At 32.1% G+C, this 72089-nt stretch overlaps 4 protein-coding genes and 1 pseudogene across 4 annotated transcripts; 3 read left to right on the top strand and 2 right to left on the bottom strand.

Annotated features, from left to right (window-relative positions):
* Positions 1-523: 523 nt before the first annotated feature.
* LOC124924465 lies at positions 524-2585 on the top strand (annotated as a pseudogene).
* Positions 2586-15838: 13253 nt separating this feature from the next.
* LOC124927828 lies at positions 15839-20545 on the top strand. The gene is made up of 2 exons (XM_047468312.1): positions 15839-16151; positions 19739-20545. The coding sequence occupies exons 1-2, from the start codon at positions 16021-16023 to the stop codon at positions 20253-20255; spliced, it is 648 nt and encodes a 215-aa protein (XP_047324268.1). The 5' UTR covers positions 15839-16020; the 3' UTR covers positions 20256-20545.
* A 1432-nt stretch (positions 20546-21977) lies between these two features.
* LOC124924464 (probable calcium-binding protein CML11) lies at positions 21978-22560 on the bottom strand. The gene has a single exon (XM_047464500.1). The coding sequence runs from the start codon at positions 22558-22560 to the stop codon at positions 22063-22065; it is 498 nt and encodes a 165-aa protein (XP_047320456.1). The 3' UTR covers positions 21978-22062.
* Positions 22561-30030: 7470 nt separating this feature from the next.
* Positions 30031-30888, top strand: LOC124924463. Its single transcript, XM_047464499.1, has one exon. It carries the CDS (start codon positions 30031-30033, stop codon positions 30886-30888), a length of 858 nt encoding a protein of 285 aa, XP_047320455.1.
* Positions 30889-34910: 4022 nt separating this feature from the next.
* LOC124926697 (rop guanine nucleotide exchange factor 14-like) lies at positions 34911-40960 on the bottom strand. Its single transcript, XM_047466977.1, has 8 exons — positions 40682-40960; positions 39483-39603; positions 37235-37612; positions 36929-37083; positions 36782-36856; positions 36187-36459; positions 35718-36077; positions 34911-35410 (listed from the first exon to the last, which is right to left on the bottom strand). Exons 2-8 carry the CDS (start codon positions 39556-39558, stop codon positions 35093-35095), a joined length of 1635 nt encoding a protein of 544 aa, XP_047322933.1. The 5' UTR covers positions 39559-39603; positions 40682-40960; the 3' UTR covers positions 34911-35092.
* Positions 40961-72089: the final 31129 nt, after the last annotated feature.

The following is a 72089-nucleotide window of genomic DNA, read 5'->3' as shown; positions in this document are numbered from 1 at the left end:
AAATTTGAATGATCAAATAAACACAATTTCTTAAACTAAAATTAGAAAAATTTAAGTTCAAGACTAAGGTGAGTTGAAATGAGTAACCCAAAATTCAAACCAAGAAAAAACAAGAAAAAAGAAATTGGGGGGTTAAAAACAAAATATTTATTAAGGTTCATGCTTAATTTGTATTGTTCATATAAATTAAGGCCTGAGATTGAACTCAATACAATTCCAGTTCGTGCAATTCGAGTAATAAACACGTCACTAAGCGAATCAAAATCAATTTCTTCGAATCGAAGAACGCCATAAGACCTGCTCAAGATGAATCTCAATTGGTTAACTTCTATATAGACTTGCCCAAATCGAGCTCTATCAATCATCCTATATTTACTCAGGTATCCTCACAGATCTGTTCTTTTTCCTACTTTAATTCTTACTAGAACCTAATTTTACTTATTTTGATTCCTGTACTTATTGCAGTTCATTGGAGGCTTGAGCTATTGTGTTGTTTAAGTTGATACAATGGTTTCCTTTCGAAATGGACGACCGTAAAAAGTGAGTGCAATTTGTTCTAATCATAGGATCTACTGGATTGGATATGGCTTTTTGAAAGAATATAAATTTATTCACTGAATGCAACCTTATATCATATAAGATGATGTGATTTTTGAAATATGCAGAGATGGAATAGGATTGACGGATTTGGTATATTTTTTCGTTCTGGGTATCATGTTCTTCTTTGACAAAGGTTTGCTTGCCCATGGGAAATGTAAGTGGTTATCTTTCTTCTTCTCTGTCCCATATTGGATTAGGTTATGTTTTCTGTATAGCTGATTGACATTTGTTTTATTTTTGGTGATGCTGAAATCAGATCCTCTTCTTGTCAGGAGTGGCCTTAACCATTGGACCTAAGTCTTCCTTGCAGTTTTTCATGGACGAGCTAATTAACAAGGTTTTCCTAATTTCCTCTTTACTTAGATGTTTTTAGTTTGTACTATTTCTTGCATGTTCTTTCTGTTATTTTCCTTTTATTTACTCAAAAAGTTGTGCTGATAATTGCAGGGAAACAATATCATTTGGTTTGGGTTTCGTTTTAGTCATTATAGGTTGGCCTGTATTTGGTATGATTCTGGAGGCATATGGGTTATTGTGCTATTCAGGTTTGCCATTTCTTTCTTATCCCAATGAGCCGATTTGTTTTCTATAAATCTAGATGAATATTTACAATCCCACCCCTTGACGAAGTTTGTGATCCACCTTAAAATTCAATTTTATACTTTTTTTAGACAAAAGTTTGTGAGTTTCACAAACATTGAGATCATATAATCCAGTCATAATTTTATTTGGTCAAATGAACTGTGATACCACTAAACCACACTTTTCAATGGATTGTGATTGTGCAAAAAATGGTGACAAAATACTGATTCCAGATAAGGCTCAATTTATTTTACTATTTAAGAAGTTTCTAATGGTTACACTTTTTTGCAGTGGTTTCTGGCCAACATTGGCAGTGTTTCTGCAAAGATCCTATTCTGGATGGGTATTCCAGCAACCATTTGTTAGATCGGTAGGTCTTCTGGATTGTTATTCATAGTATATCCTCATGATAGGACTGACTTTATTTGTCTATGATAATCAACAGCCATTTCTGTTGGTTTTCTCCCACATTATCATTATTTACAATTGCTTATGCATCATTAGTTACAAGACTTGACTATTAAACATTAAGATGGAAAGTTTCTGAAAGATAGATAAATAGATATCTTGATTATGTATTCATCCATTTTGGACTGAAATTTGAAAATTGTTTTTCGTGTAACAACGAACTTTGATATAGGGTTTGACCCATGCACATACATCTAAAATTGGTAACGCATTCTCTTGTACTCTAATGAAAGAGTTTCTAATTTACTGAATACAAATTTATTGATTGTTTCTCAACTGGATCCGAATACTAAACTGAAATTATATGTGTTTCCAAATGGAGCGCCTTTGAGCAAACCAATAGTGAACAAAGGAGATTGTAGTCTTTGCTTCTCTATGGCTTCTCATGCTTATAATTATTTACTGCTTTAGTTGCTCAGACAGTAAGGAAGTGTATGAAAGCTCTGAATTGCAAGGATTGATTAGCCTAAATTTTTCACAAGAAAACTATCTATTGGTTTGACGGAACAAATAGACATAAATGCAAACAGACTGTTCATTATCTTGGCAATTGACATATTATCTGCACAAGTTGATTATGAACTTAATTATATTATTGTTTTGCAGATATTGGATCGGTATCGTGGAAAGCGAGTTCCTGTATAACTTTGATTCATTTATCCTGCTTGAATATAGACTTGTTAAAATACCTTGGAAGTGGTGGATCATCCTTTTCCTTTTACAGATATCATTTGTGTTTTAATAGATTGAATAGTGATTTGTTTATTGGATTAGGATTGGATAAATGACAGGAATACAGTTCTCTTGTTATATTTCTCTCATGCGGTCAGCAGATTGTGATGACAAAGATTTAGGTTTGATGAAGAGAACCTCTCAAAATATGGCCCTTATTGTAGTTGATTGATGAATCAATACAAAGAATTAGTTTTTGTTGAGTTAACCTAATTTAAGTTGTAATTTTACAGTGAATTCTTATCATGAAATATAAAGATTGTTGTTAGTTCATGGAGATATGAAGGTTTCTCTATCGATTTGAAATAAAAATGTTGTTTAAAAGTATTATGATTGTTATATTTATAAAAATATCACATGAAACTAAAAATTAATCTAAAGCTGATTATCTTATCACTTAAAATTCATGGTTAAATCACCAAACACATTGTATAAAGTATGTTTAGAAGGAAACATAATGACCAAAACCTGCTGATGGTCTACTTATAAATGTCTTCTTATGAACAATTAGTTTTTCAACCGAACCAGGAGGAACTTCAGGATCATCATCAATTTCCATCACATTGCGTCTCATTTGGCAAGTTAGGATTCTCATCTCCTCTTTGCTCCATACATGTAGATTCATTTGTTTCTTTCCCTTGTTCTTCATTTTCAAATCCCTGGTGACCCGTAGTCTGGTTTTGTACCTTCTTTGGGTTTTTCTTCAATGATGAGACTGTTCTGGTCATGATTTTGCAAACAGAACCCAGGAGGCTCATCCAATGCACCATCTACTTCTCCATTACTGTTAGCCATGCATCTGATTTGGGATGGTCTATTAGGGGAAGATGATTTGCTATCTTCAATTCTATCAGGGTTTAGTAACTTATCATAAACAGATTGGACTGTTTCTGCAATTTCTTTTTTCATGCCATCTTGGGATCTGATTATATTCCACAAGCTCTCAGAGATTTGGTTCATTATATCCCTGCAGTTTGCAAACCACTAATTAGCCAATCAATCCACATGTTATGTTTACAAACAAAGAAGAAGGGTAAAATGAGAGAAATAACCCCTTTCCTATAGAAACATACTGCAACAGTGAAATCAAGTAGTGTGGTTCAACTATGCCACTAAGTTTTCTTACATGAAAACATGCCACTTGAACAACTACAGGTTAAATAATTTAACAAGAGCAAAAAATCTGCCAGTCATTGGTTCTATATATGAGATGCAATATGAAGAGGCAAGATAATTCAGAAACACATAGGCCTTGTTTGATGTTGGTTATTTGAGTTTAATTTCAAATAACCCACTGTCCAATCTACAGAAAATGATTCAGAAACACATAGGCCTTGTTTGATGTTGGTTATTTGAGTTTAATTTCAAATAACCCACTATCCAATCTACCAGCAAATGATTCAGAAACACATAGGCCTTGTTTGATGTTGGTTATTTGAGTTTAATTTCAAATAACCCACTATCCAATCTACCAGCAAATGATTCAGAAAACATAGGCCTTGTTTGATGTTGGTTATTTGAGTTTAATTTCAAATAACCCACTATCCAATCTACCAGCAAATGATTCAGATACACATAGGCCTTGTTTGATGTTGGTTATTTGAGTTTAATTTCAAATAACCCACTATCCAATCTACCAGCAAATGATTCAGAAACACATAGGCCTTGTTTGATGTTGGTTATTTGAGTTTAATTTCAAATAACCCACTATCCAATCTACCAGCAAATGATTCAGAAACACATAGGCCTTGTTTGATGTTGGTTATTTGAGTTTAATTTCAAATAACCCACTATCCAATCTACCAGCAAATGATTCAGAAACACATAGGCCTTGATGTTGGTTATTTGAGTTTAATTTCAAATAATTTCAAATAACCCACTATCCAATCTACCAGCAAATGATTCAAAGTATCAACCAAAATACTACACTACATTATCATCGAAATAAAACAAGAAGATGAGAAAAGTTCTTACAGCAGTAACTTACCCAATTTCTTTGATGTATGGCATCAGAAAGTTGTCTGGGTTTCATATTTTCAACACCTGGACGGTTAAGAGCAGTTGATTGCTTAACCAATCGAAATGATACTGCTCCGTAGATCTTCCTGCAAAGAATTTCAGATTAATGTTTCACAATAAGAGCACAAACTATCCTATTCACATAATTTTGAGTACAAATATCAGACTGGCATGATCACCATCCAAAGCACCAAGAACATGAACTGAAAGCACACTCTCAGAATGGATTTACCAATTTCAACTCTTAAATATCTCTACCAAATATTTGTAAACCTCATAGAAATAATCATTCCTAATAGGATTAAACTGACATGAGAATATCTAATTTGCTACCTTCTTGTTCTTTTCCCATGCTAATACTAAATCTTTCCATCTTCTCTGAATTTCAGGGATTTGAACTGTGCATAAAAAGATGATTAGTAATTCCTATAGGCTAAACAACTAACATCCACTGCTAGGTAAACTTACAATTCAAGTGCATAAAAAGAAAAAGATAGATTTGGTGTTGGTGAGACCTCATCTGCAAGCAACAATGATAATGATTTATCAAAAAATAGAAAAAACCAACTGACAGAAACCCAAGAATTGGAAGATGTAGAGAATCCTAGAACATATAGAATTATTCTGAAGTTGTAGATTGATGAAATGATAGCATCCTAAAGGGAATTTCCGCAAGATATACATTGTCCTTAGCTTCGCGAATAATCTTGAGGCGGAGACGGTCGAAATCTCCATCGTCCTTCAAATTTTGATATGATGTCGTCGGTGCTTAATGTTTGTTGGGGATGCCGTCGTCCAATTGTTGTTCCGCCAAGAATCTTCTTCTGTCACAGATCTCTCACTTCTTTGATTTTCTTTTCTTCTTTTTGCTCTAAAATTGAAAGATTTTATTTTTGTTGAATACAAAACTTCAAACTAGGTTTAAGCAAAAGAAATACTATAATATTATTAGCTTTTCTTTTACTATAATTTAAGATTATTTTTTTAAAGTGAGATTCAAACGAATATATTTTGATATCTTTGTATTTAATGTTATTTTTTTTTTTAAAATTAAAACTAGTTGGCACGTAGGGATCTTACCCGTCAGGTATTAAGGTACTTATTTTCGAACCTGATTTATATTTTACTACCCGACTCTGACTCTAACGAGTATCTTGTTGTGCCTTATCCGTGTTTCGTCGGGTACTCAATCCTCGACGGTTGTCCATTAGGACATTTGTACCAGCTTCCCTATTTGTATCTCTAAAAATAATATAAAATAATAATATCTCTATTTTAATAATCAAAATATAAATTATTCTACATCAGCTTTCTTATCCCTATCCATATATCATTTAAATATTCATTAAAACAATCAACTTTTCAACCACCTCAATCACTTAAATATATATTCATATATATTTAGATATTCATTAAAACAAACCACTTCTCAACCACCTCAACCACTTAATTTATTTATAATCCTTAAATATTTATTCATAACTTCTCAACCACCTTAAGAACCTAAAATATATATAAGAACACATTCCCATAAAGAAATGGCTACTTTCACTTTAAAAGAAAATTCTGATTTGTACCAAAAGTTTTCAAGGTGTGTTGGATTGATTTGTACTTAGTCTTTTCTATGACTTCCTTGTAATATGCTCCTACCTTGCTCCAGTATTGACTATTGGTTTGATCCGTTCCATGAATTGGATCAATACTTGTGTTAAGACAAGTAAAAACCAATAGAAGGTCATCTTCTGGAGAGAAGCTCTTACTTCGAGCCTTTTTGTATTGATCTTAAGTCTGCAGCTCATTGAACTCATAAGTTGACATAAACTGATCATAATCACCACCACTAGTTTGAGATTGAAATGTTTTATTATACACTTCATTATCTACTCCTCCCGCCATTCGTATAATTGGAGAAATATTCATGATAGAAATAAGAGAAAATGGATTATTGATTTAAGAAAAATGGGAGAGATTTAAGAAAAATAGCAACAAAAGGAAAAAAAATGGCGGAGAAAAACAATGACGGGATTGTTAGAAATGAAAAGAGAAATGGCAGGATGATTAACTATGAAAGAGAAAATATATTTTTATTATTTAGGGATGCTACAGTAATTCATAAATATAAAGATTCATTATTCATCGTCCCTAAAAAATTATAAGAATAGAGAATTTGATAAAACATTTTTTTTACAACTTTTATATTATTTATCTTCATAATAGAGATAGAACATATTTTAAGGATTCTGTTACAAATGCCCTTACCCGATTAAATATAATAAGATTTTAGATGTTAAAAAAATAAATATAACTTTAATACTAATGATATTAAAAAATAGAAACATTACTTACCTACATAATGTTGTAATGGTTGAAGAATAAAACATTATTGTTTTATAATTGAAAAAAAACTAAAAAAAATAATATTGAAGAAACTAAAGAAATAATGTTGAAAAATTATAGAGAATTATGTCGAAGGTTAAGAATAAAGAGAGAAAATAACATCTTGTAAAGAGAATAATGTTGAAAATTAAAAATTAAGAGTTATAATTATAATGATTAAGAATGTGAAAAGTTACATCTTCAACAAAAATAAATAAATAAATAAATATATTTATATATTATTAGTAGTCGGATATCGGGTTTAAATTTGGCACACTCCCCGTCCCTAATTTCAAACCCGACGTGGTAACCTTCAACCCTTTCCATCCCTGACCCCGATTTAAAATATCCGATCCCGATCATCGAGGAGTATTCACATATATCGAATATACAGGTACCCATTATCATCCCTAAATTAACACCACATAGTCATGACTCCAGAATAGTTTCCTAAAATAACCTTGTTTGCCGTTCACTTTCCTAAAGTAACCTAGTTTGTTCATTCATTCCCAAACTAACCTAGTTTACTATTCAAACTCAGTTTTATTTATTTATTTTACATTTAAAATTTATTATATAAAGTTTATATTTGATATATATTTTAAATTATTATTTATATAAACTAAATTATATTTTGATAATATTTTAAATTATTATTTTATAAATTAGATTATTTATATTTTGATATAATTTAAATATAATTATTTTTATAAATTTGATTATTTGTATTTTAATATATATTATATATATTTACATTTTAATTATTATTTATATAGTGTAATAAATATTAAATAATTTTAATAAATAATTGATTGATACTAATAAATTTAAAATATTTTAACCATAACAATATAATAATTAAATATTCGCGTTTTAAATTTATCAATATTTATTAAATATAATAAAAAGATTATCATATTATAAAGTTAAAATATTAATTAAAAATGTTATTATTTAATAAATAATTGATAAATTTATAAACCTTTTTTATGAATATATAATTATTATATTATAGTTAAAATATTTTAAATTTATTAGTATTTATTAATTATTATTAGAATATTAAAAGAAATATTTATATATATAAATAATAATTAAAATGTAAATATATATATATATTAAAAATAAATAATTAAATTTATAAAAATAATCAAATTTAAAATATATATCAAAATATAAATAATTAAATTTATAAAATAATAATTTAAAATATATATCAAAATAAAATAATTTAATTTATAAAAATAATAATTTAAATTATATATCAAAATATAAATAATTTAGTTTTACATATAATAAATTTTAAATGTTAAAAGAATAAATAATAAATAAAACTGAGTTTGAATAGTTAATTAGGTTAGTTTGGGAATGAATGAACAAACTAGGTTACTTTGGGAAAGTCAACGACAAACGAGGTTACTTTAGGAAACTTGCATGACTCCAACTTCTATTCAAAAGTTGGAATCAAAACATTTTGATATTTTAAGAGAGCTCTTACCACAATATTATCTTGGGGACCATTTTGATATTTTAAGAGAGCTCTTACCACAATATTATTTTGATATTTTTTTTTCCTAATATTTGTTGTTTAATATAATTTTTTTTTAAATAAATTATTAAAAGAGTGAGATTATTATTATTAGTTTTTTTAGAGTTTATATTAGTTTTAAAATACTTTTGTTTAAGTTTTTTTTTTAATTTAGGAAAATAATAAGATGGAATTAAGATTTTTTTTAATGTGAATTAAAAATTCATATTTGGTATATTTTTATATAGACTTGCTTTTCTAAAACATATAGTTTTATCCTTGCTCAATACAAAACTTTCAGCTAGTTTCCGACTAGAGAGGATTATAGTAGTTTTTTCTCTTACTAGAATTTATTATTAATTTTTCGAAATATTATTTATTTAAGTATTTTTGGTCTATTCTTAATTTTTTTAATTAAAAAATTAACATGATTACATTTCATTTTAAAGTTTTAGTGGAGTTAAAAATAATTTTTAAACTCCTATTAACTTTCAAACCAATGTTTGTCACTTAGTTAAAAAATATTCAAAATAATTTCTGAAAACTTAAAAAAAAAATATTAGATAGTAAATTTCTGAATTACCTACCCAACAATCAAATAATCATTGCCAAGAGAGTTCAAAGAAAGAAATTATTAAAAAACAACTTTAAATCTTGAAAACATCCAATTAATTTTTATTTATTTTAAGTTTGGGGCTTAATTTATTAAATGAAAGCCAAGTCACTAAAAAAAATAGATATAACTTTTCTGGATCTTCTGAAGCAATGTAACACGGTGTAATATGCAATCTCATGAATGTTTTTTTATGTTTTGGTGGTTGTCGAAAAAAAATTTGAGTGGTATAAGCAAATATGTAAGCGTTTGATTATTTAGAAAGATATATAAACTTTTGGACTTAAAAAAAACGTTTATTAACTAATGTTTAATACTTAAATCACCTTTTAAGGGTCGGATCATTGTGTGACTAAATCAATCATTTTTCAAATGGAAGTATTGTGTGTATATCGAGATGACAAAAACGTTTGAATGGATACGTTTGACAAATTTAACGACTTAAGCATGTTTAGGGTTTAAAATGTATGAATGTGATGTTTAAATCTTTTTGGAAATTTAGTTTATAGATGATGAATGTATTTTGAAAATATTGTGGTTAATTTTTAAAGAAAGTTGATGAAACAATACATGATGAAAAGAAAATAATGAATGAAGAATTAAGATAGTGGAATAGTTAAGATATAAAGATAGTAGATGATTGGAGATGGAACGAATGAATAATGTGTCGGGATTTCGACCAAAGTCGGATTTAGGAATGTAAAGAGTGAATGAAATATGCCATAGATGAAGTGATAGGTTTTGAAAAAAAAAATCCTAGTTTTAGGTTTTAAGTTTCTTAAACCCTAATAGTAAGTGCATGAAAATAATCCTAAGAAGATAAATGCGATAAATCAAAATATAAGTAGTTTAATATGAGCTCAATCTTCAATTCAATGTCACGTGTATGTTAGAAATATTGTCTTGAAATAAATTACAGAAATATATATATAAAATGATGTACAAATAAATGACATAAATAAAATATATGAAGAATAACTCACCGATTGCGATGTTGATTCGAGACATGTGTTGGACAAATTTATCTTAAAACAGTTCTATCGTCTCCCGTTTGTGCTGGGAGCTTATCGTAGATAGCTGTCTCCCAGGGTACTTCTGCACAACGTACCTGAACTATCACCGGGTTTCAACGGAAGCTTTAGAATTATAGAGTGAGGAAAATATAAGATGACGTAGTAAATGTCAAATGAATACTGAATGAGTATATATTGCTGAAAATTAAACTTTCAAATAAAACCATCCAAAACGTTTATTAACAATGAATATTGCTCATTTGTCAATTAAATCCCAAACTAATTAACATCGTTGCCTATACGTTAATTTGTTGAAATATAATGTTAGATATCAATGCTAGCAAATTGAAGACTATAAATATTAGCAATTGATAGACAATTAAAGTTAAATGTTTATCATAACTTATACTTTAATTTTCTAATTAGACATTAAATATTAATTAAATAATTAATATTTAATTATAATTTGTATTAAATTCTATACGTTAATTTGTTAAAATAGAATGGTAGACATTCAATGCTAACAAAATGCTAACAAATTGAAGAGTATAAATATTAGCCAATTGATAGGCAATTAAAGTTAAATGTTATCATGACATTATACTTTAATTTTCTAATTAGGCATAAATATTAATTAAATAATTAATATTTAATAATAATTTATATTAAATTTCCCGTTAATTCATGTTTGAATTTGTCTGTGAATTTTATTTGATTTTATTTATTCAGTCTTATTTTTATTCATTAATAGAATTAGTTTAATTTCAACGATAACCCACACATTTGTGATTCCCTTTGAAGTGATTAGATTATGAATTTTGTGAACTTTTAACTTCTGAACTTTAAAATCCTTCTTTCATGCGAAAGTTGACCAACTTCTTGATCAATTGTTTTTGCTCACCATCCAATGCCTCCATATAACTGATCATTTCCGAGCAATTGGTAAGCCGCTTTCGAGAGTATTGCCACTTAGTTTAAAAATATTCAAAATTATTTCTGAAAAACTTCTTAAAAAATATTATATTGTAGATTTTTGAATTACGAACCCAAAGTTAAAGAGATCTCATTGGCAATCAGAGTCAAGATCTTTTTTTATTATTAAAACAAAATCCCCACAAATCAAATAAATAATAAAAAGACAAAAAATAGAGCGATCTCAATCGTGTAGGAGTTTACAAGCATGCAACTACTCTATGCACGTTTCACTTATTCAATCTACACAACATCAATAATCAGGAATAAATCAAAGAATTAAAATTGGAGTTTGAAAAAAAATGATTTTTATTTTGAGATAAATGAAAAAAAGTTGAATGAAAATAAATATAGTTAGAAAGCATAAAACCCAAAATGTGATTTAAAATATTTCTCACACACTAGACAACTAATATAACTACTATTATTTTTTAAAATATTAAAATATATATAAACTTTGTAGGTAAAAAAAAGAATTTATGGTATTTTTTTTGGGGGTTGGACTTCAGCCTAACATAGATATGTATATGTCATGAACCCAATAACAATAACATTTAGCCATCAATTCAAAGCGTTATTATCAAAATATTAATAATCAAAGGACAAAGAGGGAGTATTAAAAACTAAAGGTAAGAATAAATTGTAAATTGCATGATTCATTTTCATAATTCATCTCTAGATATGCATGGAAATGGGTACTTCGAGACCCATGAGTATGAATCCTGACCAGGTACTAGTACATATATTATAATTGGAGACGAGATCAAGATGAAGAATGAAATTGAAATTATCACCGAGTTTTCGAGTTCGTGGTTAGGGACGAGGTGTAAACCAACAAACTCCTCCTCCGGCTCATATGGTGGGCTCCAACATGTCCGCTTCTTTATCGACAACTTCAAGCTTTTCACACGACAAAGTTTTCGTCAACATATCGATCCATTTTACTGGTGTACACTTTTTCAAGTGCAATTGATTATTTCAAACATGTCTCAAATCAAGTGGTATTAGAGCGGGTTGTAGTCTTGTGTTGTTTATAATAATGGAGAGCAATACGAGTATAATGATTACTCTTAATGGCCTAACTATCATGTGTGGGAAAATGGAAGATGGAAGATCTTCTTTACGTCAAAGATTATTATTACATGTGTTTACCGATGAAAAGACAGAAGATAAAACTGACGAGCAATGGACCCTGAGGGCATCGTTAGGTGTGTGGGCATTAGGCAATGGGTGAATGAAATATTCAACCATGTTAGTGAAGAGATAATTATAAAGGTCTATGGAGGAGAAAACTTGAAGAGTTATATGTTCGGAAAGACTGGAAAACAATTGTTTCTAATCAAACAAATGATGGAATGGAAATACCAAGATGGAAACCCCATGTCTGATCACTTGAATACATTTAAGGGGATTATTAATTAGCTATTTGGAATGGATATCAAGTTCGATGATGAAGTGCAAGGGTTATGGATTCTTGGTACCACAGTTAGACTCATTGGAAAACGTTCAGAACATCACTGTCTAACTCAGCCGCAAATGACATTTATACTATGGAGGTGGTGAAGAGTAGCGTCCTCAATGAAGAGATGAAAAAAAAATCTCAAGGTTCTTCTTCACATTCTGATGTCCTACTTACCGAATGAAGAGGGATGACTAAGAGTAGAGGCCCGCATGAGAAGAGTAGAAGCTCTAAAACAGATCTGGTAACAATTATAACATTGATTTTGGTAAAAAGGGGCACATCTATTAGAAAAATTAGACCTGTATGAATACGATAGAAAAAATTAAGTCCACAAACAATTTGTAACTAAATAACATATATGGAAAAACTTATCGAGATTTAAGTTGAGGCGTGCTGGGAACTGTCCTTAGAGAGATTTTGTCTCCTCGAGTAGGTTACTCGTTGCGGTAGGATGTTAGTGACGTTCTCTCTCAGGATTCAACAACTATTCTCGTTAATGCCGCAATCTGCTTAACGAGGCTCATAGGATAATAGTTTTAGATGCTCTCGAGAATAGTTATGTGTAATCTTTTCTACCTCTAGTATATATATAGAAAAATATATATACTAACAAAACGTTTTCTTAATTTATCACAATTAATGCAACTCAATCACACAAATTAGAGATTATAGTAACGGTTATTAAACATCTTAATTGATCACAATTAATGCAAATCAATTCACAAATAATAGATTAATAACAGTAATTGAATATTTGACTTGGGCTATTACTTCTAAATCAGTAACGCAACTTAAGGATTAATTAATCATATGTAAAAATAATTTAAGAATGATTAAATTAAAATAATGATTTAGAAATAACTAATATTAATATTTATCTAAGAATCCCCACATATTTCAAATTATTTAAAAAACATTTATTAGAAAGCGCAAAAAATTTAATGCATCAATACTAGTGTCTTTTGGACTATAAACTAGTACATAGAAAAAATAAGTAAAGACTCACAAAAAATGTCGGTTGAAATTAGAAACCTCTATGAACCTCATTTTAGACGTGAATCAGTGAACTTATTTGTCACATTAATTTCTCTTCCAAAGTTATCCGTCGCGGTGTGACACATTTTGGTCTTGTGTCGATCATGCATCTCGTGAGAGCTCTAGAAAAGCTATCTAACTTTCATAGAAGCGGCCCCACCTTTATTCTCACATAGGGACAATCTATCAAGTGTGTATTGAAGTTAAACACACCACTCACGCATAGCTATAGATTCATAAGAGTTAGACTCATCATCTTCCACTACAATACTCACTATCCTACACCATAGGGATGGGTTGCTCATAAATATTTGGCGATAGTGTCTCACAAACTGATAAATAACTGTTCTTACCCATATGAACCTATAATACATGAATAATTCACGTACTAGGTTGGGTTATTATCATTCTCAGTTTTGTTTGTAGACATTAATCTCACCCCCTTGATGTATTTCTCACTAGCCTCAAGCTTAGTGGTTTGGTTAGAGGATTCGCCAAATTCATCTTTAACCTTACAAAGCTTAGTGATATCACTGTTTAATTAGTCATTTCACTGAGCAATGTCGTACCCGTATGTGTCGGACTTTTTCCATTATAATTATCATTATTGGCTCTACCAATGGCTTGCGTCGCAATCATAATGTATCAATATAGATGGCATGAGCTTCTTCCATAAAGGGATATCTACTAAGAGATTTCTAAGCCACTCAGCCTCAATGTCTGCCAAATCGAGAGCAATAAACTCCAACTCCATTGTAGAACGTGTTTATACAGGTCTGCTTTGCTGATTTTTAAGAGACAACACATTTTCCTATAATAATATGAATACACTTTAGACTTGTCTCATATGAATAGAAAATCCAGTTAGCATCCAATAACCCTCAAGTATATAGCTGGAAAATCACAATCGTATATACCAAAATCTATAGTTCCACGTAATATCTTAAAATTCTTTTCAATGCAATCAAATGTTCTCTATTAGGATTTTGAGTGTATTTACTCAATCTATTAATTGCATATGCAATATTTGGTCCTCGAACAATTTATCAGATACATGAGACTCCTAATTATTTTAGCATAATCAGATTGATAACACTATTTCCAGCATTTTTCTTTAACTGTAAATTAGAGTCATAAGGAGTACAAACAATTTTGTAATCATACATTTCAAACTTTTCAATAAATTTTCAACAAAATGTTCTTGAGATAATTTATATCCTTTGTCTAATTTTGTAAACTTTATTTCTAATATCATATTAGTTTCACAAAGTCTTTCATTTCTTAAAGATATAGATATGTGTACATAGACTTGTCGTGTATAAATGTTACATAATATTTTTTTTCCTCCTCTAGTCATGTTAGATTTCATATCTCCCAAGTCTAAGTGTATAAGACTTAATATTTCACTTTCTATATTATTAATTATCTACATGGTTTCTTTGTACTCCTAGCTTCTACGCACTAAACTTTGGGTAGTTTTGTTATTGTTTCAAACATTAGATTAATTGTATGAGTCGCACAAGAAGTCCAAAAATTTGATGTTGTTTAACCTTCAACAACTCAGATGCTGCCATATTGTTTGTGGTGGCGTTGTTCGTCACTACTTGAACAAGTGTTGACGTCCAATTTCATTGATATATTTTCCCATATACTAAATAAATAGTGAATAAGTGGATGGTAATGAGTCTTTTTATTAAATTTATATATATTAATATTATAACTTAATTAATTAAAAATAATTAAATAATTAACTGAACGCCTCGTGTATAGGCGATGCGGTGTAGGCCTACAACCTAGGCGGCCGCCTCGACCGTCATTTAGAACACTGCACGAGATTAGTAATGAGATTATCATTGGAGAACAAAAAATATTGGTGGTTAAATATATAAATAAATTTGTTGGTTATCGAAAAAGTGAGGATAAGAGGTTGGTGATATAATGAGTTGGTTGGTTTGTTCAAATGTGATAGTAAAATATGTTAGTACTGGTGAGATGATTGAGTGCAAAAGTGATGTCACGAGATTAGTAATATGAGATGTCTATTATGTAAGAAATATGTTGTTAATTAACCGAGTAATGAGAGTAAAAGTCAAAAAGGAAGTGGTCGGTGCTGATGAGAAAACAAGTTAAATAAATGTGTTTCTTCTCAAATTTGTTACATTTATTTTATGAATAACAAAAACAACGATGAATAAGAAGAGGAATGTAGTCCACTAGACTACCTAATTATTGAAGTGCCTCATGTTCAGACCATAGAGGTTGACGATAAAGAACGATGAAAACGATGACGACCACGAACAAGTAATTATTTTAAGGAAGAATCTATAATGTTAATTAAGTTTAACAGTAATAATAAAATAAATATTTAAATATTAAATTAATCTAATGGTGCGAGCAAAACCCAAAATACAATGGCTTGTCGATCCACGGCTGTTGTCCGCAAATCCCATTGATCGAATATTCTGGAGGCGGTCATCCGACTGACTTGCGAGAAACGAAAAGAAAGAAAACAAGAGAAGCAGAAATGGTCGAACACATTCGTCCCAATAGTTATTGAGGAAAGTGAGGGTTAGAGATCGAGAAGAGAGATTCTACAGAAAGAAAGAAGGTTGGTGAAAAAATGGTGCTTTGGGAGGTTACTTTAGCAACTGCATATTTTCTTGGATTGAAGCGAACTTACAAGCTCGCTTTGAAGATTCAGCGTCGCCTTGTCCGTCCTAAACACGCTAAGATTCGCAATTTCGTTCAGAGGTACATATCTCTCTCTACACCTCCACTTAGAATCATTAAACATCCTTCTGATTTGGGCGATCACTTCGTTCTTGAATGAATTTGCCAAGAAACCTTTTGGATAGAAGTAAATGAGTCTGATTTGTCCTGAATAAGATGTGTCTTTAGATAGTCCTTATTTGTGGTGCTGGAGCTGTTTAGAATCTGAGACCTTGACTAAAACTTTGGCTTTGTTCCTTGAGAAAATTAGTATAATGTGATTGTTTGATTATGTATCATTTCAAAAGATACATCTCACGTCTTTGAAATGGGAAATGTAGTAGATATTTATATAAAGTGATGAAATCCTAAATCTATGTATGTAGCTGTCAATATAAGTTATATTGCTTACTGAAATCGAATAGCTTTGGATGAGTAGAGACATGACCGTTTACACTATGCAACACTACTTTCCACTCTCAATACAAAATAAGTGGCGATTATTTGCCCTGTGTTTGTTTGTTTGTCGAGAATACAACTAGATATACATTTTATTTTATTCTTATCGAAAGTGAAGAGATTGGGCACGGTTCAAAATGTGTTTTAACCCTGCAAATCCAATACAACTCTGAATGACATGACCATTTTATAAGCTATGTTTAAGAAGTTTGTATAATGATAATCTTGTGTGCAGGTATTAACGTTAATAATTTACTGGCTGAAGTACTATAATTTTGCTAAATGAACAAAACTATTAGTACAATTTGTCAATGTCTTTCAGCCATTTGTGAATTAAGTTGGTAAAGTTAAATGTCAGATCTTTAGTAAAGATGAAAATCAATCAAATCCAGCAAATAATGATGGTAAACTTTTCAATACTATTCTCATGTTATGGAAAGTCTACACACATAAATGGGTTTTAGGAAATGTAAAGATACAAATTGTTCAGCGGTTACTTTGTGTCATAATTAACATAAATACAACTTCAGTATAAATATTATATGCATATTTCTTTTATGCACAAACCAAACATTCATAGGTATTAATTACTTTAGGCTACTTTTTCTGTTAATCGATGTGGACATATTTCATGCATGATATTGAAGAAACTACCTTGTGGCTCATTTTTATCATGTTGTTGAAGCAAGGTTCTGTATCATGTTGTTGAAGCAAGGTTCCGTATCATGTTGTTGAAGCAAGGTTCCGTTATTGATTCACTTTATTTGTATTTGCCTTGCCAAGAATGAAATATTATGGCGGTTGGTCAGTAACTAAATACATGAAAATCTACTAGCAAACGCCTTGTCAAGAACTTAATTTTCTTTTTCCATGTGATGGGGAAAGTATGAATCTGGAGTAATTATATGTTTCATGTGCAAACTGTAGCTCTTATTCATGAAAACAAATTCCTTTGTGAAGCTTGAAAACTTTCTTAGAGTAAAGATATAATGGCTTATGATACAAGGTCATTAGCAAAAGATGCATTGCAGTTGTTGAACTAAGAACTAAGTGTACTAGGGCTGTTTAGTTTTCTCAGTTGACCTAATGTTCTTCAGAAGCTTCTCATTTGTATTTAAGTACTGTGGCTTGATCTGACTTAGAAACTCCCCTGCGCAACGCTGACTTAGGAACTCTTGAATTTATTTTGAAACAAATACATTTTAATTTGGTACAAAAATGATAGATCAAATATTAAGAAGTCCTGGAATTACTTTTTAAGGCATGCAAGGATGTATGCCTGAGATGTTTTTGTTTTTTCTATGATTGTTTTATCTTCAAAGGAAAAATGTTTGTGATCTTACAATGGTGTTTGTGAAACTTGTTAAAGAAACTTTTATCCATTTGGGAACAACTTTTATTTTTGTTTCTGGATCTACATCCAGATACAGAAAGGTTTGAAAAATCAAATTCAAAAATTTATTTTATTTTTTGAAATGGATTACAAAAACATAAACAAAAAGTGTTTCCAAATTTGGCCATGTATTGTGGTTTCTGGAAACAAAAAGTTTACATAATGCTCTTTCATTGTGGTTGTATGATGTTGCTTTAGATCTTATATTTTAATTTCTATCTGTTTATCCATATATTTTTGGAGTTCCACGATTAACATATGCATTTTCCCACCTGATAAAAGAATACAGTTAAATTATATAATCTTATTTTCCATCGTAATTTCTTATATTTTGTGTTTAGAAAAAAGATAAGGCAATGCATTTGTTAGCAATAAAATTATTGTATTGTCATATAATTAAACATGAAAATGTTAAAAGTATTACTCAACTCCTGCTCAAGTTCTAAGGTAGTAGAGCTTCTAGATTTGTTTCTAACTCAATATGTTACAAAATAAATTTATAAGAAGCATGATTGTAAGGTGGTCTGCATTTAAAATGTGGAGTTCTGCTCTAACAATCATTCTGATGTGATGACAATTTCAATTGTGTCTGGATTCTCTATTCATATCTTCTAAATGGTGCCATAGTTGCTATAGCCTAATTATTTTGTAACACAATCTTTTTTTTTGAAAGCTGATCTTTCTCCCTTCAAAATCAAAGGAAAAAGAGAAGAAAATATGGAGATTTTTAAGGGAAGATTTACAGTGTCATGGCTCTACTACTCTGTTTATAGCATGAACATCTTATTATGTTATAATTGAAGCATATGTATCAGTTGAATATGCATGCGGGCATAATTTATGATTTTTGTGCTTTACTTTTGTCCTAAGCAGTCCTGGGAAATGTGGTATTCTAATTTGTGGATTTAGAATTTCAGCTTAATTTTGAAACGCTTTTTTAATCTATTTCTGTATCCGTATCAAGATACATATAAAAACAAAATAATATTTTTGCATTCTAGTTGTTTACTAACCAAATGCAGTCGCTGTTTCCATACACCATTCTTTCTTTGATATCCAAAAAGTTTGGATCATGTAGGAGAGTGATACAGTCATATATTGGTGTTCCTATGAGCCAATCACACGAGAGCACATGACTGGCAGTTTAGAAGAATTAGATCATTTATATTTTTATTAGTACGTAATAATTAAGTATTAGATTAGGATAATCTTCTTAGTGGAAATTATGATACAATGTTAGGGCATAGTTTATATAGTAGAAGATTAATGAAGGCTCTTTTAGCTCAGTGGTAGATTGCAAGACTCATGACAACAAGATCATGGGTAGTATAGAGTTGAAGTCCTTGGGATTAATTGTATCAAATTATTAGTGAAATAGATTAGTATTTATTATTTCACGTTTATGACTAAGATTAACTTATAAATATATGTTAGTCTTATTTTCAGATATGACATTTTTTATATTGAGTTTGATTGAATTATGGAAAGTCCTGTCTCCCTTTTTTGGATTAAAACCAGACTTTTGAGCTCTATGATTTATGTTGAATTTTAAGACTTGTGCTTGGGTGTAGAATACTAGTATCTAGCATTGTGAGTCAAAAGAGTACTGAGCTTTATATATGAAGTCTTAAGTTCGATTGGGTGCGGATGTTGTGCTCGCCTCAGAATCAGGTCTAAAATAAATGATAAAATCTCATTGTGCTTGGATGTAGAACCGGGTAAGAAAGAATCTGATAATATTGTGGTGATGAAATGATATCATGCATTGTGGTTTCAGGAGGACCCGAGTGATATTTGATGTGGCACTGAAGGTTCACAATAATATACAAGAAAGAGACATAGAAGTTGGTAGAAATGTGGGTAATTGGATCCTGAGGTGGCTGGACAGGATTAAGCCGTCAGCTCAAATCCGTTCTCATCATCTTACTGAACAATCTGAATCCCAATCCTCTGCCATGAAAATGAAGGCATGGTCGTCAAGAAGAAGCAGCAGTCTATTATTAACTGACAAAACGCGTTTCCAAAAATTTAAAACTGGGTTGCAAGAATCGTCACCATTCCATAATAGGAAGCATCACCTGTTTGCTAGGGCGAGAAATATGTGGTGGTCTTCGAAGCCTTTTCCTACTATTTCTGCTGGGGGGAGCAACATATTTCAGAGTAGTATTAGGTATATGAGGTTTTTGGGAAATAATGAAGCATCCAGAATGAATCTTCCCAGATGGACTTCTTCTTCTTCTTCTCAAGGAGTCATTCGGAATGATATTATGCTATGGATGCAGCAGCGTAACTAAAATAGTAAATCGTCAACTTCTTCTTACTGTGGGAAATACTGGTTTTTATATTTTGTTTTGAAGAATAAGATTCGGCGTTCTCTATTAGGTGATCTTTCGGTCATCATTAGTGTCTGCCCAACAAGGTTGCGTTTAGTTTCTTTCTTGAACTAGCGATCGAAAATGCAAGTTTAGAACGGATTTTATTTTGTTCACTAAAATATTATATGTACCAAGCTAACTGAATATGTGAAATATAGATCTATTATTTATTTTGCTCATTGCATATTGGACTTTCTCAGTGACCTTAATGTTTGGTAGTTTTTCTTTTGGTTGTTGGCCTTAAACCTTTCATTTTTTAAGGTATGACCTTGGTGGTTTGGTTGTAATCAGTTTTTTTTACCTCCGTTTTTATGTTTTTTCTGCTTTTGATGTTTCCATTTGTATGCATTTTTATTTGTTTGAAATCTAATTGAATAAGTGGTACCAAAAGTTAATCAGTTTCTCCTATATTTTATCATTGTCATTAACATGAATTTTTTTTTGTTCAATGTCATAGGAATAAAAGATTTTCTTAATATTTGATATTTTACTTCATTTATCGATTTCTAAATTAATTATCGTTCATTATAATTTATCTCATTTTGGATCCAGATTGTTATTTTTTGGGTTGTTATTTTTTGGGGTTCATGAATTGAATACGGATATGCTGTCCCTCCCTTCAAAATGACAATAAAAGATTGTGATTTACTGCCTTTTTCTTTCTCTTTTTCTTTATACTCTTTCAATTATGAGATAAATATGCTAAGATTATAGAAAACCCATCAAAAACTAGTCCAATGGGTGCAATAGGAAATCGAATTCTACCAAAGAAAGAGAGTATAAAGGAAAGAAAAATGTACTAAATCACAATTTTTTATTATCATTTAAAAAAGTGAGACAACATATCCAGACTCATTGAAATTCAATCAAAATTGGTAAAGTACATACAACAAATGTCAAATGTGCACTTGTACAAATTTAAGAAGAAATTATTACCTCTTTGAATACTTTTTTATTTCTTTCTAAATGATGCTGATTTAATGATTCAATCTAGGATTTCTAAATGTCAAACGTTCACTTGTACAAATTCAAGATCATAGTAATTGTATTGGGAAATGTTTTTTTTTTAAATAAAAATCCAGCAGATTGGATACTCTGTTATCAAAGTAATGTGCCTTCTCACATACAAAAATAAAAGTGTAATATATATATATATTTTAACCATTATCCCCTCTTTGTGAAATGGCACAAGAGCACATACAACTTTCGGTAATAGAGGATTCAAATTCCAAAACTAGATTAATCATCTATTATCAAAAGTTGTCTGTGATCCTTGTGCCTCTCACATAGAGGGGTAAAAGTGTAATTATTTTTTAATCATTACCCTTTTCATGTGACATGAGCAAAGACAATCCTCATTAATAAATGATTCAAATTTCAAAATCAAATTGGATCATCTATTACCGAAAGTTGTTTGTGACCACTATGTCTCTCATAAAGAAAGGTAAAAGTGTAATTATTTTTTAATCATTACTCCATTCTGAGAGGGTAAATGATCAAAGATTTCGGTAATAGAGGATCCAAATTCCAAAACCAAGTTTAAATGATTCCTTGAATATGAATTCATTCTCATATATGATCATATTTAAACAATGTAACTAAAAAAAGAAAGTTAATGTTAATGATTTGAATATATATCTAGAAATTATTTACCAAGTTATGATCCACAAAGCAAAAGTTAAAGCCAACTTTAAAAATCCACTCAAATATAAAAGAAGGAAAGAAATCAAGACCATGAATTATCAAAAGCAGCCGAAGTAATAGCATGAGAAAACTCCTGAAAGCTAATCCTCCCATCCCCATCCGTATCCGCTTCCTTAATCATTCCCGTCAACTCCTCAACAGTCAATGCATGCCCTAGTTTCGCCATCGAATGCGCCAACTCCGCTGCCGTAATATACCCATTTCCATCTCGATCAAACATCTTGAATAACTCCACAAGTTGATCTTCCGTATACGGAGATTTCTCCGGTAGGAGTTCTGGTTCCACTATGGCTATGAATTCGGAGAATTCGATTAAGCCATTGCTATTCGTATCCGCCCTTTGGATTAACGTTTCGAGCTGATCTGGACGTGGTTTTAGTCCTAGGGAACGTAAGAGAGAACCGAGTTCTAATTGTGTGAGACTTCCATCGTTGTTACAGTCGAATGATCGGAAGATTTCTCGTAGCTCTGTAAGCTGTTCGTCATCTAGTTTCAATGTTTGCTTGTTGTTGTTATTCATTGGTTTACTATATCTTGATCTTTGTTGAACGGGAAATTGATCAGTTTCTTGAGGCGAGTCAACTGAAGATCATATGTATTCTAAAAAGAAAGGAGACGAATGAAGATGAGTACTTTGAAAATAGCGACGAGCAAACCACTCCATTCGTATCTGGGGACCACTCAACTGCCAATCTCTTAATAAAGGTCAACAGGTATTATTTCTTTGAAACCTCTATTTTTTATTGATAAAATGGTGGTCTAATCCTAAATAATGGAACTACCCTTCACAATATATTAATTAATGTTATAAATGAATAAATTTATAAATATGGTATTTTTTTTTTGTTTAATAAAAGATTTTGTTTTAAAATTGTTATTATATTGAATTTTGTTTAATTAGTATTTTCAACATTAATTTAAAAAATTTTAACCTCGGAAAACTCTTTAGTTCAGTGCAAACTTAAAGTTTGAGAATTTCAACATCGGTTTGCACGTCATATTTTTTTTTAATAAAACATTGTTTTTTTAAAGATTTTAAATAAATTCTGACAATTTTTAAAATTAATTAAAAATAATTAATTTGGATTCAATATTAAATAATATGGAGAATTGCATAAATCACAATTTGATTTTTTAGAAATATGTTGTTTAAATTAATTAAAAATTATTAATTTAAAAGATTATTTATTTAAAACAAAGTCTTCAATTGATTTTTGAAAATAAATAAAAATGACGTACGTTTACAAACATATTTTTAGCTAGGGTTTCTTTCAGTTCGTAGTTTGGTGATACTCGGGAAAATACTTTCGCGTTTCATCATCCGTACCCGTTTTGGAAACGTTCTCTACTTATAAATTTGGCTTTTGAAAATTGGTTGTATAACGTTTTATTTTAACTGATTATTCTTCCAGTCCTAGTTATGCATATATTTGTGTGTTATTTACAAAATTGTAACAACAATTATTTAAATGCTGGTACATTTTGTTGATGACGACTAGGAAGAAAAATATCTAAAGAACATCAGTTTATGAGACATTAAGGTTTAAAAATAAATCTTAAACAAACCTTTGACAAATATATATTTTTAAATATCTCAAATAAATTTTGATATCATTTTTTTAATTTTTCGGGATTTTTAGAAAATAGTTTGTGGATCCAAAATTACAAAAATAATTTTAGAATTTGAAAATGAGAACCAAACAGGTCTTAGGACTGGTTTCCCAAGTCCTGGGCTCATTTTATCGGTCGAGTGCTTATAGTCCTTGGTCTTAGGTTGGAAACCCCTCGGTCCGAGTTTGGGAACCTCGGTCGAGGTACTAAGGCCTCTCGGTCCTTGGCCAAAAATCTTGGTCGGTTGCCTCGGTCCTGGATAGAAGTCATTGATCCTGGGTTCGGGAGTTCCCGGTCAGGTGTGAGACTCCTTGGTCCTAGGTCTGACTTCTCGATCGGATGTAAAAATCCTTAGTCGGACCTCTCGGTCCTAGATGAAGAACATCGGTTGAAACTCTCGGTCCTCGATGAAGAACATTGATCGATTTTCAATCCTAAAATTCAACAACCAGACAATATACAAACTTGTGAATATTGAAATATAAAAATTTCAAATTCAAACTGGAAGTATGAATTAAAGGGTGATTGGAATCATACTAAGGATTGGACAACACTCCTTAGACCTTAAGGAAACTTTTGGAATGCCTGGATCCAAGCTTTAGAGCCTTATGAAGAATTTTTGAAAAATCATAAGCTTTGAGCTTAAATGACGGATTTTCGAAATCTTTTGATATGAAGCTGAAAATTGGTTCTCTTGGTTTTAGAATTGTCAAGGACTTCAAGTGGATTGAATCTGTCAGAATCCATTTATGGTATTTTGGTTGATCTTCATCCAACTTGTTGATATAGGCAGTGATTATGCCTATAGGTGTAGGGGAAATGATCAACGAAGTAGGGTGATCATTTCACCTTTTGAACGGAGTCAATCCGTTCATAAACGACGAAATTAAATCTTTGAAAAATCAAACATGGTTGCAGATGGTTATCCATTCAGCGTCGCGATGAAGACGATGATCGGAGGACAAAACGACGACGTTTCGGACGAGAACGTGGACGCATAGCAATCTGTTAGCATTTCGCCGCGGTTTCTTGAGCTTCGTTGCGATTCAACTAACAAGACGTTAACTGATCTGGTGCAGTGCGGGAGCGCGCTCCTTCGGCTACAGCGGGCTACGCGGGCACTCCTGAGGCGTTGAATGCAAATCCAGCGCCTATCCAATGGACGCGGTTTCAGCTGTAGTTTTTTTTTCGAGTTTTGGCTACACCCGATTGCGAACTTTATCTTTTATTTAAAACCTTAAAGATTTGTTTGAAAATGATTTTTCTTTCACCCTTTTGGCTTTAATATATTTCTTTTAAAATATACAAAATATTAAAAATAAATATGACAAATATTTAATTAATTTATTTTATTTTGTTTTATATTTTTGGATTAAATAAATAATTTTTTTGGATGAAATGGGTACCTCATTTCATCGTAAATTATTTATTTTAATCCCTTGATTTTTCTATAATTATTTTGAGATAAAATTAATACAACATTTATCTCAAATAATTTTATTTATTTTATTTGATCATTTTTTAATTAATTAAACTTTAATTATCACAATAATTAATTTAATTAATTGTTTTATTTAGGTTTTGACTTTAAGGTTAATTATTATTATTTTTATTCATTTAAGAATAAATCAAAATAATTATTTTAATTTTATAAATTAGGTGGGTAAATTTTTAGTGCTCAGAAAAAGATGTTTAATTATAGATCAAATATTTAAAAATGGTTAAACCAACAAAATATATATATATATATATATATATATATATATATATATATATATAAAATTTGTAAAATATAGTAAAGACGAATTTAAAATCTAAGATGATAATAAGGATTCATTTTTTTTTTCAGGGAATGATTATTTTTTTTTTTTTTGCCAAAACTTACACGAAACCCTAATTTTAAAAAAATAATTAATATAATTATCATTCATTTATTTAATAATTTAAAATTGATAAAACTTACTTTTATCTATTAATTATATCCAAAATTTTCTAGTTATTTTTTTTTATGCATATTTTAAATTATTTTTAAGCTCACTCCAACTCTAACTCTTGAGTCCATCCCTTATATTGTAACCTATAATAATATTAGTAAAATAATTAAATATTAAACTTTATAACAATTAAATATAATACCAAAAAAGGTAAAAAAAAAACACTCTTTTATTATTAATATTATTATTAAATTTAATCAAGTCATTTCTACAAGAGAGAATGGAGTTCATTATCAATAGCTTGTTTAAGATAAATTTTCAAGAAACAAACAACATTAGATCTTATTAATCATTCTCTTATTCCATCACATCCTTCAATAAAATACAAAATTATTAACCTTTTTATATCAAATTATTATTTAGATTTTTTCTTGTTATTCCATTTTGTTTTAAGACTACTTTGCTTTATTTTTATAATATTTATTATTTTAAAACATTTAAAGTTCTGATTTTTTTTCTTCTCCATTTTCAATTCTAGTTAAATTATTATTTTTTAATTAATTTTCTTTATGTATATATAAATAGAGGAAGGATGGAGGAGCGCCGTTGGGGGCAACGACTCCAACAACCTCCACCTGACAGCCACGTAGATAAAATATGCTAAGGTGGAAAAAATAAATAAAATAAAAAATAAAGCGCGCGCTCTTCTTTAGTTTTGATCAAATCATAGCTAGACTATAATCAAATCTTAACATTCTCCTATTCAAAAGAGCTCAAAAGTATGAGCTTTAGATTTCTTTCTCAATGAGAAACTCAAATCGAAGCAGACGATGACCTAAAAGACGACTACTGCGAAGAAGACCACCGAGAATAAGACCACTGCGAAGATGACTACTGCGAACAAGACGACCGCAAAGAAGACGTTAACATATATTATTTTTAAACTAAACTGTAATGTTATTTTTAACTGTAATGTATAAATTTTAATATTATTTTTAAGAAGAATGATAAACTAAAGTGTAATGTCTGATAAATCGAGGTAAATATTGGTCTATTGGAAACGAAAAGGTCTAGAACATGTCACATTTGATCGTTTCAAACTTTGTCAATCACAAATGAATCATAAATAGACATTCAACATCCGCAACAAAGTATGCAAACACCATATTGTGGTCACATACTACTATTAAATTTGTACTATTAAATTTGTCGCTAGGTAACTTGTTCTTCCTTGCCAATTTAATGATCGATTTGTCTTGAGATGCTATCAATGACACCAATATAATCTTATTAAATAAAAAGATTAAACAATATAATATTAATCCTATATATATATATATATATATATATATATATATATATATATATATATATATATATATATATATATATATATATATATATATATATATATATATATATAAAAGAAAATAATAAATATAATTACCAATATAAAATGTGGGAAAAGACAAGCACTTACCTTAACAATATTACTTACGTGTGTTGGGATGAATTTCTCATGTAGTTGTGTTTGATCAATAGATTAATTCATCGGTAAGTAGTTGTATTAGCGATTTTAATACATTTAATACAATTGAACCATTGTAGACTTCGAATAAAAAAAATTGACACAATGCTCTCAAGTCTCAAGCTTCCACAACAATAAAATATATCAAAGTTATGAACATTTTTTTTTTCAATTAAAATTTTGCATCCATCAACTAAATTATATTACACAACAACGGTTTATGAGTTGTCTTAACACCTTCACAGGTCATTCTCACCGCTCCTAATTATTTATTATCATTATTAATTAACAATTGAACAATTTACGTACCACGGTTGGAAGGATCATTAGACATGCAGATTCAATAAATAATGATTCGTAAACGTTGGTGTGACATCTAAAAAATAATAAGATCAACATCCTTGTGAAAATCGTTTTCTCGACTCGATAGTTTTGGCCTCATGTCTTATCTTCCTCTTGAATCTCCAATGGGATGAGGAACCAATCTATAATAATGTTGATCTCATCAAATCTCGTATCTTACTTTCATCTCAAATCTCGTAAAACGAGAGGAGGAAATGACTTTCAGAGTCCTCTCGTCTAAAGTGAGACAAGGAATAAAAAATAAGACTTAATGAAATTTAGACTAACTTTGATTTTTGAGAGTCACCATCTAATTTTCTTAAAAATTAGGAAAATAAATGCCACGTGTATGAACACATTACACAGGTTTTGAGATTTTGTTTATGCTTCAGTGCTTGCTTACACATGAGAAATGGTTTCAACGCTATGTCCTATGTGTCTACTCAGACGGTGGTGTCTACTATAAATATTTGGTCAGTTATTAAAAATACACATTTTGCACATTTACATTAAATAAAAAATTTTATTCTATCCATATGTGACTAAAGTTTTCTAGTTATGCACTAACCTACTTTTAGGAGAATTTTCCTTGGTTTCTAGGATATGCTTCTACATTATGTCTTATTGAGATCAAGAAAACTATCGTGTACTTGTATAGTGAGGGCGAAGAATGACAAAAACCTAAAATAATTCAATAAAATAGGTTAAAACACCAAAATGTCAAGTTTAATGTCTAGATTACACATAAATTTTTCTTGTAATTTTTGGAATCACCGAACATAAGCTATGAATACTACACGTATGACAAAATGCTAAAATTCAGCCACACATACCCAAATAAAAGTGTTTATGTCCTAACTTATAAAGAAAAATATGGTGAGTTGTTTTATATTTTTTTTTCAGAATTTAAAAAATATCCTGAGGCACAAAATAATTAAAATAAACTAACTAAAAGAATCAATAATGAAACGTGCCCTAATAGATTAATAAACTCCAGTAGCTGAACCAAAGTGTTGGACTGGGCGCCCAATGTAAATTAGTCGAGTCTAGACCGACCATGATCATGTAGAGGTAAGATGGAGATCAACCAATGTAGGGATGGAAACGGTACGTACTCTTTCCCGGTGAAGTACTTATTCATCCATAAACTTAATTTTAATTTTTATTGTACTACCCGATCTCGACCCTAACCCTAACCCTAACCCTAGTCTCGACAAATATTTCTATTTCTATCCTCATTTTCAATTCTTCATATAACCATTACCAAATTAAATACTTATAAGATTGTAAAGATTGAAGAAGAAACCTAACTTTCATAAATAATTTTAAAATTTGTATTATTAAAATGTTAAAAAATATAAATAAAAATATTAATTATTATGTACATAAATGTTTTGGAAAAAAAAAAGTTAACGAGTGATGAGAGAAAAATAACATTTTTTTTATTAAAAAAAAAGTTGAAGACCATGAGTAGCTAAGAGAGAAATATATTTATTTTAGAATATTACAACAATAAAGTTGAAGTGTATTTATGATAACGTTGGTAATGATCAAGCATTTGAAATGTCACATTAAGCTTTAATAAAAAAATTATTTTAATATTATTATAGTCGGGTATCGGGTTTGGATTTCACAAACTCCTCATCCTCGACTTCGTACCCAATCGGGTACCTTCTCCCCTCCCTCATGCTTGACCTCGATCCAAAATTTAAAATATTCGAACTCGACCATTGAGAATTCACAAGTATCGAATATATGTGTACTCATTATTATCCTTAAACCCACGACACTACAAAAACACATTATTATTATTATTATTATTATTATTATTATTATTATTATTATTGTTTTTTACTTAGAATCTACCTATTGTCATCTACTCAACCATTGGCCCATCTAACCCTTCATGCATGCAATCTAGAATACCTCAATCATATCCCTCGCCCGATAGAAATTTCGAGACAATCACATCGTCCGCCGATCAAACATCCAATTAGGAATTTGAATTGCTTGTGCCTGGATCGGCTTGGTTCTCTCTTGACCTTTCCAAACATCTGATTCTGACCGGCCTCTTGACGTCTCCCTTCTTTTAGTTTCAACCATTCTAATCTCTATTCTATCATCTCATATTAAAGATATGGAGGCTGCTAAAGATAAGGATGCCTTTTTACATTCCAAGGAGACTAGAAAACATAAAGTCTCATTCATTCTCAAGGAAACGTCAACACATACCAAGAGTCTGCCAATTAATAAATGATGTTGTTTCCCAATACATTGAATCTTGTATATAAATAGTGTTTATGTAATATCAAAGAAATATATAGAAAATATAATTTTCCTTCTATCTCTCTCATTCACCTATTTCTACTTATCATTTATTCTATATTATCTAATTTGGTATCAGAGCAATCAACAGGGAAACCCCTCTTACATCGATCCCCTTCTCAAATGACTCAAAATAATGCTTACTCTCTTCAACATACATCTATTATCAAACTCGACCAAAAGAACTTTGTTCTATGGCGTTCTCAAGTTGTACCTGCTCTCAAAAGATACGGATTCTTTGGATTTGTCAATGGATCTCCCAGCTCCTATTAAAACCGAAGAAGCATCGACTTCCACTGAGCTTCAGGCCTGGGAACAACAAGATCAACGTTTGTTAAGTTGGCTTCTCGGAACACTATCTGAATCAGTGTTTGCACAGGTCGCAGGTGAAAACTGTATTTCATCTCAATACCTCTGGGAAACACTTGAACGACGTTTCGCTACTCAATCCAAAGCTAGACTAATGCAGCTCCGCCTTCAACTTCAAACTATCAAAAAAGGAGAATCATCCATGGAGTCTTATCTCCAAGCTATCAAGGTCATAACTGATAACCTTGCGGCTGCCGAACAAAAAGTTGCAGACGAAGATCTTATTCTCTACGTTCTTGGTGGCCTTGGACCCGAGTATGAATCCCTTCTAGTCGCAGTTACTACACGTCCAGATTCTATTAATGTCGACGATCTTTCTGGATTACTTCTCACACATGAAATCAGACTTGAGTCTCTCTATGCCAACTCGCCAACTGCTAATGTTGTATATAGCCGTCGCGGAACTTCAGCGACTACGAATCATACTAATAAAGGTGTATTTTCTCCCTCTTTTGGATCTGCTACTCGTCCATCGACACCAGGTGGCTCTTTTCACTCACAACAGAGTGCCCCTACTACATCTTCTATTTTAGGCCAGCCATCAAATTTCTTTAATTCAAGGACTGGCTCATCTCGCCCTCATCGTCCCTATCGTGTTTCTCAAAATCAAAATCAGCCTAAATGTCAAACATGTGGTCGTTTTGGACATCTCTCTAATATGTGTCGTTCTGGTTTAATTTGTCAACTTTGTAATATTCCAGGACATTCTGTAGGAACTTGTCGACGCAGATTCGACTAGAACTTTTGTTCATCTTCCTCACCGACAGCTATGATGGCAACTCCATCTATTGTATCTGACTCAGCTTGGTACCCTGATTCTGGAGCAACTGATCATTTGCCTGCTAACTTGGACAATCTCTCCATTCATTCTCCTTACAATGGTGAGCAACAAATTCTAGTTGGGAATGGAGATGGGCTAATATATTTCTAATATTGGACATTCGTCATTTACTGGTACGCACAGATCTATGCATCTTAAAAATATTTTGCATGTTCCCATGATTACGAAGAACTTGCTTAGTGTGGCTCGATTTACAGCCGACAATAATGTATTCTTTGAATTTTATCCAACCTTTTGTGTTGTGAAGGATCAGGTCACGAAGAAGGAAATTCTTCGAGGAACCTTGCATAATGGATTATATCGACTACTTAGTCCAAATAGTGCACCCAAACAAGCATTTATTAGTTCCCGATCAACTGCATCAGTTTGGCACTCTCGATTGGGTCACCCGTCTCCTGCAACTTCTACTTATATTATGTCTCATTTTAAGTTACCTTGTTGGGTAATATGCATACTGAATTTTGTGATGCTTGTCAATTTGGGAAAGCTCATAAACTTCCTTTTGTATCATCCAAAACGTGCTCTTCTGCACCTTTAGAGCTTATTCACTCAGATGTTTGGGGACCTGCTCCAATTTTTTCCTCTAATGGTTTTCGGTACTTTATTATTTTTATTGATGATTATAGTCGATTTACTTGGCTCTATCCGCTCAAACGCAAATCTGATGTGTCGACAGTATTTATTCAATTTAAAGCATTAGTTGAAAACCAATTCAGTAAAAAGATAAAAACTCTACAAACTGATGGGGGAGGCGAATATCGTACCTTTGGACATATTACCTCTCTTAATGGTATACATCATAGACTCACATGCCCTCATACAAGCGAGCAAAATGGGGTAGCCGAGCGGAAAATTCGTCATCTTACTGAAACATCTCTTACTCTACTTGCTCATGCATCTATGCCCCTGTATTTTTGGGATGAAGCCTTCTCCACAGGTACCTATCTTATCAATCGATTACCTACTCCTGTCTTGGGTAATCGATCTCCTTATGAAGTATTGTTCAATCAAACTCCCAATTACAACTTTTTGCGCACTTTTGGATGTCATTGCTATCCTCTTATTCGAGCTTACAACAAGCACAAACTTGACTTTCGATCCCAAAAGTGCTTATTTTTGGGTTATAGTCCCTCACATAAAGGCTATCGATGTTTTCACATCCCCACGGGACACATATTTATTTCACGCCATGTCATTTTTGATGAAACCATATTTCTCTACAACTCATCCTCTCCCCCACAAAACCCACAACCTATATATACATCACCAACAACAAATCCTCATTCTTTATTACCTATCACATCTACTTTCCCTAGTCCACCTGAACACACTAGTCCACCTGAAACCACATCACCCTCTTCATCACCTCTACATTCACCTAACCCAAGCGGTTCACCCTCTTCATCACCTCCATCTTCACCTAACCCAAGCGGTTCACCCTTTTCATCACCTCCACCTTCACCTAACCCAAGCAGTTCACCCTCTACTTCAAATGTTTCATCGCCCACTTCATATTCTTCACCACCTACTACCCCCTCACCCATCATCAATCAACGTCATACTCCAATCCTCAAAGCCCCTGCTTGCTCCAATCATCCTATGCGCACCCGTGCCAAGTCCCGTCTCCCTTTTTCTTCCGCCCTTTTCACAGCCATCACCCTGAGCCGACATGCTTCTCCTCTGCCAATAAAGATCCCTCTTGGCGTTCAGCCATGACCTCCGAATATAATGCTCTTATTCAGAATCAGACATGGTCTCTAGTTCCTCCTAAATCTGGACAAAATATTGTGGGTTGCAAATGGGTTTACAAACTCAAACGAAAAGCGGATGGCTCAATTGAGCGTCATAAAGCTCGTCTTGTGGCGAAAGGCTTTCATCAACAACTTGGTGTTGACTATGTTGAGACTTTTAGTCCAGTTATTAATCCAACAACAATAAGGACCATTCTTGCACTTGCTGTGTCCCAAAATTGGCCTATTCACCAACTTGATGTTAGCAACGCCTTTCTTCATGGAAAATTACACAACGAGGTATATATGACTCAACCTCCTGGTTTTGTTCATCCTGAATTCCCTAATCATGTGTGTCAGCTCCATAAAGCCCTATATGGTCTAAAACAAGCACCTCGTGAATGGTACTCTACGCTACGATCCTCACTCTTGTCGCTTGGATTTCTTTGAAGCTAAGTCTGACTCCTCCTTATTCCTCTATCATACATCTACAATCACTACATATATTCTTGTGTACGTAGATGACATTATCTTTACGGGAAACTCAGCCTCACATCTGTCTACAATCATTTCTCGCCTACAAGACAGCTTCCCACTTAAAGACCTTGGACAAATCCATTATTTTCTCGGTGTTGAAACTTCTCGCTCATCTGATGGGCTCTTTCTGAGTCAGTCATAATATATTCAGGACCTTATTATTAGGGCTGACATGCAATACTCCAAACAACTTAATTCTCCCCTCTCTACTAGTTCTTCACTTTCTAAATATGATGGTGATCCCCTTTCTGATCCCTTCTTATATAGAAGTATTGTGGGAGCTCTACAATATTTAACTCTCACTCGTCCTGAATTAGCATTTGTGGTCAATCGTGCTTGTCAATTCATGCACGCTCCAACATCCACTCATTGGGTTGCGGTCAAACGTATATTACGATATCTTCGTCATACTCCACACCATGGGCTTGTCTTTCGTCCATCGGCATCCCTCTCCCTTGAGGCCTATTCTGATGCTGATTGGGCAGGTTGTCCTGATGATCGCCGATCCACTACAGGTTATTGTATCTTTCTTGGTAATAACCTCATCTCGTGGAACTCCAAAAAGCAGAATGTTGTTGCTCGATCAAGTACTGAATCTGAATTTCGAGCCTTAGCTCATGCCACTACCGAACTTTGTTGGCTTCAATCTCTTTTGAGTGAATTACGAATTTCATCAATCCATCCACCGACTTTGTGGTGTGATAATATCGGCGCAACATTTCTCTCTGCAAATCTAGTGTTTCACGCTCGTACAAAACATATTGAGATTGATTTCCATTTTGTTAGGGAGAAAGTGACTCAAAAATCTTTACTTATTCAGTATGTCCCGACTCATGATCAAATTGCTGACATATTTACAAAAGGATTGTCATCACCTCGGTTCATTTTTCTCTGTGACAAGCTCACGGTGTGTGCCTCCCCGTTTCGCTTGCGGGAGGGTATTAAAGATATGGAGGCTGTTAAAGATAAGGATGCCCTTTTACATTCCAAAGAGACTAGAAAACATAAAGTCTCATTCATTCCCAAGGAAACGTCAACACATACCAAGAGTCTGCCAATTAATAAATGATGTTGTTTCCCAATACATTGAATCTTGTATATAAATAGTGTTTTGTAATATCAAAGAAATATATAGAAAATATAATTTTCCTTCTATCTCCCATTCACCTATCTCTACTTATCATTTATTCTATATTATCTAATTTCTCAGATCATATTCACCAACTCTTGAGCAGAAAATAAAGTTTCTTCAGTTGTGATCATGCTGAACTTGTGATTCTTGGCACTACTTGTTGAACCTTCTTTTTACTCTGGTTTGCACAATTTATTTATGTGTAATAGCTTGGTGCACTAAACTTACTAAGATCCAATTTGGAATCTATTTGAACTTAGAGATATTATTATATTATAAAATATCTAAACAAACACATTATGAAATTAAAACCCAGCAAACAAACATAAGCCACCAGTTCAACATTAGGAGAGCCAAAACTCAATTTTTGGTAGGTCAATTTAGCATAATTCCAGTTGGTTTTATCAGTTAACTCATTTAGAACTTTCACAAGGAACTTTCACCCCTACTTTGATGTCATAACAATACTATCCCACTAAAAATCTCAAATGCATAATGAGCTTTGCTTATGAGCTTCAACAAGAAAGCAAATGGCCTTGCCCATATTCATATTAGTTAGTATTTATATTTTTCTCAAGCAGCTGAGTTCAAATTTCAAACCATAAGTTGAATGAAACCCATTTGAGTATTTACATAAACAAAACTCTAGTATGCTATTACTTGCACAACAACATTATACATTATGCAAGCCCCTCGGCTCAGACTAAGTGTTTTCTGAACCAGTCTTCAGTTCATCGCATGAAATTCCCATAACAAAATCCTTGTTCATATTATTTAAGCTTTTGACATCACCACCGGCCTGGTTCATCTGATCAATCAGCGAATGCCTCGCCCTTTGACCAACAATTGGGCTAGCTGATATTTCAGGAAAATCAATTCCCTGAAAGCCATATGCTGGAACTGGAGAATTTGGATTACTCAATATATCTTCCTGAAGAATGTCAGTTATTCTTGAAAGTATTCGGTACGCCAAGTTCCCAAGAACCCTAGAATATGCTTCCAAAATTGAATGCCCAACATCCTATGACAAATCAAAATCCATTAGGAAAGTAGAAAACATTCATATGTCAAGGGGTAAAAGAGAATGACACATAACTTCATTTGACACATGATTTCATCAAATGAGATCACATTTTAAAACTGAATTGGTCCGGACACATATTTAGAATTTTACTGAATTGGTCTGACATGCATAAATTTATTAGAAGTTTTTCATCTGGACTCCAATCCATATACAGAAATATAAGTGTTTCCAAATATTATACGACACAAATCTAAATTTCACTAACAACGAAATTGAACAAAAATAGCACATGACCAAAACTCACCTTGCTATATTGAATTTTAACTACATCAATAAATGTCTGAGGAAGGTTCGGATATTTGATCTTAAGCTGTTTAATAAGAGCATTGGCTTGATCTACGAGAAACGCGATCTTGTCTAGTTCGGCTAATGGATCCTTCATGAAGGAAGACCATGAAGTGCGAACAGGAGACTTTCCATTAGCTTGATTAGTCATCCTCTCTTTCCATACCAATACTGCAGCTTCCAACCTATTAACTGTGTCAAGAGCACCATTCTCAGATTTCAAGTTGAGGGAGTTAAGCAATTCCTCAGCTGAAACCGAAATTTCATCTTTGTTCATGAGTTTATAGTGGAGTTCCTCACCAAGATTTGCTTTTGCAGACTGTAATATGAGCAAATATCGACAATTATTGGAGATTGCCTGAATTAGCATTTTATCTACATGGATTTTATAAAAGGAAGCAAAGTAATGAGAAAAGATAGTTGCTTGCCTTTGGGATTGCATCTATGATAATAGCTGGAACGGGAATTTCAAGCAAAACAGACTCGTTGATGGATCTTGCAGCCTTAAATACTTGGCGAATAATTTTACCATGGTATATCAGTCTCTTCCTTTCAGTCTCAGAAAGACCACCTGCTGGTACTTGTGGCAATGGCAACCACCACCTTTTGCTTCGTCTCTCGCTTCTATTCAAATCACCTCCGGCTCTAGTTCCACTTTCTTCATACCAAAACTCAGTGGTATTCATCGAATCAAGGGTCTCCTGTCATTTTCCATTAAATTTAACAAATAATGAAAACAATCAAATCAAGCTAAATTTAATTTTTTGAGAAAAAACTATTACAACAATTTTATTGATGATGGATAATAAAAAATTTACCCTAACAAATCAATAAAAAAAACTCCCAAACTACATCACTGGACACTAATTTATAAAGGACATTTCCCTAATCAAGAAGTAGAGATAAAGGAAAGAAACTAAAAAGAAAGAGACTCGTATGAATAAGATTATTTAGGTCTAAATTTCTCGACTATATCCCCTGCAGACGAACATTCTTATAATTGTGAAGGAAGAGATCACTTACAATAAGCATAGAATCGAGCTTTCGAAGTGCAGGAAGATTAATTTGGATGTCGGCGCGAGCTTTTGGAGACATGATCTGCTTTCCAACCAAGATTTTACATTAGATCCATAATTAACCATGATTTGTGTTCATTCAAGTGACAATTACCTCAAAAATACGGCCATTGGTTCCATTTTGTTTGGTTGGGACTAATTCGATCATATAGTTTGTGGGTGAAAGTAGCCAATCCATTTCTCTGTGCCATTTTTCCTTTCTTTCATCGACCAATGGCTCTAATTTCCAGAGCTCCCCAAAGAGCGATGCTACATTCCATTCATATAAATTACAATTTTATTATAAAAAGTCATTTCCTTAAACCTAAAATGGGAAAAGTATTTCGAAATAGTCTTTCATAAAATAAGTCACAAAATAGAAAAAAGAATCAATGGAAATTGAAATTTGTTTTGTTCATACCCGAAAGAGTGGTTATGGCATTAGACAAAGCATGAGCACTGGAAACACCTTGTCTTCCCCCAGTTATATCTTCTCCTAATAACAACTTTGCAAACGTCACTTTCATTGTTTCCACATCTGCAATATGAACGTTACTAGAGAATTTTTTCGGAGTTTCCTTAACAACTTCCCATTCGTCCGATCGAAGATCGTCGTCCCTCTTCATTATTAACGAGTGAGAAGAGAATGAACCGAAAATGTAATTGCTTGAAGAACAACTTGACGCATCCTCGTCCAAAGAGTCAGTGGCGCATCCATCTCCTCTGCTTGTGGAACTTTCATTTTCGCAAGAATTACTGTTGAGAATGCAGCTCTCCAGACCATTGTATGTCATCATTTCTGAAATTCCAAACACTTATGTTATAATTTGACAATATCTTGATATCTTAAGATAATTGATTGTCTTAGAATTTGGAAGAGAATCATTAAAATTGAAGTTAGCAGAACAATGACATTGAACCGATTAATAAAATAATAAAAGCATACTAAAAAAAATGACTTCAATTCCTTTCCATAACTATCTAAGACTATTAATGGCTACACATTAGACATTTATAAACTCGTCCATTTTTGTTCTTACTACTGTCACAGAGACTATATAAAATTGTTTGGAACTAAACTTAATATAGGAGGAATATTGTCTAATGAAGACTTGTTTGAACCCTTGGATCACTTGAAGAAATTATTGATCAACAATGGAATAAACAGATATGTCCATTGTAACATGGTTTGTTTAGACAAAACAGATGCATATTTAAAAAAAAAATACAGGAAGAAAAGAAAAAACAAAATTAGGTAGCTAAAAGATTCAATTTTTAAACCATCACTCTTTTGGCCTACCAGTACTGAAATTGCACTTGAAGTATGGCATTTACACTAACATTAATGGGGAGGAGACCCACAATTCCCATCTATAACATTAAATAAGAAACATACATTTCTGCATGGATTCTATAATACATAAACACCTAATTACCCACAATTAACTAGGCCTCATTTTATTGGAAAAACTAAGGGCTTGTTTTATCTTTTTTTTAATAATTTATGTAAAATATGATTATTTAGGTCAACTAACAAAAAATTCATAAAAGTTTAATATTTTAAAAATTATAAAAAATAAAGTCAAAATATTTGTTATTTTGATTGATGATTTGAATCATTTGAGGATGCTAGTTTAAACAAGCCTAACAATATCCTACTTCTACTGCACTTTTAGGGCATTTTTTATCATCCAACTGCCCATCAGTTCATCAGATCATTTAAATCCATCTATTAAAATGTCAAAATGTATTTATGATTGTCAAATTTATCATTTGGTTAAAATACTAAGATATTTAACCATTGAACCAAATCATTTTTTTTATTAAACATGATTAATTCTACTTAAAATATAATAACTGTGATTTAAGAGTCAGAGGTTCTACATGTGCATAATATAACATAGGGTCCCATTATTTTGACTAAAGATGCATTGATTTCCTCATTCAAACAGCAAAAAATTTAAATTTCAAAAAGCAAGATACCTAAACTATGATCAGATCTGCTAACAGAAGAAATTTCCTTTCTTCCATTTGGCAACATGTGGGTGGAGCTAAAAAGTCAAACAAAGAAGAAGTGCACATATTTTTTGAACAAAAACCAACAAGTTGAGAAGCTGAGTATTGCTTTTCCCAAAAACAAATTTTGATACTAGTAGAAGTAATAAATTTGAGAGTATTTGGAATTAACATGAAAAACTATTGCAATCTGCTATAAACTTCAAAGACAATTACCTGAATCATCAGACTAATTGACTATGAGAGGAATAGTCACATATTGCAATAAGTTTTTCTTCTTTTGTTGAGCATCTTTACTTTTTTCTTTATTTGCAAGTACCACTAGCTTTACATGTATTACAATAAAACTTCATTTTTTTTACAGAAAAATATATAATTGAAAGCAAATAAAGTATTAACCCAACTTTTATTAATTTAGTATGCCTTAAGAATATGAATGATTGACAATAACCACATCTTGATATATACCATGTTTGTATTATTAGAAGTCTTTTTCGTCACAAATCTAATACAAATTTTAACGTTTAAATAAATAAATAATTTAATGATGCATTCAAGTTAATATATAAGCTGCCAAGGATCTAAAGGAAACTTAAGTAAACCATTCCAAAAAAATAATCAAAATAGATGAGCGAGAGATAGAGAGAACTCACTTTCTTGTTCATCAAAGTCGAGACTTATCTCCCTGTTACGAGTGCAGCAGGCAAGTTTTCTCCTCATCGTCAACATTGTTTAAACTTGAAAAGAACACAAATGTCTTTGCTTGGCCACAACCTATTTCAAGACAAAACTATTCCTTTAATCACAACATTAAATAAAATGTGTTTACCTCTTATACTTCATCCTACAATTTGTTGCTTTCAAAAAAGAGTGTCCAACACTAACAAAGATTTTTATTAAACCATAAACATAAAAATGTTAAACCTGTCGAAAAAACCTACAAATCAGTTCGGTACAAGTCAGGATAAGAGTTGACATGAGTGAAATTAAAGATCAAATGTCCCACTGGTCATACCACATTTGAGGTTTAAGTTTGTATTACAATACAAACAAGAAAATATGGTAAAAATAGAAGAGGTGAAAAGGAAGAAGAAAGTCATGGAGATTATGCTTGATTAACCATTGAGGGTGAAGGTAATAGTCAAATATCAATCAAACCCACAAAAATATACATTACCAAACTAAGAAACCAAATCATACACACAAAAAAAATCTCAATATTATCTATAGAAACTGAGTCTTCTTCCACCACTATTTCCTGTAAACTTGATTTTGGCTTCTCAATTGTATCACATTGAAGTCTATATGGTTCACTTTCAAGCTTTGATTAGTTTCTCTATACTTTTTTGTCAAAATTATAGTGATTGTTTTAGTTTACTCTGTTAAGCTATTAAAGTTTACATTCCCCTAACTTGAGAAATAAGAGTCCTTACAGGAAACAGATACACTGAGTACCGTTGATGGAGATCTTACTTACAAGAACCCAAACCTCAAAAAGGCCATAAAAAAAGAAAATAAGAAGAAACAGAAAAATTGAGACTTTTCAGCATAACTTTAAAACCCTTTTGAAAGCTCTACAAAAGTCATTCATCGAATAGCTTTTTTAAGGTTATCTAGTGAAAATCTATCTATCTATCTATCATGGATATGTGGAAGAGAACTAAATTTCAGCTTCATTCTATCCATCTGCTACAATTTGCAGGAAAATAAAACAACCAAGACTTAATGTGTAGGGATGAGAGTGAATATGAAGAACAAACACAGTTCGATAGAGAAAAATAGAGTCCTCGCATTCCACAGAAAAGAAAATGCAAATGAAAAGCATGAGAAATGATAAGAAGAAACTGCAAACCTTCTATAACAACTGCAGAGTAAGCAAATTGCTTCAGAGATGAAGCATTTTAAGAGGCGCGGCGCAAGTTTCCACTTTCTGTTCTTACCCAATCGACTGTAGAGAGAGTGAAAGAGGAAAATGCTGTCAAACTGTGCCAAAATTCTGGACTTGGATTGGAGATTCAAGGAGAACAACTACTTAGCCATGACACATTGAATTCAAAAGTAATTTCGGTCGCAGAGACCCTTAAGAGAGAGATGGGGATGTCAAGATTTTAATAATAAACTTTTCTTAAAATCAAATAAAAATAATCTTAACAATACAAAAGTTCCTAAGACTTTTTCTCTCTCTCACCCTACTAGTTCACTTTTTTCTTTCTTTATATTACAAAAGAAATTTGTTTGGTTTGAATTGAATAAATGGAGTTTGATTCACAAAATTTGATGTTGTGACATCTAGAAAAGTTAAGATTATCTTCAATTTAAGATTTAACAATTAGATACATTATATATATATATACACGATGAGTTTGAAAATAATTTAACTAGAAATGAATTTTTCAAAAAACGGGTAAAATCGCACATCTCTTATTCTGTCGCGGGAAATAATTCACTCGAATATCCCAACCAACATATTGGACGTTACCGACAATACTTCTAGGGCTTTTCACAATTTGGGTTATTTTTATGGGATTTTGTAAAAAAAAATCTTGTTTAATTTGGATTTTTATTTGTTAAATTACTATATTGTCCTTATATATTTAAAATTTAAATTTTTTAAATATAAAATAAATATATTTAGACCGTCTTTATCCATGACCCAAAAATGAGTCATGATGCTGGTTATGGTTGATCTTGTCAATTTATCATGACCAAATTTCATGACCAAAAACCAAAATCATATCATTTGGTCTTGGTTTTGTCCTATTATGACAAAACTCACAACCAAAGTCATCCAATCAAATGCTGCCATTTGTCAGCATCCGATTGGTTGCTCAAATTTTCTTTATCTCTTATCTTTAAAATCCAATTTTAATATTATTTATAATTTTTTAATATATATATATATATATATATATCAAAATTCATAATTTTTCGAGATCTACAAATAGAGACCACTCTTTCTATATTTCGGAGCACAAAAAAATCACTATTTTCTCCATTTTTATTAATTATTCTCCTTTGTTTACAATTATGTATAAAAATTAGAAATTAAATATTATTATTATATTTAAAAATTATTTATTATTTTTTTAATTTAAAAATAAAAATAATATTTTTTAATTCATGATCAAGATTTTGTTAGTTATGGATAAGCACAATGACCAAAATTTTGGTCATAAAGCTCTTAAGCTCTTTTCATGATCATGACCATTACCAAAAAATAGATCATGGATAAGAATACTTTTAATATTTTGAATAATGAAATAAATGATTTGATAGTTATAATAAAAGTGATGTGATACTAATACTAAAAGTAATTATAAAGTGATTATATTTAATTTAAAAAAATTGTTATGGTATAATATATTTTAAAATATACTAAATTTTATCATATCTCTACATCACCAAATAAAGGATCAAGTACTTTGTAAATCTTATTTTAGTTTTATAAATTTTATGATATATAGATTGGATATATTAAGTCTTAACATAACAAGATTATTTAAGTATTATTAATCTTTTAAAAGAAAAGGGATATAATTTTAATATTGTTTCAAGGTTTGGTTTGTCCTATTAGCCTCCTCCATTTGTAAACAGTAAAAAAATAAAGAACATAAAATGAACATAAAAAATATAACATCATATCAAACTGCTAAAACATACATTAATCCAAATATTCATCATCTACAATATATCATTAATCTCTTAGCACTTTACATTTTGGATTATTTTGAAATAATTTATTATAGTATATTAAATATCCTTATTAAGCATCATTCAATGCACAATACTCAATGAGTATGTAGTACGTAAAAAAAATAGGTAACGGATTCAGTATGTAACCTATAAATACACTTAATTAGGCGCAAAATTTATCGTTTGTCGGACTCGAACTCAGGACCTTAGAGTGAGTATATCATTCAAATAACTAATTAATTAATATACAAAATTACATCATTTTTCTTTAAATATGTTTTATTATATATTATACCATTTAAATCTTTTTATTCAAATAATTAATTTTTTTATAACTTAAATTGAGCAATATGATTTGAATAACATTCTTCAAATAATCATATTTAGAACAAGAATTAAGTAGATATTACAAACAAACAAAATAAAATTAAGGAGATGGTTACAATTCTTATTTTAATTTAAAAAAAAAGTTAGTTATAATCAAATTTGAAACATAAATAATTCTTTTTACTAAATTAGTCATTAAAACTGAGAATATTTTCCAAAACAAAAAAATAAAATAATTTAAGTTTTACTTGAAAAATAAATTTATGTTTATTTAATTAAAAAAATGAAAGCAAAATTGAGTGTGCTTGCCAATTTAAAATTTTCGCCCATGTCAACATCCAAATCAAAACAAAAGAAGCTTAGCCAATTTAATTTTGTTTAAAAACTGATATTTATCGATCATCAATACATCTTATTTAAGTTCTATATATATATATATTATGATCAAAATAATTATGGATAAAGATTCTAGTGTTATTTATTTTCCTTTATTTAATTTATATACAAAATTAATTTTTAGATCATAGATATTATATATTATTTATTTATTTTTTCGATTTTAACTTAGAACATTTTAAGTCAAAATTTAAATTATTAATATGTGGTTTGTGTTAGCTTTCTAAACTAAAAAATATGAAAATTTTATTCATCCGACATAAAGATTAGTTTATATATAATTGTGTTTTTAGTTAACCTTACAGATTTTAATTTTTCTAATACTAACTAAATTGCCATGTTTTGGTGCATTTCATGACAAAGGATAATAATAGTAATATATAGCCTCCAATAAAACATTCACAACAACATAATGGCTTGGGCAATCTTGTTTTCTATAAATACAAATGTGTCATTCTAACCACACTACAAAAAATGGGTACCTATCAAATATTAAGAATTCTATCCTCACTTTTATTTTTTATGTACAATGTTGGGTTTAGGCTAACTTTTCATATTAAAAAAAAAGGGTCATCCTACCTAGGTACCCCCACCACATGCTCAAGGATACCCATCTCATGATTGCGTTTAACTATAGAACATTTCTCCAAGACCCAAATGGTCCATTATTTGATTGGATTGAAGCAAGCAAATAGATAATATTATGACATTATTTGGGTTCGGTCATCTCCATATTTGTCATTTGAAAGAAAGGGAGACGAAAAGGAAAGTGGAGAAGTGGGATTACAGTTGCCCATACCCACCCATCCACCATGTCTTGTCCTACATCTCTCTCTCTCTCCCATGGAATGTTATAAATTTTAGGAAGGAATTGAAGTTAATTAACAACATCTTCTTGGTAGTATGTGAGAGTTGTCTCTTGTCTCCATCTTCCTATGAATGTCTTCCCTTGCCCTTTCTCCAGGGAACTTTGCTCCTTGTTTTAGGGTTTGGGGAACTGAAACAAAGTAGGAGGAGTGGCTTCCATTTTAATAATAAAGTTGACTTAATTTGTGGATTTATTCAAATTCATAAAGACCATTTTTTCTGCATTTTAGTATTAGGAGAATTGAGAATTTTAAGATAAAATTATCTGTTTGGTATAAAACTCAATTTAATATGGAACTATCATTACTTGTGCGTTTATGATACTATATTCTATAATTATGCTTTTACAATGCATTTATTTTCTTTTTTTTGATTGATTTACTTAAGTGGCAATTTTTCTGTTAAACAATTGGTTTTCATAATCTCTTCTTCATTTTATTATTTTTATTTATTATTTATTATTTATTATTTTTTATTTTTTTTTTTTAACTAGGTCTTCCATAATTGTTTAGAGTCTATAGACCAACAAAACTATTGATATAACACCAACACACCAATTTGCACATAAAAAAATATCAAATATATATAATGCACAAATCTAAGTAAAATTACCCCAAAAAATACTTGTCCCAGAAAAAGCTCGAAGCTCGAAAATTTTCAACAATAGTTTATGTGTCAGAATTCTTTTAAATAAAATATTATTTTAAAATATTTATAAAATCAGTCCTAACAGGTTGAAATTAATTATAATAAACTTTGATCAAACTTCCAAATAATTTTTTAGATTTAAAATAATAAAATAAAAATTATTAAAGTAATATTTATTTAAATTAATTAAAAGAAAATTAATTAAAAAAATTATTTATTTGATAAAGAGTCGCCAATTAATTTTTAGTCTAAAATCAATAAAAAAAGGCATATGTATATAAACGTATATTTAACTAGAGTTTCATTTTAGTTCGTAATTTTGTGATACTCGGGAAAAAACTTTCGCGCTTTATCCTCCATACCCGATTGAAAACGATATCTACTTAAAAAAATCTTGGCTTTTAAAAAATTGATTGTATAATGTTTTATTTTAACCAATTATTTTTCTGGTCCTAGACATGCACATGTTTTTGCGTATTTAAAATTGTAACTGTAACCCTTAGGAATCGCTCCCCCGTAGCATAGCACGTGACGTAGACGACACGTGACAATATGAGAAATATTGCGGGGTGACTCGAGGTTCGATGCGTTTCAACCTTGATTTGCGTGCCAAATAATCTTCATTTTAAAATACTATTTTAAAAGATTTTGAGAATACCTGGGAGTTTTAGAAATTAATTATATAAAAATAATTAACTTTATTTAAATTTTAATAATTTAGGAACTAAATAAAATTTTAGTTAAAACCCGGGTTAAATTAATCAAACATAATTTATTTAAAAGATTATTTATTTGAAATCAGAGTCGCCAAATGATTTTAGAAAAATCAATAAAAGGGTGTATGTGTATAAACGTATTTTATACCATAGTTTTTATAAGGGATTCAATTTTTTGTAACGCTTGGGAAAGGGCTTTCGCGCTATGTCCTCCGCGCCCATCGAAGGACGATTTTAAATTTTAAAATAAACAAAGTCTAGCTATTAAGATTTATTTATAACATTTATTTTCTTTAATTAATAGTCTGGGGTCCTAAACAAGGATATGTTTAGATTGCATAAATAATTGTACAAAATCATTTTAAAGGGCAAACCTACGATTGTGTTGATATAATACTGGGTAAAAACCCTAAAAATATCAGAAAAAATATTAAAAATAAATTCCAAACAGGGCCTTAACCAAAATATTGGTTTAGGAAATATCCCGAAAATAGTTAAATATCATTTTATAACCTTTCGGGATTATTTGAAAATAGATTGGGAATCCAAATTACAAAAATAATTTTAAATTTTGAAAAGTGGAACCAAACAGGCCTTAGGACCGGAGTCCTAGGGTCTGGGTCCAGTTTTGGTGATCTGGGCTTGGACGGGCTCGATCTAGACTGGGGTGGTCTGAACTAGGGCTCGGGAGCATGGGTCAAAGGACCGGAAGGCTCGGTCCTATGGTCAAGTGGCTCGGTCTCAAACTCGGACTACTCGGTTGAGGGACCGAAGGACTTAATACTAAGGTTCAAGCTGTCCGGTCCTAGGTCTGGGAGGCTCGGTCCTAGGTCAGACCTCTCGGCCCGAGGTTAGAAACCTCGGTTAGACTCCTTAGTCCTTACTCAAGAACATCGATTATAATCTTCAGTCCTAGCTCAAGAACAACTGTCATCGGTCTCGGTCCAAACTCAAGAATACCGGTCCTTGGTCTCGGTTCAAACCGAAGATTCTCGGTCTCGGTCATACAGGACTTGGTCGTTAGGGACTAAGTGTTCTTAATTTGGTCAAGAATTGTAGAAGCTATAACTTTTGACACAGATCTTAGAATTATGATCTATAAGTTACAAATAATTCATATGATCATGAAGAACAAAATCCCTAACTCTAATCACGATTAATCGATTTCTACAAAGATTAATTTTTAAAAACCGTTTTAGGTAAAAAAATTGGGATATTTTGAATTAGGCCATTTCAAGGTCTAATTTTTATTCTATTAGCTTTGAAATGATGAATATAGTTGAAAACAACCAAAACAATAACATCATAACAACTCTATAATAATATTTGAAGATGAAATCCAAATCCAAAATTTTTAAAAATACAGTTTGATCAAATATGATCAGGATGATGTTACAGTGATCTGGAAATCATCCTAACATGTTTACAAACATGTTTAGCAGCTATTTGAATCATATTAAAAAGCTCAAGAACATGAATTTTAAAAATCCAGATTTTTAATTCAATTTTCCTTTTTTTAGTTTAAGGTTGATTTAATCAAATCTCTTTCAACAGAAAGTTCATATAACATCTAGGAATTGATTCTAAACAAAGAAATCATACAATTGAACCATAGAACAGATCAAACTTGGAAAAATCCAATTTTTAATCACAAATCGAAATTTAAAGGTTCTGGATGCTTATAAACAATTGGAGAACACTCCAAGGAGTTGTTGGAAGCATTCTAGAAGCCTAAATTAAAGGATCAGATTCAATTGTCAACTGCCCCTATTGGAAATAGGATTGCCTGCGTTTGATCGCCGGAGAAGGTTTTCACAAAAACCAGCTCTTGGAGAAATTTGAATTCTTTGATTTGTGATGTTTGTTTGATGATCTGGAAGAAGATTAGCTAAGGAGTATTTATACCCTAGCTAGGTCGGTTAAGGTGATCAAATTCTCTTCAATTCGTCGATTTGAAGTTTTATCCCTAATTATATCCTATTCATGGTAGCCTAGTTCTAGGTTAAGGTGTTGATCCTAGGTATAGGGTTATTGAAGACGATGATGAGGCAATCACGTGGAATAAAAAATTAAGTGATAAGGTGGAGAAATGACGGATCTATCCCTTCTGGAAGAAATGCCAGAGATTGTCGGACCTGCAAAGATTCGCGAAGAAGACGATTAAAACAACACCATTTTGATATGTCCTAATCGCGCAATTGGCGTTCCGTTTATGTCTGGGCGGCTGGACTAATTGGTGTTAGCGTCCCGTTAGTTGTTTCCATGCGAACCAGGTGCGCGCGTGTTCCGTTACAGCGGGCATGCATGGCTGATTTCTGGGCGCTGGATGAAAATCCAGCGCTGATCCAATGACCCTGAATCTTTCTGCATCAATTAAATATAATTTCAGCTACACAGAATTATGTTTATTCTTCACAAAAAATTCCACAAAATTATTTTTGAAAACATAATAAAAATTATGTTTATTTTTTTTTTATTTTAGGGGATTTTTGGGTAATTTGGGATATTTATTAATTGTTTTAAGCCATAAATTATACATAATTTATGTTTAAAATTAAAATTAAATAATTTCAACCCCTTCTTGGATTTAATTTGGGTAAAATAAATATAATATTTTAACCTCAAATTAATTTTAGAGTTTTATTTAAATTTCTTAATTAGGGTTTAATTAATACAATAATTAGCCGTAATTTGATTTTTTTTTTATCTTTTTACTCATATTTTGAATTTAAAAATTCAAAATATTATTTTAATATTATAAATAATAATATTATTTGAAAATTAGGGTAAGTCAAATTTTTATGCTTACAGAATGCTCCTCTCGAACCGAATTTGAGTAAAACAAACTTCATTTTTGGAAAAATGTGGATTCGAGGGATGAACATCTTGAAATTTGTACCTTATCTTATAATAAGGTAGAAGGATAAAACCTAGATGACAACGGATGCTGGAGATGAATCATAACAATGACTCATAGATAGGGACAACTACATGAGATTCGTTGGTTGAATCTTGTTCGGAGACATACTATCACAATAGTCTTATGCTTATAAGAGAATATGCAAGACTCTAATTGGGGATGGATTACTATAATAATCCTATCATAACAATGACTGATAATACTTATCAACAGTTAAGACTGATCTAGGGAGTGAAAAGAACTCTCTATAGGGAAGAGTTTTATGCTAATAAGACTATCCATTAAGAAGTAGAACTTTCCCAAGGAATGGTGATAGAACTCTATGGAATAAAGATGAAACTCTCCAGGGATAGTGATAATAATCTCTCCACGTTCATCAAAAGAGGGAATTCGCCGCTAGAGACTAGTCATAATAATGACTCTCATGGATGCTTAGAATGATATATGACTTACTATGGGGGATGAAAAAGATTCTCTAAGAAATATGATAACAATCACGTTGAGGATGGTGATAATAATCACGCTGAGTCCATCAAGAGATGTAATCCACTATTAAAGGTTAGTCATAATAATGACTTCCATGAACGCCTATCATGGAATAAGACCTGCTTGGGGAAGGTGACAATAATCACTCTATAGGGATGATAACAATCACTCTGATGGGGATTGGTCATAATAATGACTTACATGGATGCCTATCATGAGATAAAGCTCACTTTTTGAGGAATGATGAAAACAATCACTCTTAGGGGATAAGTTGTAGTAATAACCTTTATAGATGCCTATCAGAATAAGGCTTTAAGAATCAGAACTATGATCTACTATACCTATCAACAGATATGACTTTAGAGAAGTCTTATACAAAATGAACTTCACATCTGATTGAAATATCATAGTTCAGTTGGAGACGGCTTAGGAGAGGAGTTGTCCTGATTGACAACTTATCTCTTCTGGTTTTGATAAAGTGTCCTTCACAGTTAGGTGAAACATCGATCATTTTGTTTTGAAAGGAGATTTGGCTTTAATGTGACAAATGTGCTTTGCAACTAGATTAAAATCGTCGACTCTTAGGAGATTTTACCACTTTTAAGGAGGGTTTTAACATAATCTATCTCCTTTTGCTCTTACGAAGTCACCTTCACAACTAGATGAAATATCGATAAGTCGTGTTGTCATTTATGGGGAATAAACTATTCCTAATTCTTCTATAAATATGGTTTGAAAATAGAAGAAACCTTGATCCTATCCATGAATCATGGAAACTTGTATTCGAAATATGTTCGGGGCTAAGATACGAGCATTTCTGTAATTAAAATAGATTATCTTGCTTAAAGAGCCCGAGTTCATTTTTCTCTTATGTTAAGATATAGATAATAATTTCAGTCTTGTGTAGATGATTATCCAAACTCTTAACTCACAAGGAAGGTGATTGAGACATGGGGGCCTCGTACTATTATATTTTTGGTTGCTTTCTCTTTGGGCTGCAATGTTTCGAAAAGTTCGATTATTCCTGGTATATTTGCAAAGAGAGCTTTGACTTTCTATCTTCGTGAATTTTCTCTTTTGTTTATTATATTTTTAATTACTTCCGGGGTGTATTTAGATGAATCAATACATTTTACTTTTGCGATAGTCATCAAGACAGCCGCCCGAGTGAGCATAAACGGTGATTTCAACACCTCAACCTACATGGAAGTGTTATATATATATTTTTGTTTTTGGGTTTTGGGATATATTGGGGAGAATTAATATGTTTTTCTCTTGCGATAGTCATTTGGACAGTCGTCCGAGTGAACATATAGGATGATTTCACCTCAACCTACACAGGAAGTTTGTATATTATTTTTAGGGATAAATGATAAATTTATGACTCTAGTTGAACAGTTTTCTCAAATTTGGGCCTCTCTTAATTTGTTGTCATTTAAAAAAATTGCGTTGCAATGTTTTCTTATATTTAGACTCCCGTTAACGCCGTTAATATTTCTAGTTAAATTTTATTAATTTTATTTTTTAATGTATTTTCATTTACATGTCATCCACTGATCCACAGAAAACTTTTTATTCTTTTCTTCCACAACTTTCTTTCCAAAAATGGTTGACGAAGCTGAAGATCCTCGTCCACGGGTTACAAGCTCTGGAAACAGCTGTTCATTTTTGTTGTCGATCTCTATCAACCTATTGGAAACAATGTTCTGGCGAGAGATTCGTTTATAGTCTTATCCCCCGTTCGAAATAATCCCCTATCGACCACTCTGGCGAATAAGAGGCCGAAAGTAGAAAAGAAAAATCTCGAAGGAATGAAACTAGAGTCGATAAGAAGAAGAAGAAATTAAATAAGAGTATCGATATAAGATCTACATTTTCAAGGTACTAAAGCAAGTTTATCCTGATGTTGAAATCTCTAGCAAACCGACCGTGATAATGAAGAGTTTTATTGACGATATCTTCGAGAAACTCACACAAGAATCATCTCTCCTTTCTGGATGCAACAAGAAACCTACCATCACTCTCGCGAAATCCACACCACCGTGAGATTTGTTCTTCCAGGTGAACTTGCGAAGCATGCTGCATCGATCTAAAGGCACTAAGGCGGTTACTAAATTCACTAGGACTTAGTTCTTCTTTCATGTTTTTAGGTTTTGAAATGAATTGGATTATGTAATCAAATTGATTTGTTATATAATTCTCATTTTGGATATATCATTTTTCTATTTTAATTCTGGTTTCGGTTTTGAGATCGATCTGTTTTCTATCTTAATCTTTGTATCAGGGAAAAGATCAAGATCTATGTCTATTTTCAGCGATGTTGATTGTTCTACGAACTATCACTCTGATTTATGCATAAACCTTGGTTTGATTATCTTGAATGTTTCAATAAATCATAGAAGATTAATAAAATATTAATTCTGTAATTATGTTTTATGGATCGTTTTACTTTATTATGAATAATGCGTTTCTAGATTTAAGGCTTATTAGTTGGTGATCTGTTTTGTATGCTAGGTTGAATCATCATCATATGAATCATGAAAAAAATAATGTTTAAGTCATATATCATGAATGAGTTATCTGGAAAAAAACCTAGAATAGAACAAAAAAATTATGGATGCGAAGGAAAAATCATGACTAGCAGAACAAGAGAAAGATAATGCTTGAAAGTAGTTTATAACCATGCGTATAGTGAGAATCCCTTTCTACCAGAGAGATCCAAACGCAGGGATCTATACAGTAGCAAAGATATGATCTAATCATGTTGTATCCGGTCTAAAAATTCTAATCCTGAGAGAATGCTTATCACGTACAACGTTCTTCTATCGACATCGATAGAGTTTATCTTCAGAACTTGTTTGATCATCTTCATCGCGATTCAGACGTGGAATCAAACTGGCATAACAACACGACGAGGCGTTGATGAGCAGCCAATGCTTCATTATTATCATCTCCCAGCGAAGAAGAAAGTCTCATCAAATGTCAATTTTAGAGGGAGAGACCGACAGAGAAGAGGGAGGAGAGAGAGGAGGGACTTTCGAAGTTAAAAAATAAATAGAATTGATGAACTGGAAAATAAATTATATTAAAAACAAAATCACATAAAATATTAATAGACTTAGCGGATAAATTAACGGTGTTAATGTGTAATATTAAATTTAACAAAATGGTGTAACTAGAGTTCTTTTTATCACAAAAAATTAAGAGAGTCTTAAATTTGAGAAAACTTTTCAACTAGAGTCCTAAATTTATCATTTATCCTATTGTTTTTATAAGCCTTGAGTCTAACTCTCTATGTTCTCGTGTACAAAAGAGAATGAAATGTCCTTTCTTAGATTGCGGCTTTGGCTTAACTTTTGGGAGTTTATTCTAGTTCTTTTTTCAAAAGCCTTCCATAGAGGGTTAATTTTTAGATAATCGTGGAGCACAAAAACGAGATTATTAAAGATATCCATCGATTAAAGTTTTTTTTGGAAACTCGGGGTCATATTTGGGAGATTAATCACTACAAGATTAACAAAGCTGCTCTTAGCTTTTGCCTCTACTTATTTCCTAAAATCCTTGTCACCAATTGGTGGAAAGAACCAAGGTTCATACTGTCTTTTAATTTTATGTCTAACAGAACTAGGAATATATATTCCTTTATTTATTTATTTATTTTTTACTGAGTTTGAGATCAGACCTATATATAGATTTCCTAAGTATGTTCCTTTTTGTCCTTGACATATTCTTTTTATTCCTTTGAAAGAATCAGGTCTCGCGTAGTTCTCTCGTGGTTTGATGTGACGTAGTTATAAAAAACTAGAGGCCGATTAGTCCATTCAAGGCTAAGGACTAATTCAGGGGATAATAACGTAGTTATACAATACTAGAGGTCGATTAACCCATCCAAGGCTGAGGACTAAACCTGTTTTAATCCTGGTAAGGCTGGATTGAGAGCCGTGATAATCCTGATAAGGTTGAATTCGGAGTCGTGATAATCCTAGTAAGGCTGGATTGTGAGCCATCATAATCCTAGTAAGACTGAATTGAGATTTGTCATAATCCTATTAATGAGGGATTGTGAGTCATTGTGTGCACAAGTCGATATTATACATAATATCGTTTTAATGTGTCTAGATTGCTTGGAGCAATAAATTCTTCACCTTCAACTATAGATATACAAACTGTACCTCTAGAGAAAATTTTCTTAATTAGGAAGGGTCCTTCCCATCGTGGTCAGAATTTGACCTTAGGGACTAACAATTCTCGTGTTCGTTTGAGCACTAAGTCACCTTCTTTTAGGTAATGGGTTTGACCTTTCTATTAAAGGTATTGGCCATTCATTTCTAGTAAGCCTGGGTTTTACATATTGCATCTAACATATGGTCCTCCATTAACGTCAACTAGTCATATCGAGATTTTACATAGTCTTCTTCAACGACATGAAATTCTAAAAGGATTCTCGGCGTAGGGATTTCAATCTCGATAGGTTGTACGGCATCCATACTATATACCATAAAAAATAGAGTTTCGGCTGTTGATGCTCGAGTAGTTGTACGATAACTCCATAAGGCAAATTACAACTTCTCATGCCAATCTTTGTATGTGCTGGTCATCTTCTTGATGATTCTAATCACATTCTTGTTTGCTGCTTCGACCGTGATGTTAGTTTGAGGTCAATAGGGCTAAGATTTGTGATGTTCAATCTTAAACTCTTTGAGTAAGGATAAAACCTTTCCTTAGAAATGTCTTCCATTATCTGAAATAAGGGCATGAGTTACTCTGTATTTAATAATGATGTTAACACGAATGAACTTTGCCACTTTAGTAGATTTCAGAATCTTGTATGACGTTGCCTCAACCCATTGGGATAAATAGTCGATGCCTACAAGTATGAAATCATGTCCATTTGTCGCATAGGGATAAATTTTCCCAATGACATCAATTCCCCATGTAGAAAAGGGCATTGGTGATGTCATACTGTACATAAAGATATTGGAGTATGCTTTAGATTAGCATAGATTTGACATTTGTGAAAACTTTTTATATATCTGATACATTCTTGTTCTATATTTTGCCAATAATATCCAAGACAAAGTATTTTCTTGGCAATGGCTAGTCCATTCATGTGTGGACCACATACTCCTATGTGTACTTTCTCTATGATCCGTCGTGTTTTAGGACCATCGACATAAATCATGTTTTGAATATCAAAAGATTGTCTATATAACTTGTTAGCTATTCAAGCATAGTTAGTGGAATACAGGCGTAGGGCTCTTCATTCCTTAGCTCAGAAATGGGAAGGATATTCTCCATACTCGATGTATTTTTAAAGAATATCGATCAAGGTTTACTAGGCACTTGAACGGAGGTTACCACTCCGACTTTGAAATTGAGATTCTATTTCTGCAAAAATTTCAAAGGTTTGACGTTAATTCCAACAAAGATTTGGGTCATCACTACTAGCATAAATAAAGCATCGACAAAGTGATTTTGGCTTCTTAGCGCGTGCACAAAAGGCACGTAATCAACTTGTCTATAAATCAGAGTAGGCAAGTATGGTAGGGTTTAAGATTTTCCCCTCGTACTAGCCATTATCCGTTAACCTGAGATATAACCAGGTTAGAGTCGCCAACTACATCTAGTTTAGTTGCTCCTCGTTCGTATGCGATTTTGAGACCTAAGAGACATGCCTCGTACTCAGCCTCATTGTTGGTTATAGAGTATTCTAACTAATTAATAGAGATGGGATTATAGGTTCCCTTGGGATCTATCAAGAGAATTCCAATTCCATTGCCATGTTTGGATGATGCCCTATCAAATATTAGATTACACGTGTCTAAAGAGACATGCATTATGGTGTCATCGGGAAAGTCAAGTTCTTAAGAAGGCTCGATCGTGATAGGTTGATCTTCTAATAAGTCTGTAAAAACGCTTCCTTTAACAGATTTATGAACCGTATATGTTATATCGTATTCAGAAATCATCATCATTCATTTAGCGAGTCTGAAAGACAGCAACGTTCGTTGAAATAAATAATGGATTGGATCTAACCTGGATACCAGCTTGATGGAGTGGACTTGCATATAATGTCTCAATCTTTTGGTGACCCATGTAAGTTCTCAACAAACATTTTAAGGTGATAAATAGTTTAATTCGCATCCAGACATTCTTTTATTGAAATAGTAAACAACAATCTTGAGTTTGTTCTTTTTTTTCTTGAGCTAATAGGCTTCCCATAGTCGAGTCTGTCTATGTGAGATAAAAAATTAAGGGAATACCAGGCCTTGGTGGCATAAGGACTGGTGGTGGCTTTAGATAGTCTTTGATTTTTTCAAATGCTTGTTGACAAGTGTCTTCCCATTAGAATTTCTAATCCTTTTACAGTAGCTTGAAAAAGGATCACAAGTGAGAGTCAGTTTGATAATGAACCGACTAATGAACTGGATTTTGCTGAGAAAACCTCGGACTTCTCTTTCATTTGAGGTGTAGGCATAGTCGTAATTGCCTCAATTTCGGAGTGGTCAATTTCTATTTCTCGTTGCGTAATAAGAAAACATAACATCTTACCAACGGTGACTCCAAAAGCACACTTCGTAGGATTTAATCAAAACCGGTATTTTCTAATTCTTTACAAGAATTTGTCTAAGTTGGGAAGGTGATCCTACCGATCTTTAGATTTCATGATCACGTCGTTAATGTAGATTTCCACTTCCTTGTGGATCATGTCATGTAAGATCATAGTGACTACTCTTTGGTAAGTAGTCTCGATGTTTTTGAGACCGAGTGGCATGACCCTGAAACAGAATGTGCACACCTCTATAATAAATGTGGTATTCTTTTTGTCTTCTTCAGCGATTATGATTTAGTTATATCTTGAAAATCCATCCATGAAAGACAACAGTTGACTACCAACGGCGTGATCGACTAGAATGTCGATATGGGATAAAGAAAAACTATCCTTAGGTTTGGCTTTGTTAAAATTGCGGTTGTCTACACACATGCAAGTTCTTCCGGCTTTCTTTAAAACAGGAACCACATTGGATATCCATATGGGGTAGTCCACAGTTTCGAGGAATTTTGTTCTAATTGTTTTAACGAACTTCCGCTTTTATCTTGGTAACAACCTCAATTTTCATCTGTCTTAACTTCTGTTTGACGGGTTTATCCTTAGGATATATATGGGAATATGATGTCGAAAAATAGAAGGATCCACTCCGAGCATATGCTTATAAAACTAGTCGAACACGTCTTTGTTGGGTTTTATCAATTCTATCATTTCATGGCGTTCGTTATCACTCAGAATTTGTCCAATCAACACAATTTGATGATCATTTGTCGTATTGAGGTTTATTTCGATTGTCATTTCAGCCGCGGAAACGATTTCGTCCTCGTGTTCCAAGAAGTTTTTTATTTCAAAATTAATATCAGACTGGAAAGAAACATCATCATCATCTAACAAATATTTGAAATTGTACTTTGACATTTTTTGGACGCTTTATTACAAAAAACGAAGACATCTCATCAGGATTGTCATTATAGACTTCTTTATTTATTATAATATCACACACAACTTTTTATTGTTCGTTGAAAATTGTGAATTTCTTGTTCTCGCCTTGTTTCACGTTTTGAGCTTTTTCTCATGTCGTTCTAAGTTTAGATGAATGCTGAAACGTTCTATGAAGGCTGAGGCGAGTTCCTCGATAGTTTGAAGATAAAATTATCTTCTTTTGGTGATATCAACATAAGGCCGCACCATCTAAATATTGTAGAAATAAATGAAGGATAGTTGGTTCTCCCAAGTATAAAGGTGTCATAACCATTGTGTATATCTGGAAGAAAGTAGAAGGGTCACTCTTGCCTACATACATTGATAGAGAGGTCAATCTTATCACAAAAGGGATGATTGCTCATTCGACAGTTTTCATAGAATTTTTTTAATCATGGTGTTCATCAATACTACTCTTTGTCAACTGGTTGACTTGATCTTAGAACTTGCTTGATTGGTATTTAACTGAGCTATTTGGATCTCATATTCCGTAGGAGGAATGATCATAGGGTTTGCGCCTTCTTGGGAATTGGGGTTATCAACAGATTCTAGCTGGGTTCTTGTTGACCTATTATCATCTTTAGGAGGTTCTTCATAGAGAGATGTTTCATCGATGTTACAACGAGTTTGAAGATTAATCTTGAGTGGTGGGATGATACGTGGAGCATTTTTGTGTGGCTGTCGTGACGAGGATGGTTGTTCCTGAATAGGAATAGCAAGCTTGGTGATCAAGTTTGGTAATATTGACAACTTCTCCGTTACTTTCTTAAGAGTAGCCTTTACTTTAGTAAACTCAATTGGAGATACCGTATCCTTATTGATTTTCGGAGTTCCTTCGACCATTTCTTAGCGCACAAAATGTCAAGTTCTTGGATCTCTTCTTCGTGGGGCTGTACTTGTTCAAAGTAACTGGCGGACTACGATTTTGAATAGAGAAAGATAATTTTTTTGCAGATGTAACAAAATGCAAATGCACAAGATATGAATCTTAGAGAGTAAGGATCTCTTTTATGATTCAATTAGATAAACAAATATAGAGTTGTATATAAACATACTCGCAACATTTGTTACAGAGACTATTTTATTGATATTTTTACAAAAGAGTCTAAAGGGGAAAAAGTATTTGACGAAAGTAAAAACTTTTAGGTCCAAACATAGTCTTCTTCGACATTAACATCTTCTTCCGTGTCATTTGTCTAGGTTTTATCATACTGGTTGTAGATAAGTTCCAGATATTTTGTTCGTTTTTCTTGGACATTCATCTAGAAGGTATCCATTTTCCGAGGTATTGCATAGATCCTTCGGTCGTTAGGTTTATCTACCGCGACAACAAATTCAATGTAGCTATAGTCGTATTTCCTAAACATATCATGGGTATTGTAGTAGGTAATCCATTACAAACCCATGAGCATAATTATTGGTTTGTCATTCATTAAGAAAGTCATTTTCTTGATGGGATACTAGGGTAGGATGTCCTAGATTTCATCATTGTCTTGTACCAGGAGTTCGAGTAAAGCTTCCCTCATTATTTGGTATTGGATTAAGGGAGATATGATGGCATTAGGCAAAAATGACAGTAGGTGCTTGAGCTTGCCAAGAAGCCAGGTGTAGAGAATTAAGGGGGAACCCCTTTTACTCACAATGGAAGATCCATACGAGTTGTTCAAGCCCCATGAGTGTTTCTACTAAGATAACACTTGAAGGATCTTTATTGCCCCTTCGCAGTTGATGTGCTACCTCAATTATTCTCGAGGATGACTTATCATTTGCTGGTGCTATGAAGAAATGAGCCAGTAGAACTGATATTGTCACCATAGGTGATTCTGATGTCATAGGAATTTCCCCATCTTTTACTTCCATTTCAGCACAAGCTTGGAAATTGATGCGCATGCCGACGATGATAACATCGAAGGTTGTTTTGGAGAGGCGGTACTCATTTTGTAGAAGCTTTTCAATAGACATCGAGTCTATAAATGATCTTAAATATATACAATTTTTGTTATCCGTCATCATAATAGCTTGGAATTATTTTATAGTTGGGGATATGGATCTTCTACCGAGGAGGTAAACTCTTTTGTAGGGATTCTACCTTTGCTGCATCTCCATTATGCATTTGTAATTTACTTTGTATTTTAAGAACCTAATGATGGGGTTGAGACTGTAATTTTCAAAATTGCATTGATTAGCGTGGAAGTATCTACCTAGAGGACCAACTCGATATTCGTCAGCATGGACATCGTGGATGACTACGATTATTGTAGAGTGGAGAATTTCAATTATAAAAAATAGCAAAAATGCATATGCAAATAACATGTCTTATATATAAACATCTCATAAGGTTTTATATACTTGCTTTTAAAAGAACCTCTGATATTACATCTTTCAAAAATGCGGAGTTCTGGGTTTGCTAGCTGATTATACTAAGCTTTCTAACTTTTATTGTTTATTCAAAAAGGGGTAAAATTTAGTGCTCCTCTTCAGGGGGAGCGTGTTCGGATGAAGCAGATAGAGGTGATGAAACCTTCACTCTCTTCTACTTCCTCTTGTTGATGTCGGAATTCCTTGTTGATCTGGTCGATAAAGTTCTCCCTATCTTTTGGAATTCCCATCTTAACTGCGTCATTCCACAAATCAAGGTAGTTGCCAAAGTCGTTGTGCTCGATGGGCCTGCAATGGCGACCACGCAGTCACGATAGGAGGCATACAGTCTCGCCCGAATTTCTTAAAGAGCTCACTGGTGTAGTAAGAAGTAATCCATTTGAGACCCATAAGCCTGATTATGGGTTTATCATATATGAGGTAGACCATTCTTTTAATATCGTACTAAGGTAGAAGCTCATGTATGGAGTCATTGTCGTTGACGGGTATTTCCGGCTTGGGGCTCCTGATGCGTCGGCATTGGAGGGAATCGCTCATCAAATTTACAAAGGGTGCAGGAGGTATATGTTCCATCTTTTCTAGGAGCTAAATATAGAGGATGATCGGAGATCCTCTCTTATTGAGGTGGTAGGTGAAATATGATTTGTTTAACCTTAACAATGTTTCAACTAGGATGATGTCAGTGGGATTCTTATCTCCAGCCTAAGGTGGTAAGCCACTTCCAGTATTTTGGTGGATGGCGCACGGCTACCTGTCGGGGCGAGGAGAAAGTGAGACATCATGATTGTCATGGTGAGTAGGGAGGTAGTGAAATTTAGTGGTATTTCTATGGTCTGAGTGGGAAGGTTTACCCATTGTGGAAGGTCTAGGTAGGTTCTTGCCGAAATCTTATCAGTCATTGTCTTCGTATACTTGAATTCTTCGTTGTGTCGACGTCAAAGGGATATGGATTTCGTGTAGGGTTTAAGTTTTATGATGTTCTTGTTTTTGATCATCATAATGGCCTTGAATCTTTGATGGTTGGACAGATCTGACGATCTCCTAACATGAAGGCCATGTGTACTGGGTCCCATTTTCCTTGCATCTCCATTATGAAATTATGATGGATTTGGAAGTGGGTGAATTTGAGGGCGATACTAAGACCATAAACTCGATAGTACCATTCCCTTTCATGAAAATGGTGGCTCTAAGGGAAGATATCATTGTTCTCTAGAAGAGACATTCTATGATCGTATAATCAATTTGACAAACATGTCGTTTGATTTTTATAAAAACAAATATGTTTATTTATGTTTATTATATATATTATAAATGTATGCATGTATAATAAAAAACCACGTACATGTTTGACTTTGTCGAGGCTTTATTGTTTGGGCACGTCAAACAACTATTGAGTATGTAACTAGGTTTTGTGTGATAAGGTTCTGTTGAGGTATGGGTTGGAATCTCTCCACACCATCGCTAAGGTCGCATCCTAACGGATATCTCAAAGCCGACAAGGGGGATCCATTCCGGCTTCCTAATTTTTCCTCTCGCAACATCTCTCGATAAACAGACCGGTATTATCGGTCTTCACGTAATTCGTAGGAGTATAGAATTTCGATCTGATACTCCTTTAGGTAATTCCGGGTGATATACCTATTTTGAGATTTCTGGCAATTATTAGGATAAAGTTTAGGTACCTTTTGGGGTTATAGACCATGTAAGGTAGACTATTATGAAGGTTTATTTTATTTTTAAATTAAAAGATATTTGTCCCCAATAGAGTCGCCAAGAAAGCTGTAACCCATATGAATTGCTCCCCCGCAGATTACCATGTGTCGTGAACGACACGTGGCAATACAGGGAATATTAAGATGACTCCAGATTCTATGCGTTTTAACCTTGGTTTGTGTGTCAGGAAATCTTCGTTTTAAAATATTAATTTAAAAGATTTTGAGAATACTTGGGATCTTTAGAAATTAATTATATAAAAATAATTAACTTTATTTAAATTTTAATAATTTAGGGACCAAATAACAATTTGGTTAAAACTCGGTTTAAATTAATCAAACATAATTAATTTAAAAGATTATTTATTTGAAATTAGAGTGGCAAATTGATTTTAGAAAAATCAATAAAAGGTGTACGTGTGTATAAACGTATTTTATAATAGAGTTTCTATAAGGGGTTCTATTTTTGGTCACGCTTCGGAAATGACTTTCGCGTTATGTCCTTCGCGCCTGTCGAATGACTATTTTAAATTTTAAAATAAACAAAGTCTAGCTATTAAGATTTATGTATAACATTTATTTTCTTTAATTAGTAGTCTGGGGGTCTTAAATAAAGATATGTTTAGATTGCGTAAATAATTATACAAAATTATTTAAAAGGGCGTACCTACGATTGAGTTGATATAATAGTGAGTAAAACCCTGAAAAATATCAGAAAAAGTGTTAGAATTTAAAAATAAATTCCAAATAGGGCCTTAGCCAAAATATTGGTTTATGAAATATCCTGAAAATATTTATATATCATTTTCTAACCTTTCAGAATTATTTGTAAATGGATTGGGGTTCCAAAATTAGAAAAATAATTTTGGATTTTAATAAGTGGAACCAAACAGACCTTAGGACCGGAGTCCTAGGGTATGGGTCCGTTTTTAGAAATTTGGGCTCGGACGGACTCGATCTTGACCGGGGTAGTCTAGACTAGGGATTGTGAGCATGGGTTAAGAGACCGGATGGCTTGGTCCAGGGTTCGAGAGGCTCAGTGTCAAACTCGGACTGCTCGGTCCTGGGATTTAAGACTTTCGGTCATAGGTCTAGGTTTCTCGATTGTGGACCTAAGAGGCTCGGTCCCAGATCAGATTTATCGGTCTGAGGTTAGAAATCTCAGTCGGACTCCTCAGTCCTTACTCATGAACATTGGTCCTAATCCTCGATCCTAGCTCAAGAATAATGATCATCAGTCTCGATCTTGACTAAAAAACAACGGTCATTGGTCTAGGTCAGGACCAAAGATTCTCGGTCTCGGTCCTACATGACTCGGTTGTCGGGTGTTCTTGATTTGGTCAAGAATCACAAAATCTATAATTTTTGATATATATCATGGAATCATGATATGTAAGTTACAGATGATTCATATTATCATGAAGAACAAAAGTCCTAACCTACTCACGAACAATAGATCTTTACGAAGATCAATTTTTAAAAACGGTTTTTTAGTCAAAATTGGGATCTTTTGAATTAGACCATTTCAAGGTCTTCTTTTTGTTCTATTATCTTTGAAATAATGAATATAGTTAAACACAATCAAAACAAGAACATCATTGCAGCTCTATAACAATTTTTGAAAATGAAATCCAAATTCAAAATTTTCATAAATAGAGTTTGATCAACCATGATAGGGATGATGTTATAGTGATCTAAAAATCATCCTAACATGTTTACAAACATGTTTAGCAGCTATTTGAATAGAAAATATCAAGATTAAAGCTCAAGAACAAAATTTTCAAATCTCAAGAACAAAAATCCAGATTTTCAATTCAAAATTTCGTTTTTTTAGTTTAAGGTTGATTTGATCAAATCTCTTTAAACAAAAAGTTCATATAACATATATGGATGATTCTAAACAAAGAAATCATACAATTGAACCCTATAACAGATCAAACCGATCAAACTTAGAAAAATCCAATTTTTAATCACGAATCAAAATATAAAGGTTCTGGATGCTTACAAACAATTGGAGAACACTCCAAGGAGTAGTTGGAAGCTTTCTATAAACCTGGTTAAAGGTTTGATCGACGGAGAAGGTTTTCACAAAAACCAGCTCTTGGCAAAATTTGAATTCTCTGATTTATGTTGTAATATGTAATGTTTATTTGATGATCTGGTAGAAGGGTAGTTGAGGAGTATTTATACCCCAGCTAGGTCGATTAAGGTGATCAAATTCTACTTCAATTGGTCAATTTGAAATTCTATCCCTAATTCTATACTATTCATGGAAACCTAGTTCTAGGCTAAGGTGTCGATCCTAGGTATAGGGTTATTGAAGACGATAATGAGGCGATCACGTGGAAACAAAAACAAAGTGATTAGGTGGATAAATGACAAAGCTATCCCTTCTGGAAGAAATGCCGAAGTTCGTCGCGGCCTATAGATATCAGCGAAGAAGACGATCAAAATGACGTCGTTTTGATCTGTCCTACGTTGTCGTTATGTGGCGTTCCGTTTGCATATGGGCGACTGGACAAATGGGCGTTAGCGTCCCGCTAGATGTATCCGTGTGGACCGGGCGCGCACGTGCTCTATTATAGCAGGCATGCGTGGATGATTTTTGGGTGCTGGATTAAAATCTAGTGTTGATTCAATGACCTTGAATCATGCTGCATCAATTAAATATAATTTCAGCTACACATGATTATCAATTTTATTTTTTATAAAAGGGTTATTTGAAATCGAATTTTAACCCCTTTCTTACGTTTTTCTTCACCAAAAATTCCAAAAAAATATTTTTGGAAACATAACAAAAATTATGTTTATAATTTTTATTTTTGGGTTATTTTTGGTATTTTTTTGGGGTATTTGGGGTATTTATTTAATTGTTTGAAGTCATAAATTATACATAATTTATGTTTAAAATCATAATTAAATAATTTCAACCCCTTCTTGATTTTAATTTGGGTAAAATAAATATAATATTTTAACCTTGAATTATTTTTGAATTTTTATTTAAATTTCCTAATTATGTTTAATTATCACAATAGTTAGCCCTAATTTGAATTTTAATCTTTTTTTTGGGTTATTTTGAAATTAAAAATTCTAAATATTATGTTAATATTATTATAAATAATAATATTATTTGTAAATTAGGGTACGTCAAATCTTCATTCTTACAGTAATAACAATATTTAAATACTAACTCTTGTAGCTTATGACGATTGAAGAGGAATGCACTTGAAGAATATCAGTTTTAAATGTATTAGGGTTTAAAAATAAATTTCAAATAAGCCCCTATCAAAATATTTTTATGAAAATATTCTAAAAATATTTTAAAAATATTTTATATATTTTTTATACATTTTTAGAAAATGGTTTTGATTTCTGAAATTAAAAAAATAATTTTGAAAATTAAAAAGTGAAACCAAACCGATCATAGGACTGGTTATCTCGGTCCTAGGTTTGACTTTCATCGGTCAGAGCTTAAACTCTCAATCCTAGATCAGAACCCCCTCGTTCGGGGATCCTAGGTTGGGTGCGAGAATTCTCGGTCGGGTTTGAGAATTCTCAGTCGGGTGTGAAAATACTCGGTCGGACTCCTTCGGTCAAGGTTTAGAGATTCTCGGTCAGTTTGTTGAAATCCTCGATCGAGATTCGAAGATTCTCGGTCGGGGTGCTAGAATCATCGGTCGAGGCTAAACTTGGGCTAGGTTTCAGGTCCTCAAGAACATCAAAACTGCAAGTTTTGATGTTTTCATTTGAAGCACAGATCCTTCGATCCTAGAGCATGGGAAGCTTCCAATAGATCCAATGATCATTTATAACATCTTCCTGATGTATCATTCGATCGTGAAGGGGTTCCATTTAAACCAAAAAGTTTTTGTATAAAAACGTATTTTTGGTTTAAAGGCTTTAATGAAGCCTAAGGAGCTTGTCAATAGATTCTTTATGTTTCATATGCTTGATTGAAATCAAAACATGAACATTGATTGTTCGTTTTGACCAATTCAAGAACTAAAAAAATTATTTTTTAGAAAAATAAAAATTGGTTTTTGATCAAAATGATCTAGATGGATTGAAATTGGTCCAAATAGGTTCTCAACATCATTAGAAATATGTTGGGAAGCTTTATGGGTTTTTGTTCTAGAGAAAAACTCAAGAACAAAAAACCCGATTTTGAATTTTTTTTAAATTCAAATTTAGGAATTTCTAATTTAAGTTGATTGATCGAATTTGGCTTCAACAAAAAGCTTATAAATGATCTTAGGAGTGTTTTCTAATCAAGAAATCCAACAACTAGACAATATATAAAACTGTGAAAATTGAAATATAAAAATTTCAATTTCAAACTAGTAGGTTGAATCAGAGGGTGATTGGAAGCTTACTTGGAGTTGGAGAACACTCCTTAACTCTTAAGGAGACTTTTTGAACGCCTGAATCAGAACCTTAAGGCCTTGCCCGAAAATTCGAAAATTCCAGAATGCATGTAGCTTTAGTGGCAGATTTTCTTTAGAGTTTTATTGAGGGCTTGAGAGTGGATTTATTCATTCAGCTTGCTTAAGGGTGGTTATTTATATCCTACCGAAGTCAGTTTGTGAAACAATGGTCTTTTGTCTATTCTTCATCCTACTTAATTGGACCTCCTAATTCTCTTTGTTATTTTCATTTATGTACATTCTTTTATAATTAATTTGCTAGGTATACCATATGCTTGATTAGTTTGATAATATATATATAGACTAACGTGTTTGGTCAAGATGAGCTCACCTCATTAATTCATTTTTGAGGAGACTAAAACAACAATAAATTCACAAAGATTTTTATTTTTAATGAGAATCACACTATCCAAGATATGAATATATAGTTTGTCCAAGATATAGTTATTCTAAGTTAAATGTTGCAGCATTCCAAATAAATCAAAAAATAGTAATTTGTTTAAGCACACATTGAACAGATTTCCTCTATTTGTAGCTCTAACAACATGAGACACGTCTTCCAATTCTTCAACTATCGCATGTACACATGGACTTTATTTCAACTACTTTCGTAAAAAAGTCCAATGTTGACATTCCAACATTTAATGGTATCCATACTTCTGTTATAATCTTACGAGATTAAATGTTACTTTCTCTCGTTGTCTTTTGTTTGACGAGAAAATATAGTCACTGAGCAATTGGTGTTTTATTTGTAAATAAGAAACCATCTTATTTTGATTGTACCAAAAACCGTCTTATTTTGATTATCCATAATATTAAACAGAGAGGGAAATCCCCAAATTTACTGTCCATCCAAAGTTACAAGATTAATATAAATCATTAACATTTAGAAACACTATTTCTCACACATTTTTTGTTCATATCTAAATTGGATGAGATTATTTGAAGATTATATTATATCAAAACTTACTATAATTAAGATTCATAAATTCATTAATGTTTATTCTTTATATTTGGATCTATATTCATTGACATTTTTTCTTCTTCTAATATTAGATCTCAAATTTGATTCTCATTGAAATTATTGTTTACCAAGGTAATGGAAAACTCACCCAATTATCTTAAATGTAGTCTTTTGGTACTATTGTTCTTTTTATTCAATAATTATAATGTTTATTTTTTTATATCAGGTAAGGTAAGGGGAAATTGGTGGTTCTATGGAATATTGAAGATCATATATCTACCTTGCATTTAAAGACACCATAGGTGGTTCTATGGAATATTGAAGATCATATATCTACCTTGCATTTAAAGACACCATATGTGGTAGTGATAGGACTATTAAAAATTTTACTACTTCTTAATCCTCGAGTTACCTACCTAGGACATTAAGATATAGTTGAGGATGTACATTTTGTTTTCAAGGTAGAGACTTGTAGTACATTTGTAAATTGATCTTTATACTCCAAATGTAATATATATGTATATGAATTTATAATAATTGTTTTTATTATTTTAAATAAATTATATTATAATATTTTGATTAATTAATTAAGTGATATAATTATTAAGAGAGATAATTTCAAACAAAGCCAATAGTTTCCAAAATTTTGAGGGTAAAAAATAATACTATACTCCGTCAAACATACGACATAATTTTATTTAAAATATTTTGATATTAAGTATTATATGGCCAATTTATATTTTTAATAATATTTTCATTATTATGTAATCTTAATAATCAAATATGTCCCTATTGACTCAATAAATTAAATAAAGAAACCCTAACAAAAGTATTAAGTTAGCCTCCAATTTTTAATCCGGTCGCCGCTAAGTTCCTCTTACTTATATCGATTTAGTCCTTATCACAAATTCTAGGTTTTGAACGAGCTCTTCCTCTTCTTATGGTACCAAAAACTGTCTTATTTTGATGATCTATAATATTAAATTTTAGATTGAGAGTGAAATATCAAAATTTTACTGCCCATGAAAGCCAAGGTTGCATATCTTCACGGGCAAACTTTATTCATACAATTTTTTTTATCATAAAATGTATAGAATCTTACATACAAATAGTGTTCTTTATCAATCGATTATTGTAAATCATTAATATTTAGAAACACTATTTTGTCTCATATTTTTTATTCATGTCTAAAATTTGATGAGATTATTTGAAGATTATAATATATCAAAACTTACTATAATTTAGATTCATAAATTCATTGTTGTTTTTCGGTTATATTTGGATCTATATTCATTGAATCTTTTTTCTTCTAATAATAGGTCTCATGTTTTATTCTTATTGAAATTATTGCTTATAAAAAAAAACAATGTGAGGAAAAACTCACTCAATTATCTTAAATGTAGTCTTGTTGCAATCTATAATATATTCAAGGTCTTAACAATCAATAATATATATATATATATATTTGTTTTTAGTGGTCTCCAAACAAGGCATCTGTTATGGAAACTCAACATAAGATGACACCTTGAGCTAGTGTGATTATGAGAAGGTTTGAAGCCTAATTAAGCTACTAAATTGTGATACACTATTCTTGATTATTGATTGGAAATTGATGTCAAATACATTTTCATATAGCTAACTAACTCGTAGTGATTCTCATTATTTAGATGCATGATGCTATCTCTTCATATTATATCTATCCATATCAATTGAACATAGGAAGTATGAATTGGTGTTTATATATATATGGTTAGGATGGCTTGTCATATATCCGCATTATTACCCTTAAATCAATGTTGTCGTAGAAAATTGGTCTCTACTTACTGATATTTTTGTTGTGTGTTTTTGTTTCTTTCGCCAAACTGATGGTAGTGTGTCAAACACATTTGTTATCGCAACCTGTGACATTGTTAAACATAAGGTTGTTTCAGCTAAACATATCACACATGTAAATTTATTATTCTTGACATTGTAAAAAATAATAATTGACTCTCTTTTTCAATGTTTTACTAAAAAATAATGTATACTTTGGTTGCATGATTTTGCAGCTCAATAAAAAGTCCAGTTCTCTTTTTGTGAAAATATTCAAAATAATTATTCACCTTGGAGAGGTATTGAATGATTTTAGTTGTTTTTTTCTATCTTTTCATAATTAGGACATAGGGATGTTTCTAAAATTCAATATGTTAATTTGAAATTATTATTTAGAGGCATGATGTTCTAGAAATCTTATTAACTTTTATTTGCACTATGCATGCATTATTCTATAGTGATATTATTGGCTTTCAATTTTATTGATTGTTTTAGAAATATGATCAGTAGTATATATATATATGTTATGTAAAGATTTCAGGTTGCCATAATTCATAATATTTTATATCATTTTATATCCATTCTTGAAGTGAATAACACAAATTTTGATTGTATATGAATCATCACAGATGAATCAAGATAGAGAACTTCCTCAAAATAAAAATAGCAATACGGTGGCAACTCACACCGACCGTCCATGTATGCATCTTGTTTCTTTCTTATATATCTAAATTATCTTGTGACCCTTGAACCACTCGAGGTTTTTCCATCGCAATCTAAAACATTCAGTTCATGTTCATGTTCTAATTTGGTGAGCCAGCCTAATCGATATGTTGTGTATGAAGCCCATAAGTCACATCCAGATTTGGTACATTTAGTAGTTTTGAAAAACAATGGTCTTACCATATAAAAATTCTTATTAACAAATGATGGGAGTTGGAGAAGTTTCTTAGTGTATAAAAGAAACTCTCCCCTCTTTGGTTTATTGCACCCAATATTGGTATCTCTTTTTCTTATTAATTGATAGCCTTAGTGTTCGGAGACGTAGGAAACATTTTGGCCGAACTTCGTTATCAAATTCTGTTAGTGTGTTCTTTCGGTTGTTTTCTTCTTTTGTGTTTCTATCAGGTTTTTTCCCAACAAGTGGTATCAGAGCCGAAGGTTCGTCCTTGGCATGGTGGAGTCTTCAAAAGGGCGTCAACTCCTTCGTCATCCTAGACGAGGACACCGATGTCGAATTTGAAGTTTGCAGTAGAAATCTTTGATGGAATTGAGCATTTTGGCATGTGTCAAGGTGATGTTCTAGATTGTCTTTTTCAGCAGGGTCTAGATGTTGCTACTGAGGTCGAAAAGCCAGATGATATAGAAGAAAATTAGTGGAGTATCATGAATCGGTTGGCGTGCGGAACAATTCGATCATGCTTGTCTAGAGAGCGGAAGTATGTTGTGAAGAACGAAATTTCTGCACAGAAACTATGGAAAGCATTGGAAGACAAATTTCTGAAGAATAGTGGTTAGAATAAGCTCCTTATGAATAAGTGTTTGTTCCGGTTTGATTAACAATCAGGTACTACTATGAATGAACATATTACTAAGTTTAATGAATTAGTAGCAGATCTGGTAAACATTGATGTTAAGTTTGAGGATGAAGATCTTGTTTTGATGTTACTATCGCCCTTTCCTGATGAATTTGAACACTTAGAACCAATGTTACTTAATGGGAAGGGAAATGTTTCTTTTGATGCTGTAAGTTCTGTTTTATATAGTCATGAATTGAGAAAGCAAGACAAAAGGAAAAAAAAATAGGTACAGAAGATGAAGCATTGATGGTCAGGGGAAAGGAGGAAGATCTGAAAGTAGAGTTGCCAAAGATGAATGTGCTTTCTGTCATGAGAAAGGACATTGGAAGACTAATTGCCCAAAGTTGAAGAAGAAAGAAAAAGATTTTGAAGATGCAAATGTTGCACAAAACAAAGTTGATGCAGATTCAGAATACACTTTATCGATGTCACACACAACATCACATCCTGATGCGTGGATATTGGACTCAGCCTGCACTTATCATATTACACCAGTTTGAAAGTGGTTCTTTGACTTTAAGGAGCTGGATGATGGAGTTGTTTACATGGGAGATGCTAATACATGTAAAATAAAAGAGATAGGTTCAATCAAACTGAGAAATGATGACAGATCCACCAGAATTATCAGATATGTTCGGTACATACTGAATATGAAAAAGAATCTCATTTCTTTGGGGGTCTTGGAGTCAGAAGGTCTACATGTGAAAATGGAAAATGGAAGTCTTAAGGTAATCTCTGGAGCGCTAGTGATGTTGAAAGCTATCAGGAAAAGTAATAATTTGTATTACTATCAAGGTAGTACAGTTAATGAGAAAACATGTGTATCAACTTCCGGGAGCGGTAAAGAATTAGAGGTAACAAAGATATGGAATCTGCGATTGGGGCATGCTGATGAGAAATCTATGTAAACTCTTGTCAAGAAATGATTGTTGAAAGGTACAAAAGTTTGTAAATTACATTTTTGTGAACATTGTATTGTGGGAAAACAAAGGCGAGTAAAATTTGGCACTGTTATCCATAACACCAAGAGTATTTTGGATTATGTGCACTTGGATGTCTAGAGACCTGCCAAGACTCCTTCTCTTGGAGGTAGACATTATTTTGTTACTTTTATTGATGATTTTTCCAGAAGAGTGTGGGTGTTTACTATGAAGAATAAAGGTGAAGTGTTTGAGATTTTTCTTAAATGGAAAACTCAAGTTGAAGACGAGACAGGAAGAAAGATCAAAAATTTTCAGACTAATAACGGTGGAGAATACAATAATGATTTATTCCAGAAGTTATGCCAAGAGTGTGGCATAGTTCGACATTTCACAGTCAGAAAAACACCACAGCAGAATAGAGTATCGGAACGTATGAACATGACATTGGTGGAGAAAGTTCGATGTATTTGTCTAATGCTGGGTTAGACAGGAAATTTTGGGCAGAAGTTGTTCATACGCTCAACATTTGGTAAATCGCCTACCATCATCTACACTTGGTGACAAGACTCCATTAGAGGTATGGTCGGAAAAACTTACAACTGATTATGATTTTTTGCATATTTTTATTCTACTGTATATTATCATTTAGATGAATCAAAGTTGGATCCATGAGGAAAGAAAGCCTTTTTATGGGATTTACTACGGGAGTTAAAGAATATCGCATCTGGTGTTTGGATGCAAAGAAAACCATTATCAGTCGAGATGTTACTTTTGATGATTATTCAATTTTAAATAAGGTAACACCAGACAAGCACATCAATGCCGCTGGAGAAATTTTCTCTGGAGATTTATTTTCTCTCTTCGGGCACGACTGGCACATCAACGCCGTCGGAGCTTCCGACGTCGGCATGATCTCAAATTTCTCCAGTAGGTGCGTCTGTTTCCCCCTTATAATATGTCTGAAGGAATTTCAATTTTACAGGAGGAATTGGGAGATATCACGATTATAGTTTCTAGATTGGATATTTGGGTCGTTGTTGGCACGATCGGCATGATCGGCACAATCGACACGATTGACACGAACGACACAAACGACACGGATTCTCGCTGCGACCGCGCTTCTACATCGGAAGTCGGTTGCCATCCTCCAACGTCTTCGATCGGTTGTCGTGCACCCTCTAGAACGTGTTCTGTTGTGCAATGAATGGTTCTCCAACCGTCGACCGGAGCATTTCGTCAAAACCCCCTTCTGGAGAGACCTGGCATCGAATCGGTGTCGGTCGCCCTCCTCTCCTCACTTTTCGCTTACAGGTTAGTTCGGACCTCGGTCGGGACAACAAACCACACCGCGAGGCGCGTGTAGGTCCCTATTGAACTTCTTTCTCGCCGTTTGAATCAAGTGTTTGGTCTGGAGGAAGCTTTCGCAGGTCTCTTAACAATCTTAGGAAGCAGAAGCCAGAAATCATGGATGAAGTCCTCAAAAATGGAGAAGATTCGCTTATTGATTCTATGTCAAATATATCATCGGGTATGAGTTCTTTTCCACATGTTGATGATTATACGAGAATAGTTCTATTGGGGATTCATACTGTAATGATATGCATGTTCATAATTGAAATGATAGGATTAAATTGATAGAAAAAGATAATACTGCATATAGAAATGATAGGACTTTAATAATTAAATAAACAAGTTAGGTGAATCACCGCATCTTATAATGCATCTATATAATGAGAATCGCAATGAATTAGTTTTCTATATGAAAATATATTTGACATTAATTTCTAATAAAAAAACATTGCATCACAATTTAGTAGTTTAATTAGGCTTCAAGCCTTTTTATTATCCCACAAGCTCAGGTGTCATCTTCTGTCGAGTTTCC

This window comes from Impatiens glandulifera, chromosome 2 (genome assembly GCF_907164915.1).
Source record: "Impatiens glandulifera chromosome 2, dImpGla2.1, whole genome shotgun sequence".
Taxonomy (NCBI): Eukaryota; Viridiplantae; Streptophyta; class Magnoliopsida; order Ericales; family Balsaminaceae; genus Impatiens; species Impatiens glandulifera.
Note: the sequence above shows the minus strand (reverse complement) of the source record. Positions and strands in the feature narration are given on the sequence as shown.

Coding starts and splice junctions, on each gene's coding strand:
- LOC124927828 (XM_047468312.1), top strand. CDS start 16,021: ATGGTGCTTTGGGAGGTTACTTTAGCAACTGCATATTTTCTTGGATTG. Junction 16,152..19,738: donor ATTCGCAATTTCGTTCAGAG/GTACATATCTCT, acceptor TTGTGGTTTCAG/GAGGACCCGAGTGATATTTG.
- LOC124924464 (XM_047464500.1), bottom strand. CDS start 22,560: ATGAATAACAACAACAAGCAAACATTGAAACTAGATGACGAACAGCTT.
- LOC124924463 (XM_047464499.1), top strand. CDS start 30,031: ATGGATCTCCCAGCTCCTATTAAAACCGAAGAAGCATCGACTTCCACT.
- LOC124926697 (XM_047466977.1), bottom strand. CDS start 39,558: ATGTTGACGATGAGGAGAAAACTTGCCTGCTGCACTCGTAACAGGGAG. Junction 37,613..39,482: donor CGACTTTGATGAACAAGAAA/GTGAGTTCTCTC, acceptor TTGGAATTTCAG/AAATGATGACATACAATGGT. Junction 37,084..37,234: donor TGCCATAACCACTCTTTCGG/GTATGAACAAAA, acceptor AATGGAATGTAG/CATCGCTCTTTGGGGAGCTC.